This window comes from Aegilops tauschii, chromosome 2 (assembly GCF_002575655.3).
Source record: "Aegilops tauschii subsp. strangulata cultivar AL8/78 chromosome 2, Aet v6.0, whole genome shotgun sequence".
NCBI classification, from domain to species: Eukaryota; Viridiplantae; Streptophyta; class Magnoliopsida; order Poales; family Poaceae; genus Aegilops; species Aegilops tauschii.
The window spans coordinates 361,239,218-361,311,306 of record NC_053036.3 but is presented as its reverse complement, the minus strand read 5'-3'; the positions used below and the strand labels follow the sequence as shown (position 1 = coordinate 361,311,306).

The 72,089-nt window shown below is 43.7% G+C and overlaps 1 protein-coding gene and 1 long non-coding RNA gene across 2 annotated transcripts; one reads left to right on the top strand and one right to left on the bottom strand.

Annotated features, from left to right (window-relative positions):
* The first annotated feature begins 42,807 nt into the window (after positions 1 to 42,807).
* Positions 42,808 to 46,052, top strand: LOC141041685 (uncharacterized). The gene is made up of 3 exons (XR_012202732.1): positions 42,808 to 43,104; positions 44,350 to 44,423; positions 45,730 to 46,052. It is a non-coding gene; the product is annotated as an uncharacterized lncRNA (long non-coding RNA).
* A 10,807-nt stretch (positions 46,053 to 56,859) lies between these two features.
* Positions 56,860 to 62,936, bottom strand: LOC120974569 (uncharacterized). The gene is made up of 2 exons (XM_040401014.3): positions 61,046 to 62,936; positions 56,860 to 57,239 (listed from the first exon to the last, which is right to left on the bottom strand). The coding sequence occupies exons 1-2, from the start codon at positions 61,892 to 61,894 to the stop codon at positions 57,078 to 57,080; spliced, it is 1,011 nt and encodes a 336-aa protein (XP_040256948.1). The 5' UTR covers positions 61,895 to 62,936; the 3' UTR covers positions 56,860 to 57,077.
* Positions 62,937 to 72,089: the final 9,153 nt, after the last annotated feature.

Below are 72,089 nucleotides of genomic sequence, written 5' to 3'. Positions count from 1 at the left end.
AGCGCTGGCGCTGGCATGTACACGAGCTCGCACAGGTCCACGTGAGACCTCGCTGACGCCCGCGGCTTGATACGTCCATTTTGCATCATGCTTTTGTATCGATATTTATTGCATTATGGGCTGTTATTACGCATTATGTCACAATACTTATGCCTATTCTCTCTTATTTTACAAGGTTTACATAAGGAGGGAGAATGCCGGCAGCTGGAATTCTGGGCTGGAAAAGGAGCAAATATTAGAGACCTATTCTGCACAACTCCAAAATTCCTGAAACTCCACGAAAGTTATTTTTGGAAATAATAAAAAATACTGAGTGGAAGAAATACGCCAGGGGGGCCACCACCTGTCCACGAGGGTGGGGGCGCGCCCTACCCCCCTGGGCGCGCCCTTGCCTCGTGGGCCTCCTGTTGGTCCTCCGGTGGCCATCTTCTGCTATATGAAGTCTTTCGTCCGAAGAAAAATCATAAGCAAGCTTTCGGGACGAGACTCCGCTGCCACGAGGCGGAACCAATCTAGGGCTCCGGCAGTGCTGTTCTACCGGGGACACTTCCCTCCGGGAGGGGGAAATCATCGCCATCATCATCACCAACGCTCCTCTCATCGGAAGTGGGCAATCTCCATCAACATCTTCACCGGCACCGTCTCCTCACAAACCCTAGTTCATCTCTTGTATCCAATTCTTGTCTCTAAGTCCGGGATTGGTACATGTAGGTTGAAACTGAAATTCTATTGAATAATATGTTGACAAATGAAAATAATTGGACACTTCCGAAGCCAGCTCCAGAGCCAATTCCTAAGCCTATTCCTAAACCAACTCCGAAGAAGAGAGGTGTTCTATTTCTCAGTCCTGAAGATATGCAAGAGGCAAAGAAATCTATGAAAGAAAAAGGTATTAAAGCTGAAGATGTTAAAAATTACCTCCTATTTAAGAAATACATGGTCTTAATCTACCGCCTGTTGAAGAAATATATGATCCTAATCCATTACCTATTGAAGAACCTCATGGTCTTGATAACCCGACACAGGTAGTAAAGGTAAATTCTCTCTATATATTTGATGAAGGTGATATTCCTCACTATAAGTTTGCTAGACAATGCTTAGAAGAGTTTTATAATTTTATTGTCAAACAAGAAAACTTCAATGCTTATTTTGGTAGACAATTGAAATACAATTCCGATACGCTTGAACACTTGGGTGATTATATGTCTAGATTTAAAGGTGAACTTAAACTCATTACTAAACATGCTTCTATGGTTACCACACAAGTAGAACAAGTACTTAAAGCTCAAAATGATTTGCTCAATGAATTAAATAGTAAGAAAAATGATTATGCTGTTAGAGTGGCTACAAGAACTGGTAGAATGACTCAGGAACCTTTGTATCCTGAAGGCCACCCTAAGAGAATCGAGCAAGATTCTCAGAGAAATAATATTGAAGCACCTAGTTCTTCTAAAAAGAAGAAAAAGAAAAATGATAGGACTTTGCATGCTTCTAGTGAACCTATTGCTGAACCACCTGAGAATCCAAATGATATATCTATTTCTGATGCTGAAACACAATCTGGTAATGAACATGAACCTAATGAAAATGTTAATGATGATGTTCATGATTATTCTCAACCTAGTAATGACAATGATGTAGAAATTGAACCTGCTATTGATCTTGATAACCCACAATCAAAGAATCAACATTATGATAAGAGAGACTTTGTTGCTAGGAAACAAAGAAAGGGAACCTTGGGTTCGGAAACCCATGCCTTTTCCTCCGAAACCATCCAAGAAAAAGGATGATGAAGATTTTTAGCGCTTTGCTGAAATGATTAGACCTATCTTTTGCGTATGTGATTAACTGATATGCTCAAAATGAATCCTTATGCTAAGTACATGAAGGATATTGTTATAATAAAAGAAAAATACCAGAAGCTCAAATTTCCGCCATGCTTGCTAATTACACTTTTAAGGGTGGAATACCAAAGAAACTCGGAGATCTAGGAGTACCAACTATACCATGCTCCATTAAAGGAAACTATGTTAAAACTACTTTATGTGATCTTGGAGCCGGTGTTAGTGTTATGCCTCTCTCTTTATATCGTAGACTTGATTTGAATAAGTTGACACCTACTGAAATATCTTTGCAAATGGCTGATAAATCAACTGCTATACCTGTTGGTATTTGTGAGGATGTGCCTGTTGTGGTTGCAAACGTTACTATTTTAACGGAGTTTGTTATTCTTGATATTCCCGAGGATGATAGTATGTCTATTATTCTTGGAAGACCTTTTTTGAATACTGCAGGGGCTGTTATTGATTGCAACAAAGGCAATGTCACTTTTCATGTTAATGTTAATGAGCATATGGTACACTTTCCGAGGAAACAACCTCAAGTTCATAGTATCAATTCTATTGGAAAAATTCCATCGATTATTATTGGAGGTTTTGAATTTCCTCTACCTACTGTCAAGAAGAAATATGATATTCTTATTATAGTGGATGTGCATATCCCCGTTGAGGTAACATAGTGTTATTCAAAATTTCTCCGGTTCCATGTTATTCGGAATGAGTTTGTTAACAAGACTTGATCAACCTTGTTAATGGATTCCTTTTGATGAGCATGAGATGGATGTAACTAGAGGGCACAACCTTCTGTAGCCCCTCTCTACTTTCTGTTATTTAGTTGAAATAAAGTAAAAATAGTATTTTCCTGTCTGTTTTCTGATTTATCCGTGCAATATAAAAATACCCCGAAAATAAAAGTTCTCCAAATGCCCTGAAAATGGAATATGATTTTTTCTGGAATATTTGAGAATATCTGGCACTGAGAACACAGCAGGAGGGGCAAGCACCTGGCCACGAGGGTGGAGGGCGCGCCCCCTGTCTTGTGGGCCCATGGTGGCCCCCCTCCACTTATTCCTGCACCCACACACTCCTTCTTCCTCCCACAAACACCAATATCCAGCTCAAGCACGAGTTCTAGCTCATTTTGCTGCGATTTTCGATCTCCTTGCTCAAAGCACCTTTCACAAAACTGCTTGGGGGGATTGTTCCTTGGTATGTGACTCCTCCATTGGTCCAATTAGTTTTTGTTCTAGTGCTCTATTCATTGCAAATTTGTGCTGCCTAGGTGACCATGTTCTTGAGCTTGCATGTCAAATTTATTTGGTTCCAAGTAGTTCTAATGCATGATATAGGCTCTAGGCACTTGTAGGAGTAGTTGATATCAATTTTATTGAGCTTGGCTCACTTTTATTGGAAGTTACTAAAAAAAATTCAGAAATTTTCAGAAAATAATGAAGAGATTTTTGAGGAGCTCATCGAGCCGAAGCTCGAAGGAAAAGCAAAATGAAGAAGCACAGAGGCCCAAATATAATTTGCCTCGCACAGCGGAGGTTCGGCCGTGTGAATGGCCTTCCGATGATTTCTTGAGAGAAGCCGGGATTTATGATGATTTCTATTCATTGGCTGAGAATGCTGGCCTCAGCGACTTCCTCCGCGACCAACGTCATCAGTATCTCTTACTCACCAATACTTTTGTGCAAAACTTCTAGTATTTTCCTAAGGAAACACCTCCTTCAGTAGAGTTTCATTTATATGATGTTGTTAAGAAGATGCCACTAGATGAATTTTGCAAGGTTTGCAAAATACCCTTCGAGGGTACCTTAGATGAACCACATCGTAAAGATGTGGATGGGTTTATTGACACTATTACTGTGGGGGAAACCAGGAAGGTTTCCGATGCAAGAATCACTAGCATACATTTTCATGTTTTACGCTACTTTGCCATATTTGCTAGTCGTTGCTTAATTGGTCGCGGAAACTGTGGAAACCTTAGTGTTCCTGATATTATCATTTTGTTCCATGGTTTATTTTCTGATAACACTGTTAGTATGGGCGGTATTATTGCTAAACGGTTAAGTCTGAACCGTACAAAGGGTCCCATCTTTGGAGCTATTTATGCTTCATGCCTTGCTGCATATTATAATATACCCATTAGGCATTATGAAAAAGAAGAAAAATTGCTGCCCACTGCTTATTTAGATTATAAGAGTATGGTAGCGCATGATTTTATTGTTAAGAACAAGGAAGGGGAGCTTAAATACAAATTGTTCTTTGATAAACATCACCCTGAGACTATTACCTTGCCTGCTCCTTCCTTGTTTAATTTATCTGCAGGCCCGTATCTCGTTCCGTGGGCGGCCATTTACGCCTACAGGAACCCTACACCAGGCATGGAACTGGAACCACAATTTGAGCCTCCACGACAGTCTGATTACTTTTGGGATTTGGAGATGACTGCCAGCCAGTGGCAGTCAGAGTCCTCTTCATCTCAGTACGACCCCAGCTACAACTACGAGTATCCGCCAGGCCATCCGTGGCAATGAACCAACTTAGGCCAAAATCCTAAGCTTGGGGGAGTACATATTTCCCACCGACATTACATTTATGTTCACACACTCATTGCTAGATGTCGATGCTCATACTTTTTATTGTAATATCCATGCTAGTTTATTTTATTTTTCTTGCTTTCTTCTTGTGTGTTTGATAAACTTTAAGAAAAAAAATTAGTAGTAGCTTTTAGTTAGTTTACCTTTCTTGCTGTAGTAGTAATAATTAAAAGGAAAACCCAAAAAGATTTCCCGTTCTTCTTTTGCTTGTGGGAGCTTTCCCGTGTAAATAGTTTTTATCTTTTCTTTGGGGGTCGATAGGAGAAGACCATAATTAAATTGTTGAAGTGGCTCTTATATGCTTTAATGTTGATTTAACCAAGAGCCCATATTGCCTTGTCTTCTCCTGTTTATTGAATGCTCGCAGATTCCAGCTTAGTCCAATGCACGTGCACTCTTATTATTATTCACATCATTCGGTCGTGCAAGTGAAAGGCAATTCTGACGATATATGATGGACTGGCTGAGATGAGAAAAGCTGGTATGAACTCGACCTCTTTTGTTTTTTGTAAATATGATGAGTTCATCGTTCCCGATTCAGCCTATTGTGAATAAACATGTTTGCAATGACAAATAGAGATCATAGTTGCTCGTGCCATGCTTGATTAGCTATGAGTTATAATGGTTTACCTTGCTTGCCAACATGCTATTAAAATGGTTGTGATGTGGTATAGTGGGATGGTATCCTCCTTTGAATGATTTAAGTGACTCGACTTGGCACATGTTCACGCATGTAGTTGAAACAAATCAACATAGCCTTCACGATATTTATGTTCCTGGTGGATTATATCCTACTCATGCTTGTACTCAATGTTCATTAATTTTAATGCATGTTCATGACTGTTGTCGCTCTCTAGTTGGTCGCTTCCCAGTCTTTTGCTAGCCTTCACCTGTACTAAGCGGGAATACTGCTTGTGCATCCAATCCCTTAAACCCCAAAGTCATTCCATATGAGTTCACTATACCTTCCTATATGCGGTATCTACCTGCCGTTCCAAGTAAATTTGTACGTGCCAAACTCTAAACCTTCAAATAAACATTCTGTTTTGTATGCTCGAATAGCTCATGTATCAACTAGGGCTGCCCTTATCTACCATGCTAGGCGGGTTATTCTCAAGAGGAGTGGACTCCGCTCCTCACTCACGAGAAAATGGCTGGTCACCGGGATGCCCAGTCCCATGCTTTATGCATACTAAATCAAAATAATTGCAAACAAAACTCCCTGGGACTGTTGCTAGTTGGAGACACTCGTTGTTTCGAGCCAATCATGGATTGATGCTTGTTGGTGGAGGGGGAGTATAAACTTTACCATTCTGTTTGGGAACCGCCTATAATGTGTGTAGCATGGAAGATATCGCCATCTCTTGGTTGTTATGTTGACAATGAAAGTATGCCGCTCAAAATATTATTTATCTCTTTCAAAACCGAGCTCTAGCGCCTCTACAAATCCTTTCTTCCCTCTGCGAAGGGCCTATCTATTTACTTTTATGTTGAGTCATCGCCCTCTTATTAAAGAGCACTAGCTGGAGAGCGCAGCTGTCATTTGCATCCATTACTATTAATTTATATTGGGTATGACTATGACTGGATCTCTTTTACCATGAATTACAATGTCTAGTCAGTCCTTAATCTTTAAAGGTGCTCTGCATTTATGTTTTGCGGTCTCAGAAAGGGCTAGCGAGATACCATCCTGTTATATCATATCATGATTGTTTTGAGAAAGTGTTGTCATCCGAGATTTATTATTATGGCTCGCTAGTTGATTATGCTATTGATATGAGTAAACATGAGACCTAAGAGTTATTGTGAATGTGGTTAGTCATAATCTTTGCTGAAAACTTGAATGCTGGCTTTACATATTTACAACAACAAGAGCAAACAAAGTTTGTAAAAGTTTTTCTTTATCACTTTCAGTTTATCAACTGAATTGCTTGAGGACAAGCAAAGGTTTAAGCTTGGGGGAGTTGATACGTCTCCGTCGTATCTACTTTTCCAAACACTTTTGCCCTTGTTTTGGACTCTAACTTGCATGATTTGAATGGAACTAGCCCGGACTGACGCTGTTTTCAGCAGACTTTCTACGGTGTTATTTATGTGCAGAAACAAAAGTTCTCGGAATGACCTGAAACTCCACGGAACATCTATTTGGAAAATAAGAAAAATACCAGAAGAAAAATCCACGTCAGGGGGCCCACACACTGCCCACGAGGGTGGGGGCGCCTACCCCCCTAGGGCGCGCCCCCTACCTCGTGGGCCCCCTAACGCTCCACCGACCACAACTCCATCTCCATATATTCACTTTCGGGGAGAAAAAAATCAGAGAGAAGGATTCATCGCGTTTTACGATACGGAGCCGCCGCCAAGCCCTAAAACCTCTCGGGAGGGCTGATCTGGAGTCCGTTCGGGGCTCCGGAGAGGGGAATCCATCGCCGTCGTCATCATCAACCATCCTCCATCCCCAATTTCATGATGCTCACCGCCGTGCGTGAGTAATTCCATCGTAGGCTTGCTGGACAGTGATGGGTTGGATGAGATCTATCATGTAATCGAGTTAGTTTTGCTGGGTTTGATCCCTAGTATCCACTATGTTCTGAGATTGATGTTGCTATGACTTTGCTATGCTTAATGCTTGTCACTAGGGCCCGAGTGCCATGATTTCAGATCTGAACCTATTATGTTTTCATGAATATATGTGAGTTCTTGATCCTATCTTGCAAGTCTATAGTCACCTACTATGTGTTATGATCCGGCAACCCCGAAGTGACAATAATCGGGACTACTCCCGGTGATGACCATAGTTTGAGGAGTTCATGTATTCACTCTGTGCTAATGCTTTGTTTTGGTACTCTATTAAAAGGAGGCCTTAATATCCCTTAGTTTCCATTAGGACCCCGCTGCCACGGGAGGGTAGGACAAAAGATGTCATGCAAGTTCTTTTCCATAAGCACGTATGACTATATTCGGAATACATGTCTACATTACATTGATGAATTGGAGCTAGTTCTATGTCACCCTATGTTATGATTGTTACATGACGAACTCCATCCAGCATAATTCTCCATCACCGATCCAATGCCTACGAGCTTTTCACATATTGTTCCTCGCTTATTTACTTTTCCGTTGCTACTGTTACAATCACTACAAAACACCAAAAATATTACTTTTGCTTCCGTTACTTTTGTTACCGTTACCACTACTATCATATTACTTTGCTACTAAATACTTTGCTGCAGATACTAAGTTATCCAGGTGTGGTTGAATTGACAACTCAACTGCTAATACTTGAGAATATTCTTTGGCTCTCCTTGTGTCGAATGAATATTTTTGGGTTGAGTACTCTACCCTCGAAAACTGTTGCGGATCCCCTACACTTGTGGGTTATCATGCCTATTTTCTCTTATTTTACAAGGTTTACATATGGAGGGAGAATGCCGGCAGCTGGAATTCTGGGCTAGAAAAGGAGCAAATATTAGAGACCTATTCTGCACAACTCCAAAAGTCCTGAAACTCCACGAAAGTTATTTTTGGAAATAATAAAAAATACTGAGCGGAAGAAATACGTCAGGGGGGCCACCACCTGTCCACGAGGGTGGGGGCGCGCCCTACCCCCCTGGGCGCGCCCCCTTGCCTTGTGGGCCCCCTGTTGGTCCTCCGGTGGCCATCTTCTGCTATATGAAGTCTTTCGTCCGAAGAAAAATCATAAGCAAGCTTTCGGGACGAGACTCCGCCGCCACGAGGCGGAACCAATCTAGGGCTCCGGCAGTGCTGTTCTACCGGGGACACTTCCCTCCAGGAAGGGGAAATCATCGCCATCATCATCACCAACGCTCCTCTCATCGGAAGTGGGAAACCTCCATCAACATCTTCACCAGCACCATCTCCCCACAAACCCTAGTTCATCTCTTGTATCCAATTCTTGTCTCTAAGTCCGGGATTGGTACCTGTAGGTTGCTAGTAGTGTTGATTACTCCTTGTAGTTGATGCTAGTTGGTTTATTTGGTGGAAGATCATATGTTCAGGTCCTTTATGCATAATAATACTCCTCTGATTATGAACATGAATATGCTTTGTGAGTAGTTATGTTTGTTCCTGAGGACATGTGAGAAGTCTTGCTATTAGTAGTCATGTGAATTTGGTATTCGTTCGATATTTTGATGAGATGTATGTTGTCTATCCTCTAGTGGTGTTATGTGAACATCGACTACATGACACTTCACCATTATTTGGGCCTAGAGGAAGGCATTGGGAAGTAATAAGTAGATGATGGGTTGCTAGAGTGACAGAAGCTTAAACCCTAGTTTATGCGTTGCTTCGTAAGGGGCTGATTTGGATCCATATGTTTCATGCTATGGTTAGGTTTACCTTAATACTTTTGTTGTAGTTGCGGATGCTTGCAATAGAGGTTAATTATAAGTGGGTTGCTAGTTCAAGTAAGAACAGCACCCAAGCACCGGTCCACCCACATATCAAATTATCAAAGTATCGAACGCGAATCATATGAACGTGATGAAAACTAGCTTGACGATAATTCCCATGTGTCCTCAGGAGCGCTTTTCTCTATATAAGAGTTTGTCCAGGCTTGTCCTTTGCTACAAAAAGGATTGGGCCACCTTGCTGCACTTTATTTACTTTTGTTACTTGTTGCTCGTTACAAATTATCCTATCACAAAACTATCTGTTACCTATTATTTCAGTGCTTGCAGAGAATACCTTGCAGAAAACCGCTTATCATTTCCTTCTCTCCTCGTTGGGTTCGACACTCTTACTTATCGAAAGGACTACGATAGATCCCCTATACTTGTGGGTCATCACGGCTTCTATCTCTGCGATAGTGCTCGGCGACCATCCCGTCAATGCTATAGGGATGGTCGCTGGCGCGGGCGCGGGGATGGGAGCAGGGACGGGAGCGGGGGCAGCAACTGTCGCGGCCAGCTCGTTCTGGCCATGTCCATGAGGCCTCATTCCTCCTTATTTTCTATCCCTTCCGGCTCGGATCGACTTCACCAAACTTGAAGACTAGTGGCAGATGATCCTTTTGTGCCATGGTGTTGGTGGAGCTCTGCGGGAGGGAGGGGAATGGGAGGCGAACAGTAAGGCCACCCGTATTACGCAGCGGCTCGGGCGCCATTAATGGAGAGGAAGGCGGGCGGCCATGGAAGTCAAAGGGCTCGCTTCCCAGTGAGCATGCGCAGCGTACAGCTCGCACGCTTCCCGGTGAGCCTACGCATTGGAGGACAGCTTGCACGCCTCCCGGTCAGCCTGCGCACTGGACTGCGCTCGCATGCCTCCCGTTCAGTCAAGGTCAAGCAGCTGTCCGCACGGCACCTCCTATAGCCATTAAAACCAAGAAATGTGGCGTCACATGAATGGTTAACAGGACACACACGGTTTGACTTATACAAACGTTCGAGATATTAAAGTGGCAGCTATTTTTTCAAAATGCATTTGTTGGCTGTTATTCGAGTGCGCCTTCTCTCAAAATGGACACGAAAAATACCACAGCATGTCGGGTGCCATTCCCTGATAGCATGCCAAGTTTCATGAATTTCAGACGAGTTTTGGATTTACTAGAATTTAAAAACAAAGTATCTCAAAGTTTTGCCGGCAATCAACGGTGCCCTGTTGTTTGAAATTTATTCCCATTTTTTGCATGGGACCTAAGCATGGACCCAAGGACACATATTTGATTTTTCAACCAATTTATATGCACTGGAGCATGTGCACGTAGTTCAAATTTGAATTATGCATATAAATGCATTGAAACTCAGTTAATACATAAAAATGTCCAAACGAACCCCGAAAAATCACAACAATTGACACAACACTCCTGTTGTTCTATTTTGACATGAGAAATTTTTTGAAAGTAATAAGAGGCAATGGATATCGTTTCGTCCCCAAACGTGGGACGTTCCCTACCGAAACCATCATGCTTGTTGTGAGAAGCTCTGGTTTGTGAGAAGCATATACCATAACCTGCCCCAAATGGGACAAAAAAAATTACGACGACATGTTGATGCCGCTCCATAATAGCATGCCAAGTTTCATGAATTTCAGACGAGTTTTGGATTTACTAGAATTTAAAAACCAGGTATCTCAATGTTGGCGGCCGAGTGACGGTGGCAGGGTGTTTGACATTCATTCACATTTCTTGCATGGGACCTAAGCATGCAACCAAGGACACAAATTTGAATTTTCAACCAATTTATATGCATTAGAGTATGTGCATGTAGTTCAAATTTGAATTATGCACCTGAATGCATTGAAAACTCAGTTAATGCATAAAAATGTCCAAACGAACCCCAAAAAATCACAAAAATTGACACAACACTCCTGTTGTTCTACGTTGACACGAGAAAAATTTTGAAAGCAAGAAGAGGCAATGGATATCGTTTCATCCCCAAAGGTGGGACGTTCCCAACCGAAACCATCATGCTTGTTGTGAGAAGCTCTGGTTTGTGAGAAGCATATACCCAAACCTGCCCCCAAATGGGAATTTTTTTTACCACGGCATGTTGATGCCGCTCCATGATAGCATGCCAAGTTTCGTGAATTTCATACGAGTTTTGGATTTAATAGAATTTTAAAAAAAGGTATCTCAATGTTTGCGGCCGAGTGACGGTGGCAGGGTGTTTGACATTCATTCCCATTTCTTGCATGGGACCTGAGCATGCAACCAAGGACACAAATTTGAATTTTCAACCAATTTATATGCGTTAGAGCATGTGCATGTAGTTCAAATTTGAATTATGGAGATGAATGCATTGGAAACTCATTTAATGCATAAAAATGTCCAAACAAACCCCGAAAAATCACAAAACTGACACAACACCCCTGTTGTTCTACGTTGACACGAGAAAAAATTTGAAAGCAATAAGAGGCAAGGGATATCATTTTGTCCCCATAGGTGGGACATTCCCTACCAAAACCATCATGCTTGTTGTGAGAAGCTCTGCTTTGTGAGAAGCATATACCCAAACCTGCACCAAATGGGACAATTTTTTACCATGGCAAGTGGATGCTGCACCATGATAGCAAGCCAAGTTTCATGAATTTCAGATGAGTTTTGGATTTACTAGAATTTAAAAACCACCTATCTCAATGTTTGCGGTCGAGTGACGGTGGCAGGGTTTTTGACATTCATTCCCATTTTTTGCATGGGACCTAAGCATGGACCCAAGGACACATATTTGATTTTTCAACCAATTTATATGCACTGGAGCATGTGCACGTAGTTCAAATTTGAATTATGCATATAAATGCATTGAAACTCAGTTAATACATAAAAATATCCAAACGAACCCCGAAAAATCACAACAATTGACACAACACTCCTGTTGTTCTATTTTGACATGAGAAAATTTTTGAAAGCAATAAGAGGCAATGGATATCGTTTCGTCCCCAAACGTGGGACGTTCCCTACCGAAACCATCATGCTTGTTGTGAGAAGCTCTGGTTTGTGAGAAGCATGTACCCAAACCTGCCCCAAATGGGACAAAAATTTTACCACGGCATGTTGATGCCGCTCCATGATAACATGCCAAGTTTCATGAATTTTAGACGAGTTTTGGATTTACTAGAATTTAAAAACAAGGTGTCTCAATGTTTGCGGCTGAGTGACGGTGGCAGGGTGTTTGACATTCATTCCCATTTCTTTCATGGGACCTAAGCATGCAACCAAGGACACAAATTTGAATTTTCAACCAATTTATATGCATTAGAGCATGTCCATGTAGTACAAATTTGAATTATGCACATGAATGCATTGAAAACTCCATTAATGCATAAAAATGTCCAAACGAACCCCGAAAAATCACAAAAATTGACACAACACTCCTGTTGTTCTACGTTGACACGAGCAAGATTTTGAAAGCAATACGAGGCAATGGATATCTTTTCATCCCCAAAGGTGGGACGTTCCCTACCGAAACCATCATGCTTGTTGTGAGAAGCTCTGGTTTGTGAGAAGCATATACCCAAACCTGCCCCAAATGGGACAAAAATTTTACCACGGCATGTGGATGCCGCTCCATGATAGCATGCCAAGTTTCATGAATTTCAGATGAGTTTTGGATTTACTAGAATTTAAAAACAAGGTATCTCAATGTTTGCGGCCGAGTGATGGTGGCAAGGTGTTTGACATTCATTCCCATTTCTTGCATGGGACCTAAGCATGCAACCAAGGACACAGAGTTGAATTTTCAACCAATTTATATGCATTAGAGCATGTGCATGTAGTTCAAATTTGAATTATGCTCATGAATGCATTGAAAAATGAATTAATGCATAAAAATTTCCAGACGAACCCCGAAAAATCCCAAAAATTGACACAACACTCCTATTGCTCTACATTGACATGAGAACAATATTGAAAGCAATAAGAGGCAATGGATATCGTTTCGTCCCTAAACGTGAAACGTTCCCTACCCAAACCATCAGGCTTGTTGTGAGAAGCTCTGGTTTGTGATAAGCATATCCCCAAACCTGGGACAAAAAATTTAGCACGACATGTTGATGCTGGTCCATGACAGCATGCCAAGTTTCATGAATTTCGGACGGGTTTTGGATTTACTAGAATTTATTAACCAGGAATCTCAATGTTTGCGGCGGAGTGACGGTGGCAGGGTATTTGACATTCATTCCCATTTCTTGCACGAAACCTAAGCATGCAACCAAGGACACATATTTGAATTTTCAACTAATTAATATGTATTAGAGCATGTGCTTGTAGTTCAAATTTGAATTATGCACCTGAATGCGTAGAGAACTCGGTTAATGTATAAAAATGTCCAAGCGAACCCCGAAAAATCCCAAAAATTTACACAACACTCCTGTTGTTCTATGTTGACTGAAGGAAAAAATTTGAAATCGAGAAGAGGCAACGGATATCATTTCGTCCAGAAAGGTGAAACGTTCCCTACCGAAACCATCACACTTGTTGTGAGAAGCTCTGATATATGAGAAGCTTATACCCAAACCTGCCCCAAATGGGACAAAAAATTTACCACGTCATCTTGATGCCGCTCCATGATAGCATGCCAAGTTTCATGAATTTCGAACGAATTTTGGATTTACTAGAATTAAAAAAAGCAAGTACGTCAATGTTTGCCGGAGAGCCACGGTGCCGTGGTGTTCGAATTTCATCCCCATTTCTTGCATGGGACATAAGCATAAACCCATGGACACATATATGATTTTACAGCCCATGTGGTGCACCGGAGCTTGTGCATGTAGTTTAATTTTGAATTGTGCACCTGAAATGGCTAGAAAACCAATTTAATGTGTAAAATGTTCAAACGAACCCTGAATAATACCAATTCTTTTACGACACACATATAGTTGCATGTTCACTGCAAATAAAAGGTCTAGCAATTCAAACACCGTCCATTGCCGCAGTGACCCCATTATCTAATTCAAATCAAGATGAAAAATCAAGTAGATCCCACATAGTTTATTATCACCAACCGTGTGAGATGCAGCACAAAATATCCTGGAGCACCGTTGGTGTATAGTACGCCTATGGATTACGCGAGAAGGTGCGTCGCTACAGTCAACAGCCGGTGTCTCAAGCACACTAGCTCGCTCCCCAAATATCATTTCACTGTTCAATCGTCGCCCGTGAAAGATGGGCATGTGGACCCGCGTCGTGAGGGCAACTTCCGTGGCCCACTCCGGCGAGAGCGCGGCCGCAGCCGCCATGCGTGTGCTAACAAGGAGCATGAACTTGGCCGCAATCTGCGACCGGGCGGCCAAGGCAGCCCAAACAGCCACTGTTGCTTCTCAGGTGGTGGCGGCAACATCTGCCTCGGGGATAGCAACTGGCGAGAGGGGCACATCAGTAGTCCGTTCCACAGCGGCGGCCTTAACCCTGATGGAGGTCGCCCACGACCATGTCGAGGCCGCCCACGCCTAGCTCATGGCGGTCACCGCACAAATCAAACGAAGCTTCTCCGACAACGGTCAGCAACCCACGGCCGAAGAGTTGGCAATCGCCGAGAGTGTTCGAGCAACCGTCAGTTCCTCTGCCGCATACCTTGCAATGACGAAGCCCGTCCAAGCCCAGATCGCGGCCGCCCACGCCCAGCTCGTGGCGGCCTTTTCCAAAGAGATGGTAGACGCGGATGGCGAGATGCTTGCCGAGTATGGTGCGATGGATGCCATGGAGCTCATTCCTCAGGAGACCGTCGGGCGCGTGCTGGACATGGAGGCGGTGGCAGAGATCGACGAGGACTAGCCGCAGTAGTACTCTTTGTTTTGTTTAATTAAGAGCGTCGGTCTTTAATTTGTTAGAGTAATGTTTAGGTCATCTAGCTCTGTTTAATTGCTGAACTTGCTCGATTAAGAAGTGTGGGTGTGCTGTAGTCTTCTTTGTGTACCCAAATTATGCAATGACGTGGATGACCACTGTAACCAGGGAAATTCGAACCAAAAATTTTGACGTTCAAACTCATCACACACGGGTTAAGCTATCTGAATCGTTTGTGATGTTCACATATCGTACATAGTTCTGAATAAGGGACCATGTCTGATGACACTTTGCGCGCCAGTTTTTTCGTTGAAGCTATTCCAAATTTCCGGCTTCCGCTGAAATATCTACCTCCCCGCCCCCCTTCCCAAAAGCCACATTTCCCCTGTTTCTGCCTTCCTTTCAAAGTTGAAACCTTCACTCCTTGCTTGCAGCGCCGCCTTCTCGCTGGCGACCCTCCTTCACGCTACTCGGCCTCGTCCATCCAGGCAGGTAATCCACACCTGACCCCCATCCTCCTCCTCCTTCCACATCCCACATGCCCCGACCGCCGGCGCGACACCTTCCACGCAAATCACCGACCCCTCCACCAAATAAGCGCCACCCTAAGCCATGGTATGCGCAGTATAGCCAAGATCTCAAGGAGCATTTGGCGACGGAGAAGCAAATCGCGTCCACACGCGCGGATGAGGTCGCGATGGCTGCCATTCATGTTGACCCCCAGATCTTGGAGGAACACCTTGCCATTTGCTAGCTACGCCAGTTAAGTATGCTCGGTTTACCCGTTGCGTGTGCTACTCCTGCCTTTCCTTCACAAATTCTAGTGAATTGTGCTATCTAATTTTACCATGCAATCTGTTGCTCTAGTTTATATGTTCTATTTGTCGTGCAGTGTGGTGCTCACTTATTAAATGTTTTGTTAATTAGTTGTCGTCATCAGTTAACTATTTGGTTCAATTCTGTAAATGTGATGTTCAATTCTTCAGGCTGCAATTTTGTATTGTCTTCCATGTGAGAAGTAAATCGAATTTATCTTTACAAAATACATGAGAAACGAATACAATTGCTATATTTCCAAGTTGTCAAGCATGCTTGGTTTGGTTATACATTGTGCAATGTGGTGCTCAGTTAACGTTTGGTTCATTTGTGTTGTGGTGTTTAGTTAAATGTTTGGTTCAATTCTGCAATGCGATGTTCAATAGTTGTGGGTGCATTCTGTTATTGTATACCATGTGAGGAATAAATTGAATTTGGCTTTAGTAAATACATGAGAAACAAAACAATTGCTATGTTTCCAAGTTGTTAAGCATGCTTGGCTCAACATTAAGTAATTGGAGAAGCCTCCCCCAAGCTTGTGGGAGACTCTCTTCTTCAATTTGCACAAAGTTAAATATTTCCTATAAAGCAGCTTGTTTCTTATGAGCAGGAAAATATTTTTCAGAGAAGTAATATATCATATCTTGGGGACTACGCACACAACCAGGAGCAAGAGAATTAAACCATAACTTAGCATCACCTTTTAATGAGAAAGGAAACAACTTAAGAATATAGTAGTAATGAATTTTTTCCTCATGAGCAAACATGGTGGCTATATCATTCAATTTAGTAAGGTGTGCCACAATAGTATTAGACTCATAACCATGGAAAGGATCAGATTCAACCAAAGTAATTAACTCGGGGTTGACAGAGAATTCATAATCCTTATCAGTAACAAAGAGAGGTGAAGTAGCAAACTTAGGATCATATTGCATTCTAGCATTCAAAGATTTTTCTTTCCACTTGCATAGTAATTTCTTGAGACCATCTCCATCCTTACAAGCAAGAAAGTCCCTAGATACCTCTCCATCCATAACATAACCCTCAGGTATATCAGGCAATTCACATCTAGGAGAGCTAGGTCTAGCAGGTGTTTCAAAGTATTCAGTTTCAATAATTTCATCAGTTTTAGAAATATCATCAGTTTCGGCATTCTCAATATCTTTAGCTCTAGCAAGTTGTTCATGAAGAAATTCACCCAGTGGCGTATCATGATTATCAAGCGTATCATCATAAGCATCAAGCATAGCAGAAGTAGCATCATCAATTACTTTCGACATATCAGAATTAATAGCAGGTGGTGGTGTTGCAAGCTTACTTAAAACAGAAGGTGAATCAAGTGCAGAGCTAGATGGCAGTTCCTTACCTCTCCTCGTAGTAGAGGGAAAAATCTTGGTTCTGGTATCTTTCAGATTCCTCATAGTGATCAACAGATATAAATCCCAAGTGACTTAGAGAATAGAGCTACGCTCCCCGGCAACGGCACCCGAAAAAGGTCTTGATAACCCACAAGTATAGGGGATCGCAACAGATTTTGAGGGTAGAGTATTCAACCCAAATTTATTGATTAAACACAAGGGGAGCCAAAGAATATTCACGAGTATTAGCGGCTAAGTTGTCAATTCAACCACACCTAAGAGACTTAATATCTACAGCAAAGTTTTTAGTAGCAAAGTAGTATGGAAATAACGGTAACGGTGACAAAAGTAACAGTAGCAATTTTGTAGTGATTGTAACAGTAGCAACGACAAAGTAACTTAGCAAATATCAATATGTGAAAAGCTCGTAGGCAACGGATCAGTGATGGATAATTATGTCGGATGGCATCCATCATGCAACAGTTATAACCTAGGGTGACACGGAACTAGCTCCAATTCATCAATATAGTGTAGGCATGTATTCTGTATATAGTCATACGTGCTTATGGAAAAGAACTTGCATGACATCAAAAAGGGAAACTATTATGGGATCAAATTTATATGTTGCATTGGTATACGCGACAACTATGCTTGAGATATGATTATACTTGTTGCTCTAGGATGAAGGCTCCACACCTTCCCTTTTCATGCAAATTTAATGATAATGAAACCTTAGCTTCTTATGCTAATGGTATATATGATTACTATGATGTGGAACGAATAGAAGAATTTGTTGCTTTTAAGGGTGCTTGTGAAATTGAATCTTTGTTTAAAGAGTTTGAAGATTTTGATGATTCAGTTTATAGACCTAAAAATTTAGCTATCCTTAAATATTGCTATGAGAATTATAAATACAATTATGACATTGATGAATTTATTGAGAAAGTCTCCGCTGTCCGAGAAGAGACTAATATTTTGCAGGAGTCTATGGAAGAAGAAATTGATGAAACTGTGAGCTCATTGGATGAAAAAGATGATGAGGAGAGCGAAGAACAAAAGGAGGAAGATCGGATTAGCTACCCATGCCCACCTTCTAATGAGAGTAACTCTCCAACTCATACATTATTTAATGTCCCTTCGTTCTTACCGAAGGATGAATGCCATGATAATTTCTATGATCCCGTTGATTCGTTTGAAATATCCCTTTTTGACGAACTTGAGGCTTGCTATTCTTGTGGCCAAGATGCCAATATTAATTATGCTTATGGAGATGAACTTGATATTGTTCCCTATGTTAAACATGAAATTGTTGCTATTGCACCCACACATGATAGTCCTATTATCTTTTTGAATTCTCCAAACTACAATATATCGGAGAAGTTTGCACTTATTAAGGATTATATTGATTGGTGGCCTTTTATCGTTGCACATGATAATTTTGATGAATATAATATGCATGTGCTTGATGCTCCTACTTGCAATTATTATGAGAGAGGAACTACATCGCCGCCTCTCTATGTTTCCAACACGATAAAATTGCAAGAAACTTCTCATGCTATGCATTGGCCTTTACTTGATGTGCATGAATTGTTCTTGTATGACATGCCGATGCATAGGAAGAGAGTTAGACTTCGTCATTGCTTGATATATGTTTCTTTGTGCTCACTACTAAATGCCAAATCATTGCTAATTAAAATTGGCTTTGATATACCTTGGGATCCGGGTGGATCCATTACTTGAGCACTTTATGCCTAGCTTAATGGCTTTAAAGAAAGCGCTGCCAGGGAGACAACCCGGAAGTTTTAGAGAGTCATTTATTTCTGTTGAGTGCTTTTATAGAGTTTAAAAACAAAAAAATAAAGAGGGGAACCCAAAACTTTTCAAAAGGAAAGTGAAAGTGAGAGAGACAACCATTGTTGAAGTGGGGGAGCTCCTTGAACTTTGTTCATGCTCACGGAATCTTTGTGAATCTTGATTACAGAAACTTCTCAACAAAAATAATTATCCCCTTGTACAATTCCATTGTATTATAAAAATAATGTGCCAAGATTTGCCTTTAGGATGTTTACATTGCTTGTTGGTTTGTGCGGTGCAAAACAGAAACTTTGGCTGTAGTGCGCGATTTTACATTTTTTACTGGAAAGTCAAACGGTTCTGAAACTATTTGCACTGTCTTTCTATAGAGATTGTTTATTTTTCCTAATTTTTCAGAATTTTTGGAGTACCAGAAGTATGGTTAATGTTCAGATTACTACAGACTGTCCTGTTTAGGTCAGATTCTGTTTTTGATGCATTGCTTGCTTGTTTTGATGAAACTATCGGTTTCTATCAGTGGATTAAGCCATGGAAAAGTTATATTACAGTAGCTATAATGCAAAAACAAAATATGAATTGGTTTGCAACAGTACTTAGGGTAGTGATCTGCTTTATTATACTAACGGATCTTACCGAACTTTCTGTTGAGTTTTGTGTGGATGAAGTGATCAAAGATCGAGGAGGTCTCGATATGAGGAGAAGGAGGAGATGCAAGAGCTCAAGCTTGGGGATGCTCAAGGCACCCCAAGTAAATATTCAAGGAGACTCAAACGTCTAAGCTTAGGGATGCCCCGGAAGGCATCCCATCTTTCTTCAACAAGTATCGGTATGTTTTCGGTTTCGTTTCGTTCATGTGATATGTGCAAATCTTGGAGCATCTTTTGCATTTAGTTTTTCCCTTTTTCATTTATGCACCATGCTGGTATGAGATAGTCCATGGTTGATTTATAGAATGCTCATTGCACTTCACTTATATCTTTTGAGTATGGCTTTATAAATGCTTCATGTGCATCACATATATCATTTGAAGTTTGGATTGCCTGTTTCCCTACACATAGAAAACCGCCATTTGTAGAATGCTCTTTTGCTTCACTTATATTTGTTAGAGCGTGGGCATATATTTTGTAGAAAGAATTAAACTCTGTTGCTTCACTTATATCTATTTAGAGAGATGACAGGAATTGGTCATTCACATGGTTAGTCATAAAATCCTACATAAAACTTGTAGATCACTGAATATGATATGTTTGATTCCTTGCAATAGTTTTGCGATATAAAGATGGTGATATTAGATTCATGCTAGTGGGTAATTGTGGATTGTAGAAATACTTGCGTTGAAGTCTGTGATTCCCGTAGCATGCACGTATGGTGAACCGTTATGTAACGAAGTCGGAGCATGATTTATTTATTTATTGTCTTCCTTATGAGTGGCGGTCGAGGACGAGCGATGGTCTTTTCCTACCAATCTATCCCCCTAGGAGCATGCGTCTAATGCTTTGTTTTGATATCTTCTAGACTTTTGCAATAAGTATGTGAGTTTTTTATGACTAATGTTGAGTCCATGGATTATACGCACTCTCACCCTTCCATCATTGCTAGCCTCTTCGGTACCGTGCATTGCCCTTTCTCACCTTGAGAGTTGGTGCAAACTTCGCCGGTGCATCCAAACCCCATGATATGATACGCTCTGTCACACATAAGCCTCCTTATACCTTCCTCAAAATAGCCACCATACCTACCTATCATGGCATTTCCATAGCCATTCCGAGATATATTGCCATGCAACTTCCATCATCATCATATACATGACTTGAGCATTTATTTTCATATTGCTTTGCATGATTGTAAGATAGCTAGCATGGTGTTTTCATGGCTTGTCCGTTTTTTGATGTCATTGCTACGCTAGATCATTGCACATCTCGGTACACTGCCGGAGGCATTCATATAGAGTCATACTTTGTTCTAGATATCGAGTTGTAATATTGAGTTGTAAGTAAATAAAAGTGTGATGATCATCATTATTAGAGCATTTCCCGAGTGAGGAAAGGATGATGGAGACTATGATTCCCCCACAAGTCGGGATGAGACTCCGGACTTAAAAAAAAAAGAGGCCAAAGCCCAAATAAAAAAAAGAGGCCAAAGAAGCCCACCAAAACAAAAAAAACAAAAAAACAAAAAATGAGAGAAAAAGAGAGAAGGGGCAATGTTACTATCCTTTTACCACACTTGTGCTTCAGAGTAGCACCATGTTCTTCATATAGAGAGTCTCTTGAGTTATCACTTTCATATACTAGTGGGAATTTTCATTATAGAACTTAGCTTGTGTATTCCAACGATGGGCTTCCTCAAATTCCCTAGGTCTTCATGAGCAAGCAAGTTGGATGCACACCCACTTAGTTTCAGTTTGAGCTTTCATACACTTATAGCTCTAGTGCATCTGTTGCATGGCAATCCCTACTCCTCGCATTGACATCAATTGATGGGCATCTCCATAGCCCCTTGATTAGCCGCGTCGATGTGAGATTTTCTTCCTTTTTGTCTTCTCCACACAACCTCCACCATCATATTCTATTCCACCTATAGTGCTATATCCATGGCTCACGCTCATGTATTACGTGAAAGTTGAAAAGGTTTGAGAACAGCAAAAGTATGAAACAATTGATTGGCTTGTCATCGGGGTTGTGCATGATCTGAATATTTTGTGTGGTGAAGATGGAGCATAGACAGACCATATGATTTTGTAGGGATAACTTTCTTTGGCCATGTTATTTTGAGACATGATTGCTTTATTAGTATGCTTGAAGTATTATTTTCTTAATGTCAAATGATAGACTATTGCTTTGAATCACTCGTGTCTTAATATTCATGCCATGATTAGATTACATGATCAAGATTATGCTAGGTAGGATTCCACATCAAAAATTATCTTTTTTATCATTTACCTACTCGAGGACGAGCAGGAATTAAGCTTGGCTATGTTGATACGTCTCCGCCGTATCTATAATTTTTTATTGTTCCATGCCAATATTCTACAAGTTTTACATACTTTTGGCAACTTTTTATACTATTTTTGGGACTAACATATTGATCAGGGAGCGCAGAAACAGAAGGAAACAGAGAGAGATATCCAATCTCGGAGGGACTCCCGCCCCTCCGCCGCCATGGAAGCCAAGGACCAGAGGGGAAACCCTTCTCCCATGTAGGGGGAAGGTCAAGGAAGAAGAAGAAAAAGAAGAAGGGGGGCTCTCTCCCCCTCTCTTACGGTGGCGCCGGAACGTCGCCGGGGCCATCATCGCGACAACGATCTACACCAACAACTTCACCGCCGTCATCACCAACTCTTCCCCCCTCTATGCAGCGGTCTAACCCCTCTTTTACCCATTGTAATCTCTACTTAAACATGGTGCTCAATGCTATATATTATTTCCCAATGATGTATGGCTGTCCTATGATGTTTGGGTAGATCTGTTTTGTCCTATGGGTTCATTGATGATCGTGATTGGTTTGAGTTGCATGTTTTATTATTGGTGCTGTCCTATGGTGCTCTCCATGTCGTGCAAGCGTGAGGGATCCCCGCTGTAGGGTTTGCAATATGTTCATGATTTGCTTATGGTGGGTGGCGTGAGTGACAGAAGCACAGACCCGAGTAAGTAGGTTGTTTGCGTATGGGAGTAAAGAGGACTTGATGCCTTATAATGCTATGGTTGGGTTTTACCTTAGTGACCCTTAGTAGTTGCCGATGCTTGCTAGAGTTCCAATCATAAGTGCATATGATCCAAGAAGAGAAAGTATGTTAGCTTATGCCTCTCCCTCAAAAAAAATTGCAATAGTGGTTACCGGTCTAGTTATCGATTGCCTAGGGACAAATAACTTTCTTGTGTGACAAAAAGCTCTCTACTAAAACTAACTTATAGTGTCTTCATCTAAACAACCCCTACTTTTTATTTATGCGCTCTTTATTATCTTGCAAACCTATCCAACAACACCTACAAAGTACTTCTAGTTTCATACTTGTTCTAGGTAAAGCGAACGTTAGGCATGCGTAGAGTTGTATTGGTGGTCGATAGAACTTGAGGGAATATTTGTTCTACCTTTAGCTCCCCGTTGGGTTCGACACTCTTACTTATCGAAAGAGGCTACAACTGATCCCCTATACTTGTGGGTTATCAGCGCGGTCCTAATGGGAACTAAGAGATATTAAGGCCTCCTTTTAATAGAGAACCGGAACAAACCATTAGGACTTAGTGAATACATGAACTCCTCAAACTATGGTAATCGCCGGAAAGAATCCCAATTATTGTCACCTTGGGTTATGTGGATTATAACACGTAATAGTGGTCTACAACTTGCAAGATAGGATCAAGAACACAAATATATTCATGAAAACATAATAGGTTCAGATCTGAAATCATGGCAGTCAGGCCCTAGTGACAAGCATTAAGCATAGCAAAGTCATAGCAACATCAATCTCAGAACACAGTGGATACTAGGGATCAAACCCTAACAAATCTAACTCGATTACATGGTAAATCTCATCCAACCCATCACTGTCCAGCAAGCCTACGATGGAATTACTCACTCTCGGTGGTGAGTATCATGAAATTGGTGAAGGAGGAAGGTTGGTGATGATGATGGCGACGAATCCCCCTCTCCGGAGCCCCAAACGGACTCCAAATTTGCCCTCCCAATGAAGAACAGGAGGTGGCAACGGCTCCGTGTCGTAAAACGCGATGAATCCTTCTCTTTGATTTTCTTGTCCCCGAATAGGGTTATATGGAGTTGGAATTGAGGTCGGAGGAGGTCCGGAGAGCCCACAAGCCTACAGGGCGCGCCCCCAAGGCTTGTGGCCTCTGGGTGGCCTCCCTCTGGATAATTATTGTGCCAGTATTTTCTATATATTGCAAAAATATTCTCCGTAAAATTTCAGGTGAATCTGAGAACTTTTATTTCCGCACAAAAATAACACCATGGAAATTCTGCTGAAAACATCGTCGGTCCGGGTTAGTTCCATTCAAATCATGCAAATTAGAGTCCAAAACAAGGACAAAATAGTTTGGAAAAGTAGATATGATGGAGACGTATCAGCACACAAGTACACAAGTATGATTTTTCAAACCGTTATGGTTAGCTATTGCATGTAGATGTAGTTCAAATTTGAATTACGGTCATTAGATGGCCAGAAAATCACTTAAACGTCTTAAAAAGGTCAAATGACCCCTGGAATTTTCCAAATTTTCACATGACAGTTGTATTAGTGCATGTTAACTGTAGAAAACATTTGAAGGCCATAAGAGGAAGCTATCTCCAGTTCGTCATCAAACATGCATTGTTCCCTCTCGGAACCACGAGCCTTCTAGTGAGTTGCTCCAATTTGTGAGGGATGTGTGTCCAAACTTTCGTCAAACGGGCCAATTTCTTTACCACACCATCTTGTTGCCATGCCATTACATCAAGCAAGGTTCATGTGTTTCTTATCATTTTTTAATTTTTTGGAATTTAAATGCCATGGCACTTGCTACTTCTTGAGCTTGCGTTGGTGTTTTCCTTGAAGAGGAAAGGGTGATGCAGCAAAGTAGAGATAAGTATTTCCCTCAGTTAAGAACCAAGATATCAATCCAGTAGGAGAAGAATGCACAAATCACCTAATACCTGCACAAACAATCAAACACTTGCACCCAACGCGATAAAGGGGTTGTCGATCCCTTCACGGTCACTTGCAAAGATGAGATGTGATAGAGATAGATAAAACTAAATAAAATATAAAGTAAATATTTTTGGGTTTTTGGTTTATAGATCTGAAAATAAAAGATTGCAAAATAGCAGATCAGAAACTAATATGATGGAAAATAGACCCGGGGGCTATAGGTTTCACTAGAGGCTACTCTCATGAAGGCAAATAATACGGTGGGTGGACAAATTACTGTCGAGCAATTGATAGAAAAGTGCAAAATTATGACGATATCCAAGGCAATGATTATGTAATATAGGCATCACGTCCGTGTCAAGTAGACCGACTCCTGCCTGCATCTACTACTATTACTCCACACATCGACCGACTCCTGCCTGCATCTAGAGTATTAGGTTCATAAATAACAGAGTAATGCTTTAAGTAAAATGGCATGATGTAGAGGAATAAACTCAAGCAATATCATGTAAACCCCATCTTTTTATCCTCGATGGAAACAATACAATACGTGCCATGCTACCCCAACTGTCACTGGGTGAGGACACCACAAGATTGAACCCAACGCTAAGCACTTTTCCCATTGCAAGAAAAACCAATCTAGTTGGCCAAACCAAACCGATAGTTCGAAGAGAATTACAAAGATATCAAATCATGCATATAAGAATTCAGAGAAGATTCAAATAATATTCATAGATAAGTTGACCATAAATCCACAATTCATCGGATCTCGACAAACACACTGCAAAAGAAGATTACAGCAGATGGATCTCCAAGAACATCGAGGAGAACATGGTATTGAGAATCAAAGAGAGAGAAAAAGCCATCTAGCTACTAGCTATGGACCTGTAGGTCTGAGGTAAACTACTCACGCTTCATCGGAAGGGCAATAGAGTCAATGTAGATACTCTCCGTGATCGAATCCCCCTTCGGCAGGATGCTGGTAAAGGCCCCAAGATGGTATCTCACGGGAACAGAAGGTTACGGCGGTGGAAAAGTGTTTTCATGGATGCTTCTGGTGGTTTGGGAATATGTGTGAATATATAGGAGGCAGAACTAGGTCAGGGGAGTCATGAGGGGCCCACAAGGCAGGGGGCGCGCCGTACCCCCTGGGCGCGCCCTCCCCCTTGTCGGCGCCTGGTGGCTCTTCTGACTTGAACTCCAAGTCTCCGGGGTGTCTTTTGGTCCAAGAAAAATCACCGCTAAGGTTTTATTCTGTTTGGTATTCCTTTTCTGCGAAGCTCAAAAACAAGAAACAAACAGAAACTGGCACTGGCATCTAGGTTAATAAGTTCATCCCAAAAATAATATAAAATAACATATTAATGCATATAAAACATCCAGAACAGATAATATAATAGCATGGAACAGTCAAAAATTATAGATACGTTGGAGACGTATCAGCACTCCATGCTTTGTGTCATAGCCGTGAGACCATATGTTTGAAAATTCCTTCCAATTTACTTCACATGGAATTAACTCGCACACAAGTACACAAATATGAACTTTCAAACCGTTATGGTTAGCTGTTGCATGTACATGTAGTTCAAATTTGAATTACGGTCATTAAATGACTAGAAAATCACTTAAATGTCTTAAAAGGTCAAATGACCCCTGAAATTTTCCAAATTTTGACATGACAGTTGTATTAGTACTACAAATTTTCTCGTACATTTAAAACACCATTCGTTTCCAGTTTCCTCCAAATTCGTCTTTCACAGCTAATAAAAAATATCAACAACCTCACACACAGTTTTTTTGTAGGAACCGTTTGCGATGAAGATTCGTGGGTCTATTTAAGTCTTCCTCCTTAAGCTTCGTCCGCTTCGTCTGCTCCAGTGCCGGCAACCCCCGAATCTACGAATCCCGATCCCCATTCCCGCAACCCCTTCTTGCAAAGATGACGTCGTGGAAACACTTCGTGAGGGCCCGTACGGTGGCCGCGTCCTCCCCAAGCACCGCCGCCTGTGCCAAGAGCGTGGCCGCCTACGCCGAGAGTGCCGCCGCATCTGCATTGAGCGCGGCCGCATCTGCCGAGAGGGCGTCTGCGGCAGCCGATAGGGCAGCTGCAGCAGCTGCTGCGACATTGGCTGCAAACGCCGAGAGCACTCGAGCTGCCGTCTGTGTCGCCGATGTCGCCCTGGCCCGGGTCGAGCCCATCCACGCCAAGATTGGGGACACACACGCCAAGATATTCCAGGCCACCCAGCATGCAACCCATGCCCAAAAAGGCGGTGGTGGCTATGGAGCACCTGCTTCCTCATGAGATCGCCGAGCGGGAGCTGAAGATGCAGGAGGCGGCCGAGATCAAGGAGCGCCGGGAGGAGGAGTTGGCGCGTGGCTGAGGTCGAGGTAGATAAGAGTCTGTCCGTCGAGGAATCGGTGGTGGAGTACCAACGCGAACTCTGGTGCAGCCACTACTATGAGTACTATAGCCTTGAGGGGGCACCGAGGACGAGGACGCGGCCGATTTCAGCAGGGGGAAGCGGAGTCCACCGACGGCGACCTGTCACCAGGACAAGTCACCGACGTCTCATCTCACACCGACAATGCATAGGCCAGCGCGGCGACGCCTTTGTTAGAATTATACGTACTTAGGCTTTGTTTATAATGCTGGTCTTTTGTTAGAGCAATGTTTAGGTCAACTGGCTCTGTTTAATTACTAAAATTGTTCGATTCAGTAAGTGTGGTCTATGTGTTGTACACTCTTTTGTGTGCCCAAATTAGCAAGCGATGTTAAATATTGCAATGACGTGGATGAGGACAGTACCCAGGGAAATTTTGACCAAAATTTGAATTATCAAACTCATCCCATGCGCGTAAAGCAGAAGAATCGTTTGTGATGCACACAACCGTTCAAAGTGAATGGTGTCCAGCAGCACCGCGCGCAAAGTTTCCCTCCACATTTTGAATTTTTTGGCCTACCACCAGAATATCTACCACCCCTTTTCTCTCCGACCAGAAGTCACGTTTCCTTTGTTTCCTCCTTCCTTCCTTCCGAAGCTATAGCCACTTCCTCGCTTGCTTCCTCGCTCTCGCCGTCTCGCATCCTACCGCCAGGGTCGCCATGGTCTTCTTCAATGACCTCTCCAGCAGTTCCTCCTCCTCTGCTAACTCTTTCACCACATGTGTATGCCTCTCTTCTCTCTCTCACTCGGGTTATGACTTGGAATGAAGGATTTTAACTCGGCGGTCGATCTGAGTCATTTCTTCCTCTTATAGCTCCCTAGGATCATCAGTTGCAACGAATGGAGCGGGGTGGCTGAAGATCTGCCTGCTCGTTGTCACCATCAATCTCCATGCTTGAAGTTAGTTGCGTTTGAATCTGTGGACAATGGGAGGAAGTTTCTGGCACATGCCGAGAAGGTTAGCCCCACTTTCATTGTTAGAAATCATTTGTTAGATGTGATTCAGACACTGTCACTGTGCTATGTTATTGTGGATGTTAAAACAGTGTCACGGTTTGTACCTAGTATCTAAAAATGTTGCCATCTCATCAGCAGTGCCATTAGAAAATTATTTGGCACCGTTTCGGCAGCCTGTGCAGCCTACTTTGGTCCACACATCCGAGCAGCCAAGCAGTAAAATACTAAATCTTTATGGCACGACGGAACTAGGCATCGGAATAACTAGGTACTCCGGAGTCTGGTTCCCTGATTTTTTTTTCTGCTGCATCAGCTCGCCAGTGCAGGGCATCGGTGCCAAATATAGCACTAGTTGTCTGGACACCGGTTTTGGCATACATATTGGATGACCTTAGTGCTATTATTTCTATGTTACTAAATTTGTGCATGTACACACCTGTTAGTATCAATTTGATGTCATCCAAACACTGTTGCTATGATGCTGCAGTTATATTTAGCTTTCTCATAAAATGTTCAATTTGTTATTTACAGTACATTACTAAGAACTTGTAGCGTTGTTGTAGTTAATTATAATTTCTGATGTTTCAGAATTTGGTTGTTGTCTCATTGGCAATTAATTCATTTGCACATTGATCTTTTTGAGAAGATATGTCATAATTAACCCGTTTCTTTAGTTTTTCAAAATATGTATTTGGTGATTTTCTATGTTTCTAGAAACCCATTTCCCCTACAATTGTTACTGATGTAGTTTTAAATATTATAGGATGAACAAAAGTGTTCTTACCTGGAGTGGGTTGATCAAGAGTGGCCACAGTCTTTGAAGATGTGCCTAGCAAAGCTCTGGAGCATGTATGAGGAAGAGAACAGAGGTAGGCTTAGAGAAAGTGTTGTCAACACTGAAGAATATTTCAAGATGCGGGAAAAAAAGAGGAAGATGAAGAATGAGCTTAGGTTTTTTAAATTAGACTTTGCTAAGGTGGTGTTGGCGCAGGAGGAGGCACTTTCCCAGTTGGTCAGTGCAAAACAGGTTCTTACTGAACTGAAATCAGAGGTGGATAAGATGAGACTGGATGATCTCGATTATGGAAATGAATATATTGTTCTAATATTGTTCTTATGAACTCTAACTAGCTATATGTTGTACTGTGTTGTTTTCAGGTAGCTATCGTACTGTGATGTTAAAATATATTTATGTGCCTGATATGAAATTGGCAAATAGTTGTTCGATATGAAATGTGAATTTGTGTAATACAGGAATTATTAATTGTAAACTAATAAACCTGCTAAATGGGTCATGGAGCTTTGCAAACGGTTCTAGCAGTAAAAGCGGTTGTGATGGATAGCCCAATGCCATACAGTTTCTTCATCAAATCGTGTGTGATGTTGTTGAATAAAAGCAAACAGTTAACCGAGGCAGAGCGTGTGTGATCGTTACACCCATCACACACGAGGCTATACGTAAAACTGTGTGGGATGTATATACGATCAGAAACATTTTCCCTCGATTGACTGTGTGGGGTGTACATAACAACGGAAACGTACTTTTGGATTGACTGTGTGGGATGTATATAAGAACGGAAATATATTCCTTGGATTGACTGTGTGGAATGTACATAACAAACGAAAACGTTTGTCTAGGACTGACTGTGTGGGATGTACATACGACCGAAATCGATTGGGCCTGTATAATTGTATTTGATCGCTCGCCCGTCGCACATGATCTCATTTTGCCCAGCGTGTATGACCGGAGGGCCTATCCCCGACGGTTTCTGGGTCGTGTGGGAAGGACCCCCCTATCTCCCACTCACTAGGCGACGGTTCAGAATGCTGTCGTGGAAAGGGGTTAAAAACCATTTTTATAGCAGCTTGTTGTACCAGTGCTACCAAGTACCCATCATAAACTCTCATCTCTTGCATTTACATTATTCGCCATTTGCCTCTCGTTTCAACAAAACACAAAAATATTTGCCTTCTTTTCGTTCGCTTTTTTCATTTGCTATCTTTGCTTGTGTTGCCATGTGCTTTATATTTTCTTGCATCTCTGCTTGCTAAAAATCTATTGATATGGATCCACTTAAAGTTATCTACTTGGATCATCTTCGATCCGTATGTGCTCGTGCTGAAACCCCAACTAGTTTAGTTGAGGGAAAATCATTAGATGAGCATGCTCATTTCGTGCGTCACCGTTTGTCTCAGAAAGGGAGAATCTTATGGAATCAAATAAATTGTTCGCTATGCTATGCTTGGAATCTATGTGAAATTTATGATTTTACTTGTTGCTAGGAGAACCGTAAAAAACACCTTCCCTACCTATGTGAGTTTAATGATAATGAAATTCTATGTTCTTATGCCAAAGGTGTTTATAGTTACTATGATATCAAACAAATTGAAGAACTTTTTGCTTTTAAGGGTGCTTATGAAGTTGCTTCTTTGATTGAAAAGTATGATATTACTCTCTACAAATCTGAAGATTTTGACATACTTAAATAGTGCTATGAAAACTATGCTTCTAATGCCTATGTTAAAGAATTTATTGAGAGAATGTCCGCTGCTTTGGGAGAAACTAATGATATGCATGAATCTATAGATAATTATGATTCCGTTGATTTGATTGAAATATCCCCCTTTGATGAACATCATGCTTGCTATTCTTAAGGCCATGATGCCAATATTAATTATACTTATGGAGATGAACTTGCTATAGTTCCTTATGTTAAACATGAAATTATTGCTATTGCACCCACATTTGATCGCTTCTTGAATGAAATGCATGATTGCAATGGTGTTATTATAAAGTCTATTAATGTAAATTGTGCTAATAATATGCAAAACCCCAAGCTTGGGATGCTAATTTTGCTATGTCCACTACTTATTGTAATGATCATGATTGAGGTGATTCTTCTTATGATCTTGAAAATTTATTTAAGCCTCGTGATGAATATGTTTGCAATAATATTGAAAGTGGGTTTGGAAGAGCGGCAACTTTACATAAGAATAATCTCACATATTTGGAGAGTGTTCAATCTTATGAAATTTTTGATAAGAGTGGGCTTGGAGAATTCATGACTATTTTATGATAATCCCACTATTTTGGAAGATTGTCAACTTTGCATGCATGTGGATCATGTAGAGAATACTTACGTGATAGCTATAATGTTGAATTTGATTACGATCCTACATGTAATTATTATGAGAGAGGAAAATATGATTGTAGAAATTTTCATGTTACTGAATTACCTCTCGTTATGTTGACATTGCTATTGTTTCTTTCTTCTTCCTTGCAACTGCTAGTTTTTGCTTGCCTTGATAAATCTTTTCCCTGTAAAATGCCTATGCATAGGAAGTATGTTAGACTTAAACTTCTTTTTCACATGCTATATGATGCTCTCTTTGTGCTTCAATTTTTTGTCTTTCATGTGAGCATCATTAAAATTATCAATGCCTAGCTAAAAGGCTTTAACAAAATCGCTTGTTGGGAGACAAGCCAATATTTTTCTTTTCTGTTTTTATGTGTTTATGCAATTATACTTCTGTTATGATTGTGTTTTAGTATTTTAATTATTTTTTGAGCCAAGTAAGACCTTTGGGGTGATTTGGAAGATCGTTGATCTGATTCTAAAAAAACAAAAACTTTTGCGTCCAGTAGCAGAATTGTTAAAGTTTGCCGGAACGTGGAAAAATTCTGATTTTTTTTACACAAGATTGATATACAAATTACCTATGTTGTCCTAAGTTTTCAGAATTTTGGGAGTCTAGAAGTATGATCTTAATTGGGGTCTTTACAGACTGTTCTGTTTTTTGACAGATTCTGTTTTCATTGTGTTGTTCACTTGTTTTTATGGATCTATGGGTAGTATCGGGGGTATGACCCATGGTCAAGTTAGAATACAGTAGATATAATGCAAATATAAATTGGAATGAGTTTACAACAGTACCTAAAAGTGGAGATTTGTTTTATTATACTAACGGATCTCATGAGATTTTTGTTGAGTTTTGTGTTGTGAAGTTTTCAATTTTTGGGTAAAGTTTTGATGGACTAAGGAATAAGTAGTGGCAAGAGCCTAAGCTTGGGGATGCCCAAGGCACCCCAAGGTAATATTCAAGGACAACCAAGCGTCTAAGCTTTGGGATGCCCCGAATGGCATCCCCTCTTTTGTCTTCAATCTATCGGTAAATTACTTGAGGCTATATTTTTATTCACCACATGATATATGTTTTGCTTGGAGCGTCTTGTATTATATGAATCTTTGCTTTATTTTCTTTTTAGTTTTCCACAGTCATCCTTTCTGTACACACCTTTGGAGAGGGTCACACATTGATCGTGAATTTATTAGAATACTCTATGTGCTTTGCTTATATTTTTTGAGCTAGGTAGTTACTCTAGTGCTTCAATCATCCTTTCTGTACACACCTTTTGAGAGTATCTTTAGAGCACGGCAGTGGTTAACTTTTGAAGAAATTAATGAGCTCTCATGCTTCACTTATATTATTTTGAGAGTCTTATAAATAGTATGGCAATTTTCTTAGGTTATGAATTTAGTCCTAATATGATGGGTATTCAGGAGGGATATAATAAAAACTTTCATGAAGATCATTGAATATATGAGAAGTTTGATTCCTTGCATTTGTTTTGAGATATAAAGATTGTGATATTAGAGTCATGCTAGTGAGTAATTGTGATTTAGTAAGAATATTTGTGTTAAGATTTGTGATTCCCGAAGCATGCACGTATAGTCTCTCGTTATGCTATGAAATTGGAGCATGATTTATTTTTGATTGTCTTCCTTATGAGTGGTGGTCGGGGATGAGCGATGGTCTTTTCCTACCAATCTATCCCCCTAGGGGCATGCGTAGTAGTACTTTGCTTCGAGGGCTAATAAAATTTTGCAATAAGTATGTGACCTCTTTATGACTAACTAGCAAAAAGGCCCGTGCGTTGCAACGGGAAAAAAATCCACTCATATCTCTAGCTGGGTCAGTTGAACAAACTATGCGTGGCCGGCTGGCAGGTTATGAGATCGAACCCTCACATCGGCAATTTTATTTTTCTTCGGACCTGGGCCACAGTGCGCCGCCAGATGGGCTTCCTCCATTGGGCCGATACGGGTGGCAAGTAACGAAACCAAATAGCGTACGTGAAATTAATTGAAGCGGGACCACTCAAAGCGGGATGAAACCAATAATATCACCTCCCTTTACTATTAGGTATAGATGTTGAGTCCATGGGTTATGCGCAGTCACACCCTTCCGCATTTTGCCAGCCTCTTCGGTACCGTGCATTGCCCTTACTTACCTTGAGTTGTGGTGCAAACTTCACCGGTGCATCCAAACCCATGATATGATACACTCTTTCACACATAAGGCACCTTATATCTTCTTTAAAACAGCCACCATACCTACCTATTATGGCATTTCGATTGCCGTTTCGAGATATATTGCCATGCAACTTCCACCGTTCTATTTTATTATGACACATACCATCATTGTCATGTTGCTTTGCATGATCATATAGTTGAAAAGGTATTTGTGGCTTGGCCACCATTCATATTTTTTATACATGTCACGCTAGATCAATGCACATCCCTGTACAACGCCGGAGGCATTCATATAGTGTCATGCTTTTGTTCTAGTATCGAGTTGTAATTCTTGAGTTGTAAGTGAATAAAAGTGTGATGATCATCATTATTAGAGCATTGTCCCATGTGAGGAAAGGATGATGGAGACTATGATTCCCCCACAAGTCGGGATGAGACTTCGGACTAAAATAAAAAAGGCTAAAGTGCCCAAAATAAAAAAAGAGGCCAAAGACCCCAATGAAAAAAATAAAAAAAATGAGAGAAAAAGAGAGAAGGAACCGTGTTACTATCCTTTTCCACACTTGTGCTTTAAAGTATCACCATGTTCTTCATGATAGAGAGTCTCCTATTTTGTCACTTTCATATATTACTAGTGGGAATTTTTCATTATAGAACCTGGCTTGTATATTCCAATGAGGTGCTTTCTCAAATGCCCTAGGTCTTCATGAGCAAGCAAGTTGGATGCACACCCACTTAGTTTTCTTTTTGAGATTTCATTCACTTATAGCTCTAGTGCATCCGTTGCATGGCAATCCCTACTCCTTGCATTGACATCAATTGATGGGCATCTCCATATCCCGTTGATTAGCCTCGTCAATGTGATACTTTCTCCTTTTTTGTCTTCTCCACACAATCCCCAACATTATATTCCATTCTACCCATAGTGCTATATCCATGGCTCACGCTCATGTATTGCGTGAGAGTTGGAAAAGCTGAAGCGCATTAAAAAGTATGAACCAATTGCTTGGCTTGTCATCGGGGTTGTGCATCATAGATACTTTGTGTTAAGAATATAGAGCATGGCAAGATTATATGATTTTATAGGGATAACTTTCTTTAGCCATGATATTTTGAGAAGACATGATTGCTTTTTTGTATGCTTGAAGTATTATTGTTTTTATGTCAATATTAAACTTTTGTTTTGAATCTTATGGATCTGAATATTCGTGCCACATTAAGAAAGATTACATGATAAACATGTTAGGTAGCATTCCACATCAAAAAATCTGTTTTTATCATTTACCTACTCCAGGACGAGCAAGAATTAAGCTTGGGGATGCTTGATACATCTCCAAGTATCTATAATTTTTTATTGTTCCATGCTATTATATTATCCATCTTGGATGTTTTATATGCATTATTATGCTATTTTATATCATTTTTTGGGACTAACCTATTAACCTAGTGCCAAGTGCCAGTTGCTGTTTTTCCTTGCTTTTATCTTTTATAGAAAATCAATACCAAACGGAACAAAACTTTTTGACAATTTTTCTTGGACCACAAGACATCCAGGAACCTTCGGGAGGAGGTCAGGGGGGCCACAGATTGGCAACAAGCTCACAGGGCGCGCCCCAGGGGGGCACGCCCTCCAAGATTGTGGGCCCCCTGAGGCTCCTCTAACCCTAATTATTCTTCAGTAAATACCCAAATATTCCTTGTATACCCAACGACACACCAAAAATCTTTTTCTTCGCTGCAAGTTTCTGTCCTCGTGAGATCCCATCTGGACACCTGTTCCGGTACTCCGCTGGAGGGGGATTCGATCATGGAGGGCCTCTACATCAACCTTGCTACCCTTCCGATGATGTGTGAGTAGTTTACCACAGACCTACGGGTCCATAGCTAGTAGCTAGATGGCTTATTCTCTCTCTTTGATCTTCAATACAATGTCCTCCTCGATGTTCTTGGAGATCTATTCGATTTAATCTTCTTTTGCGGTGCGTTTGTTTAGATCCGATGAATTGTGGATTTATGATCAGATTATCTATGAATATTATTTGAGTCTTTTCCGAACTCTTTTATTCATGATTAAGATAGCTTTGTATTTCTCTCTGATCTATTGATTTCGTTTGGCCAACTAGATTGATTTTTCTTGCCATGGGAGAGGTGCTTTGTAATGGGTTCAATCTTGCGGTGCTTATTCCCAGTGACAGAAAGGGACATGTCACATATTATTATTGTTGACATTATGGATAAAAAGGTGGGGGTTTTTCATATTGATTGGATCTATCCCTCTACATCATGTCATCTTGCATAAGGTGTTACTTTGTTCTTGTTAACTTAACACACTAGATGCATGCTGGATAGCGGTCGATGTGTGGAGTAATAGTAGTAGTTGCAGGCAGGAGTCGGTCTACTTGTCATGGACGTGATGCCTATATTCATGATCATTGCCTTAGATATCGTCATAACTTTGCGTTTTTCTATCAATTGCTCAACAATAATTTGTTTACCCACAGTATGCGTTCTTTCAAGAGAGAAGCCTCTAGTGAAAACTATGGCCCCCGGGTCTATCTTTTATCATATTATTTTCAGATCTATAAAACCAAAAACCCAAAAATACCTTGCTGCAATTTATTTAACTTTACTTTATTTTGCACTTTTATTTATCTTTTATACCTATCTCTATCAGAACTCGTCCTTGAAAGTAACTGTGAAGGGATTGACAACCCCTTTATCGCGTTGGGTGCTAGCATTTGTTTATTTGTGTGGGTGCAACCATTGCTGACTTGTGTGTTCCTCCTACTGGATTGATACCTTGGTTCTCAACTGAGGGAAATACTTGTCTCTACTTTGCTGCATCACCCTTTCCTCTTCAAGGGAAAAACCAACGCAAGCTCAAGAAGTAGCAACCAACTGTCCTGAAATCCTCATGAACCTAGGGCAAGTGATCCTCATGCTTGGCAATGTACTTCCAGTCCACCCACCTCATGTCACTCACGACATCTTCTTATCGAGAAGCACTATCTCATAGAAGTCCTGCAGCTCCTTGGTGTAGAAGCATTAGTCCACAATAGTCCTTCGCCTGTTGGAATATGGATCAGACGCTCTCCATTTCCTCAGCCCCTTGTCCTTCCTCTCCTTCATGTTTTCTGCCATAAGATGAGTGTCATCATGTTCTGGTAGTCTGGCTGTTAGCTTCTTAGCATTGGGGCATCATCTTCTTCTTCTCTCTCAGGCACTGGGTCCTTTTTCTTTTTTGCAGCTGAGATGTTCCTGGTAGTCTTCTCCTTAGGCTTAGGGGATAGCAGTAAACTTAGAGGTTGTAGCAGCTCTCTTGGGTATGGCATCTGCCATGAGCTTCTGTTGCTTAGGAGGAGGAGGTTCAACAGCTTCTGGTTCATCGTCTATCCCCATAGACGTGGGTTTGCACACCGCACGTGTAGTTTTCTTTCTCACCCTCTTCTTACCGGACACTTTGGCCATAGACTTGCTTGCAGCTGGCCTTGAGCTAGCAGCAGTGCCATATTCCTTGGCAAGCACAGCTTTCTTCTTATTAGAAGTAACTTCCTCGACAAGGAAGCCCTCATCATTATCATCAGAGTTTCTCTTCTTCCTTGTTCTTGTAGCAGCAGGAGGTAGACTAGGAGAACTCTGTTCTCCCTCATGGTAACTCTCTTCTGCACTTGTTCCTACATCATGATCCACACCAATCTCTCTGGACACGTTTTGGCTATCACTGGTCTCTAACATACTGGCAAAAGACCATGTGAATAGAATTGAGGAGGCAAAGTAGATGAGTATCAAAAAATTCAGCTAGTTTTTGAAAATATTCAATTCAAACTTTGGTTTTAGGTTTTCACAAAGAGCATTTTGGAGTTACCGATTGATTCTCGGTACCACCGAGGCAGCAACTGAAACTAGGGTTTGCATTTCGGTCAGATCGAAGCTGCTCCTGGTTCCATCGAAGTGCACATGATGCTACATAGGAGCATATTAAACTCGATGACACCGATTCAGTACCACTCGGTTTCACCGAAGCGTACTATGCGCAATGGCCGAGGCCAAATCGGTGACACCGGTTTGCTTCAATTATATATATCCAAAAATCAAATATGTAAAACCCTAAACCTAAAATTCTAATTCGAGCTAACGCCAGGGAATCTACAGTGCATAATGAAGTGCAGGCCGTGGCAAGATCTAGGCGAAACCATTCATGCATTGAATCAGATCTGGGAGCACAAAGGGGATCGAATCTCACCCTAACTTGGTGGAGATCCTCTACGACGGCAACATCAGAGAAGATTCCCGTTGACGGCGAGGAAATCCAATGGCGAGGGCATGCTGGAGATGAAGGGGGTGATCCAAAGATCAGGGGCTACAGTAGCAACGGGGTGCAGGGCGGAACATTTGAATAAGTTTTCAATGTATGGTCCGCAAACAAATATATATATATATATATATATATATATATATATATATATATATATATATATATATGCGTGTGCTCTCGGTAGCACAGATCGAAAGAAATCGGTCCCACCGAGTTACATAACTGCCAAAGATAGAGAGCTTCGGTGCAGCCGAGTTTTTCATATCGGTCTTACTGAGGTGAAAATATGGATAAATCTAAATGCAATCGGTGGGACCGAATAAGAGTGAGTTGGTCAGATTGAAAAGCACTTAGAAGGTTTTGGAAGTCAGCCCTAATCAGATCGGTGGCTTTGAGTGCTCCTCACCCCGAGGGTCTGAAAATGAGCTTGTTCAAATTTCATGATATAGCATGAATAGAATTTGAGACAAGAAGATATAGATAGCTAGAGAAGGTGCTTAGGCATTCTTGTACATCCAATTGGCGAAATAAAACCAAACTAATCAAACTACAATTGGATGTCCTCGAATGAGAAATATGCATAACAACATGCTCACACAATAAGATAGCAAATAAAATATGTGTCAAACATGCACAACCAACACTAGCAACTATGAAGCAATGTCGCGACATAGTCATCTATATATGATAATATTGACTTAGGAGCCAAATGAGAACATTCGATCATAGGTCATACTCATCGTTTAAGCCCAAGTGGGGTTGCCACTTTTACATAAAGCATTAATGTGTTCACATCATTTGAGTTGCTTTAACTCAATTCTTAGAGTAAAGTCCCCCCTAGATGTGATACCCCCCAAAGAGGGGTGAACTAACCTTGGGTTTTGTCGATGATGACTTCATATAGATGTTGTGAATGTGGATGCTCAATGTTGATGTAGCCCACAAGGAACAAACAAGAATATCCATAGACAGTGAAATGCACACAAGATGATGTCCATGAATGCATTGAATACCTTGTCCCTTGGCTTACCAACAGAGGGTTTGTGACTGTTAAAATTGGTTGCACAAGTCCTAGCCATGAATGAGTATGAGTGAAGTTTGTTGGCAGAGTCCCCCTCAAGAACTCCCTAGTTCTTCTTCTTTGGGACCCACATCAACTTGATGGAAATACTTGGAATTGTAGTAGTACTTGATGAAGTCTTGGGAACCCACTTGACTAAGGCTTGAGGTGGTTCTTCAAATGAGTCAATCTCTTCTTGAAGCTTGTCCTTGCCTTTTAGCTTGTGGTTTTGTGGTGGAAGATCATATTGAGCTTGTGTTCCCTCAAAGAAGTGAGATCATACTTCTCTTGTTGAGGAACAAACTTCGTCTTGGGGTATTGATCTTCTTCCCACTCAACTCCATTAGCATTGAACTTTCGTTCGAAACGAATACATTGGCTCTTCCGGTGCCTTCCTTGCTTGTGTGAAATTTCCTCAAATTGCTTACTTCCGGCAAGGCTCTTATATATAGACACCCTTTTATATGATTCCTTTCAATAAATTGTTTTCTTGCTCAAGTGTAACTTGCCTAAGAGAATCATTAGTGAAATCAATAGAACTACTGGAAGTAACAACATTGGATTTAGTATTGTTATTGTTACTACTAGAGTTAGAACCTTTCTTACTCTTGTTAGTAGTTTGAGTATATTTAACTTGTGGCATAAAGGTAGACAAGAGAAGATGTTTGGCAATGTAAGAATAACTCTTCTTTCGAAGATCATCATTGATTGCTTTCAGAACTCATGCTCTTGCTCTAAATTTAGCTTCTCGAAGCGCAACTTCTCATGAGTTCTTAGGAGCTCTCTATGATCTTCTTGAGTTGTTTCATGAGCTAACTTAAGAGTGTTTAGTTCTTTAGTTAAATGCTCAATCTTCTTCTTAGCATTATCACCCGTTTCGTCTTGACTATGATGATACTAGCAAGTTCATTATAGCTGACATCAATAGTTTTATCAACAAGCAAATCATCCTCATCACTATTGAAATCAAGATATTCGGGGTGTGATACCTTGGAGTCTTTAGACATGAAGCATCTTCCAATTCCTTAATTTACTGAATCAAATAGGTCATAGGAGTTGGAGGATACGAGAGCAAGTCCAGCAACACCTTCATCTTGACTATGGTCGGAGTCGGAGTGATAACTTCTCTTGAAGTTGTTGGTAGAGTTGGAGCCGGAAACCCATTCACCAACATGAGCTTGATGTCTTCTTCTAGAGTAGCTCTTGGTTGACTTGTCTCTCCTTTACAAATCCTTGTTTCTTCGAGAAGGTCTTCGTTCATAATGGTCATCTCTACTCCTCTCTCTATGAGGTGATTCATCTCTTTTTCTCTTCCTTCTAGGTGAGTCATCTCTTTTCTTGTGAGGTGTCGTACACTCATTTGAGTAGTGTCCGGGTCTTCCACAATTGTAGCAATTAGGGTCACGACTTGATGATCTTTGCTCATAGTGTCCTTTGTTTGCTTCTATTCTTGCAGAACTTGTTGAAGTTCTTCGCCATTAGGCTTATCTCCTCATTGGATACTAGCTTGTCACTTTATATTGTGGGAGCATCACTTGTAGCCTTGTATGCACCTCTTGACTTGTTGTGGAGCTCCTCCTTGTCCTTAAGGGAAATCCCATGAGAAACAATCCTTCCAGTGACTTCTGTGGGCTTGAGATCTTTATAATTGGGCATCATTTGGATCAATGTGCACATTTTGCATCCAAGGCTCTAAGGATCTTCTTAATGATGAACTTGTCGGTCATCTCTTCACTTCCTAAGCCGGCAAACTCATTTTTGACGAGCGCAAGCCTAGAGTACATTTCAGTGACTCCTTCGCCATCCTTCATCTTGAACTTGTCAAGTTGACTTTGAAACACATCCAACTTGGATTCCTTGACAGAATCGGCACCTTCGTGCATATCAACCATAGTATCCCAAAATTACTTTGCATTCTCGAGGAGGCTAATCTTGTTAAACTCCTCGGGGACAAACAATTGAAAAGAATGTCACATGCTTGATTGTTGTATTGCAACATCTTCAATTCTTATGCGGTTTATTAACGACCCAGTTCTTTACCATCCTCAAAGAATTCGCCTTGCAAGCCAACACGAATAATAACCCAAACGGCGAGGCTATCACCAAGAATATGCATTTTCATCTTATGTTTCCAACTAGCAAAGTTTGTACCATTGAAATACGGACCTCTATGGCGATAGTTACCCTCACTAGATACCATACTCTCCTAGGTTGTGAAACAAATGCAATGGAGACCAAAACTTTGATACCACTTGTAGGGTCAAAAGTATGTCTAGGGGGGTGATTACTTGACAAAATAAAAACGTATCCTTTTCCCAATTTTAGTTGTGGGCAAGTTTTAGCAATTCTACCAAGTCAAGCACACCCTACACATGCAAGTCTAAGAGTTGATGAGCGGAAAGTAGAGACTTTGCATATGAATGTAAAGGGAGGGATCAGAGAAATCAAACGCAATGAAGACACGATGATTTTGGTCGTGGTTCCGATAGGTGGTGCTATCGTACATCCATGTTGATGGAGACTTCAACCCACAGAGGGTAACGGTTGCGCGAGTCCACGAAGGGCTCCACCCACGAAGGGTCCACGAAGAAGCAATCTTGTCTATTCTATCATGGCTTACGCCCACGAAGGAATAGCCTCACTCGAGTAGATCCTCATGAAGTAGGCGATCTCCTTGCCCTTACAAACTCCTTGGTTCAACTCTACATTCTCTTGGAGCCTCCCAAGTGACACCTAACCAATCTAGGAGACACCACTCTCCAAAAGGTAAAAGATGGTGTTGTTGATGACAAACTCCTTGATCTTGTGCTTCAAATGATAGTCTCCCTAACACTCAATCACTCTCTCACAGATTTGCTTTGGTAGGAGAGGGGATTGAATGCAAAGCAACTTGGGAAAGGCTAGAAATCAAGGTCCAAATGGTTGGATCGGAATATCTTGATCTGAACACATGAGTAGGTGGTTCTCTCTCAGCAAATGAGTAATGAAGGTAATTGTTCATTCCGATGGCTCTGTTAGAGAGTAAGTAGGGTGGAGGGTATATATAGGCAGCACCAAAAATCCAACCATTACAAGTCTTTGACCCAACTCGGTCACACCGATTCAGAAATCTCGGTGAGATCAACTAGTGCAAAAGACTTGACCGTCAGGCTTTTCGGTGAGACCAAATGGAACAACCCCTCATTTCGGTAGTACCTATCGTTTAATCTCGGTAATTCCGAAATGAAACAACTTCATTATAGGAACTTGGTCAGGCCATCTCGGTGATACCGAGATCCATATCAGCTGTACCGAAACATCAGGGTTTGGTATATGGCAATGTATGGGGTCATCTCAGTGGGTCCGGATGGGAAGGTTTCGGTGGGGCCGAGATGAACATTAGGGTTTTGGATGGAAGTGATGTGGAGAAGTGGTTGAGAAGTTTTGGAGCAATATCATTAAGCATTTGAGCAATTGAGTCATGATCAAAACCTCACCCCCTTTTAATAGTATTGGCTTTCCTATGGACTCAATGTCATCTTGGTTCACTTAAACAAAAGTGTAGAGTCTCGGAGCTTTGCCAATTCTTGTCCTTAGCATTTTGAGGAGTCCACAATCACTAGACCTTGCCATGACAATGGGATATCTTCTCTGAAGTCTATTATCAATGAGCATTAGATCAGTGACTTGTATGTGGTATTAACTACCAAAATCACATGGGGATTAGTTGCACTTTCAATGGGCCTTTCGTACAAGTCTATCCCTATTGAGAAGTGTTGGCCTCACTCACAATTCTTGTTCACCTGGACCATTTGGAACGTAAGGAGTGCACGTGCCTTCCGCCAGAAGAGTACTGTAACGCCCCGATAATTAAGCAACAGAACTTTCTACTAATGATGCCACGTCACCACGATCACTGTTGTTAATCTCCCGATGAATCAATCCCGTTCGAATTCAAAATTCAAAATCAAGGCAAACAATAAAAGTTTTCAAACATTAAAACTAAAATGTTCGAAATGGAACAAATAAATCCTAAGTAATAATGGTGGAGAACCACACCTTTATAAAATGTGTAAATGCTCTAAAATGAGCAGAACAACAGCTAAAACCAATAATTAAATGCTTTTTAATAATATATAAAATATTAAACTAATTTACTTGGGAGCCCAAGTTATTGTGGCATTTGAATAAGTAGTAAAACTATTTTAGGAACTAATTTTATATTTTATAAAACTATAGTAAATAGAAAATAAGATAAAACAGTAAAAAGAAAATAGATAAAAGAAAAACAAACCAAAAAATAAATAAAAAGAAGACAAAGCCTGCCCCCTTCCCCTGGGCCGTTTGGCCCACCAGGTCAGCCCCCTCCCCTGCTATAACCCTAGGCCTCACCCGAATCCCTCGCTCGATCCCACCCCATTCCCTCGTCCTCCCACACCGCCGCCACCACACAACGCACACACAGGGTAAAGGAGCTCCTCGTCCCGATCCCCATGGCCACCAGCGACCGCCTCGGGCCTCCTCGCGCGCGCCCCTTCGACCGCCGGCGGGCCAAGCTGACTCAGCGGATCCCGATGCCCTGTTTCTCCGTGCCACGCCCGATGCCCGCGCCGGCAACCTCGACCTCCAGCCATGGCGCCCGCGCCTCCTCTTGCCGACCTACTTTGCGCCGCCGTCTCCCTCCGGCTGCCCCGAGCCGCTCCTCATCATCGATGTGAGCGCCGCCCTATTTCCCCTCTCTTCCCTGCCTCGCACGCGTCGCCTAGCTAGCCGTAACCGAAGCAGAGAGCCGGTCGTGGCCATGCCGCTGCGGCCAAGCTCGTTGTCGCCGCTGTCGTTGACCGCTAGTCGAAACGTTGCTACCGTCGTGTTCGTGGAGGCCCCAGGATGTAGCCTGGCCGCTTTACTCGCACAATCTCCTATTGTTTCACCGGATCCGTCGAGCTCTTGTTTCGGCTGCCGCTAGCCCTCGTCGCCCGCGTGCATCCCGGCACCTCCAGCACCAACCACTAGCCCAACTCGATGCGAGCCAACGCGCTCGTCCTACTGATGCTCGTGGGTGACAACATGGTCGCCTGAACACAACTCCGGCGAGCCTCCGCCGTGTACTGTGGCTGCCGGCGACTAAACACCAATGCGCTGACGTGGCACCATTAACCCAGCTACTAATGACGCCATGTGCCCCAGAAAAACGGGACCCACACCTAATTAATCATGGGCTTAATTAACAGACTAAATAAACTAATCTTGTTAGCCACTGTCGATGGTCCATGCAACTGTAGCGATTAAGTTTAACTATAATAAAATCTGTTAGCAATTTGACCCACTGACCACTAGGCCCCCCCTTGACCAATTAAGTTAATTAGTTTAAATAAACTCTGTTAATATTGCCACTGTCTACGACATGTGGCCCCACCTTGACCAGTCAAAGTGTTGATTGTGTATCACCTAGCCAATGACAGGTGGCCCCCACCTGCATTGTTCATTGTTGACCTGGTCCACTTTGACTGCTGAGTCAGCAGCTTACTGGACCCACCAGACAGTCTCTGACTGGGTGTGATACTGGGTGCACTTAACGAAATAGCTATTTAATAATTCGAATTTAATTAAATACACTAATGTCAGAATTTGATTAAAACTTTAAAAATTAATATGAAATAATCCGTAGCTTGGATGAAAATACTTTGTACATGGAAGTTGCTCAGAACGACGAGACGAATCCGGATACGCAGCCCGTTCGTCCGCCACACCTTCCTAGCATAGCAAACACGCAACTTTCCCCCTTCAGTTCATCTGTCCGAAAACGCGAAACACCGGGGATACTTCCCCGGATGTTTCCCCCCTTCGCCAGTATTGCCTAGTACTGCGTTAGGTCACCCCTAGCACCGCGTATTGCCATGTTATGCTTTGATTGCTCTGTTATTTATTGTGTTCCCCCTCCGTTACTTCTTTCCGGTAGACCCCGAGACCGCTGCCGGTACCCCTGTGATCGGCTACATCGACGACGAACCCTTCTCTTACTAGAGCAACCAGGCAAGCCCCCACTTGATCACCAGATATCGCCTATTCCTTCTCTCTACTGCTTGAATTAGAGTAGTGTAGCATGTTACTCTTTTCGGTTAATCCTATTCTGCTGCATAGCTTGTCATTGTTGCTACAGTTGTTACCTTTATGTGCTATCCTAATGCTTAGTATAGGATGCTAATGTTCCATCAGTGGCCCTACACTCTTGTCCGTCTACCATGCTATACTACTGGGCCGTGATCACTTCGGGAGGTGATCACGGGCATATGCTATATACTTTATACTGTTACATTACTTATGATACTGTTCGGAGATGGGGGCTGAAGGGGCAGGTGGCTCCATCCCGGTAGAGGTGGGCCTGGGTTCCCGACGGCCCCCGACTGTTACTTTGTGGCGGAGCGACAGGGCAGGTTGAGACCACCTAGGAGAGAGGTGGGCCTGGCCCTGGTCGGCATCCGCGGTTATTTCATAATAACACGCTTATCGAGATCTTGGTATTTGATCTAAGTTGGGTCGTTGACCTTATACGCACTAACCGCCACGTGGGACAAGATATGGGCAACCGGCGTCGTGGTATTAGCCGAAGCTCTTTTTGACGTCAGCGACTGAGCGGCGCGCGCCACATTGGACCGTAAGCTCGCGCTTGTATTAAGGGAGCTAGGTCTGCTTCCGGCCGCGTACGCAACGTGCAGGTGTGCAATCGGCGATGGGCCCAGACCCCTGCGCGCATAGGATTTAGACCGGCGTGCTGACCTCTCTGTTGAGCCTAGGTGGGGCTGCGACGTGTTGATCTCCCGAGGCCGGACATGACCTAGGAAAGTGTGCCTGGCCAGAGGGATCGAGCGTGTCGGGTAATGTGGTGCACCCCTGCAGGGAAGTTGATCTATTCGAATAGCCGTGTCCACGGTAACAGGCGACCGGGAGTTGTACCTTGACCTTATGACAACTAGAACCGGATACTTAATAAAACACACCCTGCCAAGTGCCAGATATAACCCGATGATCGCTCTCACACAGGGTGACGAGGGGAGGATTGCCGGGTAGGATTATGCTATGTGATGCTATTTGGTGAACTTACCATCCATTCTCTTCTACATGCTGCAAGATGGAGGCTGTCAGAAGCGTAGTCTTCGACAGGACTAGCTATCCCCCTCTTATTCTGGCATTCTGCAGTTCAGTCCACAGATACTATCCATTTCATTGATACCCATGCATATGTAGTGTAGATCCTTCCTTGCGAGTACTTTGTATGAGTACTCACGGTTGCTTTTCTCCCCCTTTCCCCCCTTCCTTTCTTCCTGGTTGTCGCAACCAGATATTGGAGCCCAGGAGCCAGACGCCACCGTCGACGATGACCCCTACTACGCAGAGGGTGCGTCCTACTACGTGCAGGCCGCCGACGATGACCGGGAGTAGTTTAGGAGGATCCCAGGCAGGAGGCCTGCGCCTCTTTCAATCTGTATCCCAGTTTGTGCTAGCCTTCTTAAGGCAAACTTGTTTAACTTATGTCTGTACTCAGATATTGTTGCTTTCGCTGACTCGTCATTGATCGAGCACTTGTATTCGAGCCCTCGAGGCCCCTGGCTTGTATTATGATGCTTGTATGACTTATTTTATTTTTAGAGTTGTGTTGTGATATCTTCCCGTGAGTCTCTGATCTTGATCGTACACGTTTGTGTGTATGGTTAGTGTACGATTGAATCGGGGGCGTCACAAGTTGGTATCAGAGCCGACTGCCTGTAGGAATCCCCTTCCACACTCCTTGGCCGAAGTCGAGTCTAGTCATTGCAAAACTTTTACTAACATGGCTGTGTGGCTTACGGGCCCACGTCGCCATTGGGTGGTATTAGGATCTTTTATTCCTTGTATATACTCTGGTACTCTGATCTCTCTTCTATTCGGGTTTAATGAATTTTACTAAATCTAACATTAGGATCTCGTGATCACTTTCACCCGGAGAGCACCTTATTACCGATGATCGTCTGCTACACCAGAAGATTTCGAAGATACTCTCTGATGTTCTCTCGAGACTCTGTGTCCGTCGCTTTTGCAATCCCCTACCACCGATACATCCCTATGGATAAATACTTACACATGTCCTTCTTACTTTCAATCCCAGCTGCTCTTGTTATTCCAAGATGCATCGAATTATTCTTCGACTTTTAAGAATCTCTTGAGCCTTATGCCTTACAGATCTTTGCCGCATGAATACCCCTATGGATAATTCCTCGCACTTATCGAGTATCCGCTCATTCCCAGTTGTTCATGTGTTTCGCAAAAGACTTCGAAATACCATTCGATCTTCCCAAAATCCTGAGAAGCCTATTGCTCTTGAAATTCTTGCTTGCTTGCATTATGGTTAATCCCATAAGTCTCGTAATCTTATAGGCATCCCTTGTCTTTATCATTTTAAGTCCGTTGATCCAATAGGTTGAGGATGCTCGCATTCCTCAGTCGAATCCTAGAATTCATCTTTCCATCTCAGATGTCATTTGAACAGGAGTTGGTTCTCGACCAATCAAATTGCCATCGATTGTACCCCTAAGCCTACTCAATTTATCCATCCTTGATCAGAGCGTTTGCTTATGATCCTTTGATTTGGAAATCATATTTCCTTTCCATTTGAGCTTGGAATTAGTCAGTAGTTTCTATAATCCGATGCCTTTGCATTCCTTCTTCCTCTGAATGAGTACCGATACTCACATCAACCCTGTTGTGGACCGCCAGACCCATTGCCGGGTTATTATCAGACAGTGTCCTTCACATCCAAAATTCTTGTGAGTTCTTTCCCTGATACATAATGCCTTTGGTAAATTGTATCCTCTACTTGTGTCAACCATGCTCAGCTTTTGAGCTTCTGTTAGTTACTCCTGAAGTTCGTGGTATATGTTCCTAAGATGCCCTTATGGGTTGAACCTATGCCTTCTTTAGTCTATGTGAACCCGAAGTTTATGCGGGTTATATCTATTGGTGTTTTGTCGAAAAAATTTCAACTCTATAAATTCTTCGAAGACGGGAAGTGAATGAAAGGTTATGCATTAAAGAAGTGGGAGTCGACCTTGAACGTTGTGTTCATGCCCATGGACATGATGTAGATCCTATCATGGAACCTTCTTGTAATAATAAATATTTCCTTGATAAATATCATCTGGTATCTGTGAATTGATCCTTTGCAACCGTGGTTCCGACCATGATTGTTCTCCTTTGATTCTATTTCTCGGACAAGTTAAAGTACTTGCCTTCTGCAGATCAGTACGCCTTCCCAACCTCTATTTTGTTCTACCTTCGAGTATTACCCCCTGGTATCTCGAGGATATCCACCCATTGCACTTCATCTTATGAAATTCTGATGAAGTAGTACCTTTTCCCATCATAGTCACTCCACAGGTTCTGGGTTGTCGTCAACCGAGAACACCGATTTGTGAATCGAATCAATACTGAGATTCAGTACTCTCAGTGCTTTGTTGTTGAGAAGTTCAATACTCCATCACGTCACTCCTAGCCTGATCGGCTATATCATTATCATGCTAAACCTTAACTGTGCTACCTGGTCCTTAATCCCGGAGCGCAACTTTCGATGATGAGCTAAGCTTACGTCGATCTTCCTCGTCATATCAATTCTCCATGAACATCAAGCTTGATTCCGAGTTTGTGTCGTATCCGTGGTTCCAATAACCCTTCGCTTCACCATTGCTTTTGCTTGATGTCGTTGCCGATTGATTACATCTTCATGAAATCTCTCGACAAATGTGTCGTGATCATCATCAACATTCTGAGCTCTTCCAGGATATCAATTGAGTTCATGATGAGAAATACCATCCTTGCCCCCGATGATTTGTGTTAAATTTGACCACTTTATTGCCTTCCGTTCAACACAAACTTGTTCGTATTTTGTGTTATACCTTGAGATCCTTGCTATCCAGCATTTGTTCTTCTTTACCGTGGAGTATTACCATCTTTTATCTCAAGAATGTTGAGGTAATTGCCCCCAACTATTAATTCTTGATATAGTAATACTTCTCACCATCACCATTCTTTCTTGGTCCCCGTGTTGTTTCAAACCGGAATACCGACAATTAAACTATGATGTGTGAATTCAAAACTTCTAGCGACCCTATTGCTTTCAAGTTAATGGTCAACCGTTCGTTCTTAGACTATTGGTTATTGGATCACCATTCTAACTTGATCATGCTCCCTACGCCCATATTTCGGGTGCAACTTTCAACCAATGTTTAAGTGTGTATGTTTTTCCTCGAGCTTACATCATTATATCATTTGATATGACAAATCTTATCTCCTTGTTCACATAATTGTGGAAATCCATCTTTTGGAAATCTCGATGCTATGTCGTTGAGTCCATTAGCCACCTCCTCATCCTCTCCTTGGTTTATTGATGAACACATGATTCAGAACTTGCTTCCATCGTTCATTTCCTTAGAATCTTACAATGTCATCTCGTCAATTGGTGTTGCACCTTTTTCTTCTTAGGCATCCTGAGTATGAGATAACACCAATCAGATATGAATCGCGGTCAGATATGATGGTTGGGATGCATTTTCCAAGAGTTATAATGTTGGTCTTTATATGACCCGGTAAGGTGATGTCATGCCTAGCACACCTGGCTGGAGAGCCTATTTTTATAGTTCTTCCTTTTAGCAATGTTAACCATTCTTCCATGAGGAAACTGAAAGACTTATTCTATAAGTTGTTCCTGATGAGTCCATTGAGTATCCAAGGTCCGACCTTTGCTTGAAGACCATGTCAATGCTATCTCGAAGCATGTCTGTGGTACTCCGATTTTCAACAAGAACATTTGAAGCCCAATGCTAAATGTTTCTTGCTCAATTATCCAAACACCGTTGTATGGGTAATGTCATGAAATTTCTCTCCCCTTACCTAAAGGGTTTTCTACATTATGTCTTGTCACTGATATCATGCTCTGCTTGTCCTTGGGAAGGATATACCCTTGAAATATGTGTTTAAACACATTTTTCCTTTCCATTGTTTGGTTTAATCTGATAATCACATTTTCCTTTCCATTGTTTGGTTTACCCCTTTCTTGTGATCTATATGATCCAAGTAGAAATATTCTCCTGCTTATGTAACACCTCGGTGTACATTTCTGTCAGCAAGACCCTGTTACTATTGTTGATGACATTCTGGTAACCACCGATGGACGAGAACTTTGCCTATTGGTCTGCCTCGTTCAACGAGCAGGAAAATGGTTCTCTTCGTCCCTCGCCCTTGGTACCGATATTGTTGCCGACATAACTGATAGGCTATCCTCTGACATGCCTTGCTTACATGATCGTGCAAGACGTCATCGCCATTCCTACTTTTAACCCACATGGTGGGCCCATAACCCACAGTTCCAGGATCGAAACCTGACTCTCCTGTACACCCTGTTGTCAAAGTTATTCCTCATGCTTGACTTTGTATGTAATTCACGAGCCACCTTTTGAGAGATCACCAATTCTGGTATCCGAAACAATACTTATGCCCATTGCTCTGAAACCCTTTCACACTCTGTTTCAGGCAACAAATGATTGCCTATCCGCTTGAAACTTCTTATTGCACCTTCTTACCTTGCTCTCGATATCTTCTTACGTTTCAATTCGAGAGATACATATGCTTCTTCCCTTGAGTTAACCGTCTGATGCTCAATTTTGTTAGAATTCGTCCTTATAGAGTTTTCCCCTATTATCCTTTCGTAAGTACGGTGAAAATCCTGAAGGAAGGACGACAACTTCATTGTGATGCATTGATGCATAGGAATGAAGGCATCAACGTATTGGATCGAACTCTTCGAGAAGAGCACCCAAGACCGAGAAGAATCGTTAGAATTTCGTAACCAATTCCTTCCCCTTAACTCTACCTCTTAAATCTCGGGACGAGATTTCTTGTAGTGGAGCAGAAGTGTAACGCCCCGATAATTAAGCAACAGAACTTTCTACTAATGATGCCACGTCACCACGATCACTGTTGTTAATCTCCCGATGAATCAATCCCGTTCGAATTCAAAATTCAAAATCAAGGCAAACAATAAAAGTTTTCAAACATTAAAACTAAAATGTTCGAAGTGGAACAAATAAATCCTAAGTAATAATGGTGGAGAAACCACACCTTTATAAAATGTTTAAATGCTCTAAAATGAGCAGAACAACAGCTAAAACCAATAATTAAATGCTTTTTAATAATATATAAAATATTAAACTAATTTACTTGGGAGCCCAAGTTATTGTGGCATTTGAATAAGTAGTAACACTATTTAAGGAACTAATTTTATATTTTATAAAACTATAGTAAATAGAAAATAAGATAAAACAGTAAAAAGAAAATAGATAAGAGAAAAAGAGAAAAAGAAACCAAAAAATAAATAAAAAGAAGACAAAGCCTGCCCCCTTCCCCTGGGCCGTTTGGCCCACCAGGTCGGCTCCCTCCCCTGCTATAACCCTAGGCCTCACCCGAATCCCTCGCTCGATCCCACCCCATTCCCTCGTCCTCCCACACCGCCGCCACCACACAACGCACACACAGGGGAGAGGAGCTCCTCGTCCCGATCCCCATGGCCGCCAGCGACCGCCTCGGGCCTCCTCACGCGCGCCCCTTCGACCGCCGACGGGCCAAGCTGACCCAGCGGATCCCGACGCCCTGTTTCTCCATGCCACGCCCGATGCCCGCGCCGGCAACCTCGACCTCCAGCCATGGCGCCCGCGCCTCCTCTTGCCGACCTACTTCGCGTCGCCGTCTCCCTCCGGCTACCCCGAGCCGCTCCTCATCATCGATGTGAGCGCCGCCCTATTTCCCCTCTCTTCCCCGCCTCGCACGCGTCGCCTAGCTAGCCGTAACCGAAGCAGAGAGCCGGTCGTGGCCATGCCACTGCGGCCAATCTCGTTGTCGCCGCTGTCGTTGACCGCTGGTCGAAACGTTGCTACCGTCGTGTTTGTGGAGGCCCCAGGATGTAGCCTGGCCGCTTTACTCGCACAATCTCCTACTGTTTCACCGGATCCGTCGAGCTCTTGTTTCGGCTGCCGCTAGCCCTCGTCGCCCGCGTCCATCCCGGCACCTCCAGAACCAACCACTAGCCCAACTCGATGCGCGCCAACGCACTCGTCCTACTGATGCTCGTGGGTGACAACATGGTCGCCGGAACACAACTCCGGCGAGCCTCCGCCGTGTACTGTGGCTGACGGCGACTAAACACCAATGCGCTGACGTGGCACCATTAACCCAGCTACTAATGACGCCATGTGCCCCTGACAAACAGGACCCACACCTAATTAATCATGGGCTTAATTAACAAACTAAATAAACTAATCCTGTTAGCCATTGTCGATGGTCCATGCAACTGTAGCGATTAAGTTTAACTATAATAAAATCTGTTAGCAATTTGACCCACCGACCACTAGGCCCCACCTTGACCAATTAAGTTAATTAGTTTAAATAAACTCTGTTAATATTGCCACTGTCTATGACATGTGGCCCCACCTTGACCAGTCAAAGTGTTGACTGTGTATCACCTAGCCAATGACAGGTGGCCCCCACCTGCACTGTTCACTGTTGACCTGGTCCACTTTGACTGCTGAGTCAGCAGCTTATTGGACCCACCAGTCAGTCTCTGATTGGGTGTGATACTGGGTGCACTTAATGAAATAGCTATTTAATAATTCAAATTTAATTAAATACACTAATGTTAGAATTTGATTAAAACTTTAAAAATTAATATAAAATAATCCGTAGCTCGGATGAAAATACTTTGTACATGGAAGTTGCTCAGAACGACGAGACGAATCCGGATACGCAGCCCGTTCGTCCGCCACACCTTCCTAGCATAGCAAACACGCAACTTTCCCCCTTCAGTTCATCTGTCCGAAAACGCGAAACACCGGGGATACTTTCCCGGATGTTTCCCCCCTTCGCCAGTATTGCCTAGTACTGCGTTAGGTCACCCCTAGCACCGCGTATTGCCATGTTATGCTTTGATTGCTCTGTTATTTATTGTGTTCCCCCTCCGTTACTTCTTTCCGGTAGACCCCGAGACCGCTGCCGGTACCCCTGTGATCGGCTACATCGACGACGAACCCTTCTCTTGCCAGAGCAACCAGGCAAGCCCCCCCTTGATCACCAGATATCGCCTATTCCTTCTCTCTACTGCTTGCATTAGAGTAGTGTAGCATGTTACTATTTTCGGTTAATCCTATTCTGCTGCATAGCTTGTCATTGTTGCTACAATTGTTACCTTTACCTGCTATCCTAATGCTTAGTATAGGATGCTAATGTTCCATCAGTGGCCCTACACTCTTGTCCGTCTTCCATGCTATACTACTGGGCCGTGATCACTTTGGGAGGTGATCACGGGCATATGCTATATACTTTATACTGTTACATTACTTATGATACTGTTCGGAGATGGGGGCTGAAGGGGCAGGTGGCTCCATCCCGGTAGAGGTGGGCCTAGGTTCCCGACGGCCCCCGACTGTTACTTTGTGGCGGAGCGACAGGGTAGGTTGAGACCACCTAGGAGAGAGGTGGGCCTAGCCCTGGTCGGCGTCCGTGGTTATTTCATAATAACACGCTTATCGAGATTTTGGTATTTGATCTGAGTTGGGTCGTTGACCTTATACGCACTAACCGCCACGTGGGACAAGATATGGGCAACCGGCGTCGTGGTATTAGCCGAAGCTCTTTTTGACGTCAGCGACTGAGCGGCGCGCGCCACATTGGACCGTAAGCTCGTGCTTGTATTAAGGGAGCTAGGTCTGCTTCCGGCCGCGTACGCAACGTGCAGGTGTGCAATCGGCGATGGGCCCAGACCCCTGCGCGCATAGGATTTAGACCGGCGTGCTGACCTCTCTGTTGAGCCTAGGTGGGGCTGCAACGTGTTGATCTCCCGAGGCCGGACATGACCTAGGAAAGTGTGCCTGGCCAGAGGGATCGAGCGTGTCGGGTAATGTGGTGCACCCCTGCAGGGAAGTTGATCTATTCGAATAGCCGTGTCCACGGTAACAGGCGACCGGGAGTTGTACCTTGACCTTATGACAACTAGAACCGGATACTTAATAAAACACACCCTGCCAAGTGCCAGATATAACCCGATGATCGCTCTCACACAGGGTGATGAGGGGAGGATCGCCGGGTAGGATTATGCTATGTGATGCTACTTGGTGAACTTACCATCCATTCTCTTCTACATGCTGCAAGATGGAGGCTGTCAGAAGCGTAGTCTTCGACAGGACTAGCTACCCCCTCTTATTCTGGCATTCTGCAGTTCAGTCCACAGATACTATCCATTTCATTGATACCCATGCATATGTAGTGTAGATCCTTCCTTGCGAGTACTTTGGATGAGTACTCACGGTTGCTTTTCTCCCCCTTTCCCCCTTCCTTTCTTCCTAGTTGTCGCAACCAGATATTGGAGCCCAGGAGCCAGACGCCACCGTCGATGATGACCCCTACTACGCAGAGGGTGTGTCCTACTACGTGCAGGCCGCCAACGATGACCGGGAGTAGTTTAGGAGGATCCCAGGCAGGAGGCATGCGCCTCTTTCGATCTGTATCCCAGTTTGTGCTAGCCTTCTTAAGGCAAACTTGTTTAATTTATGTCGGTAATCAGATATTGTTGCTTTCGCTGACTCGTCATTGATCGAGCACTTGTATTCGAGCCCTCGAGGCCCCTGGCTTGTATTATGATGCTTGTATGACTTATTTTATTTTTAGAGTTGTGTTGTGATATCTTCCTGTGAGTCCCTGATCTTGATCGTACACGTTTGCGTGTATGGTTAGTGTATGATTGAATCGGGGGCGTCACAAGTACTCCGCCGACGACTCTCCTTGCCAATGTCAAGGAGGCCAAACTATGGGTCACTACGGGTGCTGGAAAACTAGGGCAAATTTTGCCGCGAGAGTAATGACCCAATGTTGTTTCGGGTTATTGTAGCACTATCCATATTGTAACACAAACTAAACTCTACTACTCTCCTTAATCAATAAGCGAGGCAAATATTTTGCCTCTTGTTCAATTTTTTTCTCAATGCAAAGAAACTTTACGAAGTTTGACTTTAGTCAAATTTTATATGTGAAGTGAAAAGAAACAGAGGAAGTATGATAGCTTGTTGGTTGATGACATGGACAAGTTCATTCTTTTCTTTTGCGGGAAAATTTCCAATCTATTCATCATCATCAATCATGGTAGTACAACGAATACCAGAAATAATAAAAATTACATCCAGATCCGTAGACCATCTAGCGATGACTACAAGCATTGAAGCGAGCCGAAGACGCGTCGCTGTCGTCACCACTCCCTCGCTGGAGCCGGGCGAAACTTGTTGTAGTAGACAGTCGGAGAGTCGTCGTGCTAAGGCCCCATAGGACCAGCGCACCAGAACAACAACCGCCGCCGATGAAGATAAGCGTAGATCGAAGAATCCAACCTGAAGACACAGGAATATACACGAACGAAGATCTAATCTGAGCGGATCAACCAAAGACAACCACTGACTGGACCCCGTGTGATTCATCGGAAACACACGTCCACATGCCCTCCGATGACGCTAGTCGCACCGCCTAGACGGCGGCTAGGCGGGGAGAACTTTATTCCATCTTCAGGAAACTGTCACTGCCTCGTCTTCCTGAGTAGGACATAAGTCCTAAACATACAAAAAGACATCTGAAAATAGAGAGGAGAACTCCCGCCGAAAACGACCGAGATCCACCACGCCTCCATGGCCTAAGGACATAGAGGACGAGGTAAACGTGCGGCGCCGGTGGCAAGAGACAAGAAAGCTTAGTCTCCCTTGGCCTCACAAGAGACACAGGCAACGAGCACTGCTTTCGATCTGGCCCTTATATATACATGGAGAAGTTCATTCGCAAAAAAAAGACACATACAATTTTACCAACACATATACTTACAGGCTACCCCCTCCGGTTGGGTTTACTGCCTCCATTCTAATGAGTAAGGTGTGCACGCATCTTAAAATTCAATTTTGACCACAATTTAGACCAACTAAACATATGTTATCAATGATAAAAAATATCATTGAAATCGTATTGGAGAGAAGTTTTCAATGGTATCATTTTTACTCGTGTCTCACTTCAACCGTGAGACACGAGTTTCTACACCTACACGCTGGACCACCGGACCCCGACTTCGGTCTTGCAAGGCTGCGACGTCCCAACCGCGTAGGAGTTTGCAGTTGGCCGGCCGTGAATACTCCCGAGGATCTCCAAGGTCGACGAGGAAGTGATGCGGATATGCATGTGCGCGAGCCGGTGGACGACGCGCACGGAAACGGCAACTTGCTGGGCAAGCAGTGGCCATGACAAGGATGGATGCATCGCCGCCCTCGGGTTCAGGGCCGACCCAACCCAAACTCAACTGCACACGTACGCATGCGCCGATGCACGTACGCTGGCGCCTCGCCATATCCTGTACTACTGGATACTGGTCACCCCGACGCATGTGCCGTGGCCCATATGGGCCCGATTCCGCCCACGCGCGCACGGCCGTTCCCAAAGGCAGCGACGCATGCACCAGCAGCAGCTTTACTTTTCTGCAAAACCTTTTCCGTCCTCTCCTCCCTCCCTCCCATTATCATCTCCTTCGTCTTCGGCATGGACATGGAGGACGCAACAGTGCACCCAAACGAGCATAAAGCTATAGGGCAGGCGCACCTCACCAGGAGAAAGAAAAGCTGCTGTGAGTGGCCAAAAATAATCAAGTGTAGCCGTAGTCGTATTTGTCGTCGTCGTGGCAGTTTTCTTTTTGTTCATTTGCGAGGTGTGCTTGCATGCATTGGTGCCACGAGATGTGGATGTTAAATGCATGCGCTCGAGCAACGTGGGCGTATGACGTTCTTGCAGGCCATCCGATCGAACCGGAGAAGGCCGTTGGTGTCATCAAATCTCTTGGACTGCTCCAGATGACCAGATCTGACCCCGTACATTTACAATCAATTTCAGGTTTACAAGATGACAGTCACATGCTGTCTGAACGACCAACCATTCCAATGTACAAGTACTTGCTCAACTATAGAATCATTCAAAATTCGAAACAAAATAAAATAGGGGCAAGTAGTTTGTTCGCAGTACTACGTGGATAAAAAATTGGAATAGTGGGCGCGCGATAAAGTGTATGTAGTTAAATGGTGGGCCCTCCCTGAGTCAGCCATCGATGGACGTATCAGGCAACAGGTACACTCCCACGTGAGCAGAGCCCACCGCCCCTGTCGGGACCATCACTATCCTCACCTGCGAATTTTCCTTCACGGAACAAAATGAGCGGAAGGGGCTAGAAGCATCTCGAATTCTGTTTCCATACAAGTGAAGCCGCCCAAGCTTAGCTGCCTAGCATGCTAGCTCTGGCCTTTCGAAAAAAATAAAATAAAAACGGCAGGCAGAAACAGCTCTGTACGCAGTTTCACTTGCCTTGTCAGGTCATATATCATTTTTTTATTTTTTTTAAAGAAAGGGGTCGTCCCCCGCCCCAATTTTTTATTAAGCCAAGGCAACGACAGAACCAGACTGTTGAACAGCTCTCGGCGACAACCAAAAGTAGCTGCCACAGAACAAACACCAGGGTTTTAGGCTACATCCCTATTACATCTCTCCATAGAAGTGTCATTCTTACAGCCATTGAAGGTGATAAGTCACTCATTACATTAGCTAGACCCAAGCAATTCTAAGCAGTTCCCCTCTTCGACGCTCCAAAAGCCTTAACCACCGGAGAAGTATAGCACCCTGGGTCTCTGAAGATAGGATTTTCCATTGCCTGATTGTTGCCGCCACCTGACCCAGCACACAGCGTATATCTCGCCATCTTTTCCCCTGGAAACAAAACCATTGCGCAAACGCCATAAGCACCACAAGGTAGCAGATGTAGCAATATTTATAGCTTCACATTGTTTTTTCTTCTTCCAGAAAGAAGTCAATGATATAAAAGAAACAGGAGGGGTAATGTCAAGTGCTTCGGCAACCACAGCCCAGATATTAGATGCAACAATGCAATCAAACAAAAGGTGTTGGATAGATTCCGGTTCGGTACAGAAAACACAAGTTTTATCCTCTACATGTCTTCTTTTGGCCAGATTGTCTCTAGTCAGGCTCTTGTTGTTGTACATCAGCCATAAGAAGACATGGATATTTGGAGGGACTTTGATTTTCCAAATAAAATCTCTAATCTCAGAAGGTATCCCACCAAAGTTAATCAGTTTATAAAACGATTTAACAGAGTATTGACCATTTGATTCTAGGCCCCAGATAGGGCTGTCTGGTTGATCGGAAAGGGTAGTTTGTTTAACCAAGTCAACCGATAAGTCCCATTTGTGCATCATAGCCTCATCCACACATCTCCTGAAGGTGAGACACAGGTGCACCCCATCCCACACCTGGGACAAAGTAGCATCCTGCTGATGACATATATCAAATAAATCCCAAAAAGCAGTTTTCAGGGAGCATCCCCCAGTCTAGTTATCATGCCAAAAGGCAATGTTATCCCCATTCCCAGGATTCCATTTCCAAACGTTTCTGGCAGCAGCAAAAGCCCAGGAAATGCTTTTCCAAAAAGGAGACCCCGAGGCAGGTTTAGCATGGAAAATATTAGGTTTATCAGTAGCATATTTAAAGCAGAGAAGTTTTTTCCAATCTCCCTCCCTCCCATCATAAAATCTTTTACCCCATGAGGCCAGGAGCGCCATATTGAATTCCCTAAGGTTGGGGACACCCAGGCCACCAAATTCCTTCCTTCTAGCCACAAGGCCCCAATTAGCTAGATGGTATTTGTGAACCTCACCCACATTGCCCCAAAAGAAATGAGACATTTGGGAAGTAATCATGTCAATAGCCCACTTTGGGAATTTCACCATAGCCATGAGATATGAGGGAATGCTGGCAATACAAGTAGTCAGTAGAATCAGTTTGCCTCTATAAGACAAAAGCTTGCCCAGCCAACCAACAATGTTCTTAATAATCCTATCAATGATAGGTTGCAGGTCTTCCCTTCTCAGTTTTTTAAAGTGAAGAGGCACACCAAGATACTTGAAGGGAAAGTCACCAAATTGGCAGCAAAAAATTTGAGCAAACTCTCTAGACATTTGCTCAGAAACATGAATGGTATGCAAATCACTTTTATGAAAGTTGTTTTTTAAGCCAGAAAGCTTCTCAAAACAAGTCAGGATCCATTTCAATTTTTTGCATAATCCACAGACTCCTGGATGAACAGAATGGTATCATCAACATATTGTAAACTAACTACTCCACCAGGGATGGCATGTGGGAGAAGCCCACCAATCAAACCATTATTAACAGCTTTCACTAGCATTTTTGAAAAGACATCGGCCACCAGGTTAAAAAGTAATGGGGAGTGAGGGTCACCTTGCTTCAGCCCTTTCCCACCTACAAAGTGTGGCCCATTAGTGTCATTAATCCTAACTTGGAACGTCCCATGTTTCAAGGTGCTAAGCACCCAACTGACCCACTTAACCCCAAAGCCTCTAAAAAGAAGCATTTCCTCCAAGAAATCCCAGCTGACCCTATCATAGGCTTTCTCATAATCCAGTTTAAGTATCAACCCACTAGAATTAGATATATGAACTTCATGAATCACTTCATGGGCCATAACCACACTTTCCAAGATGAATCTCCCCTTAATAAAAGTAGTCTGGTTATGTGAAATGAGTTTATCACAGATAGGGGAAGCCCTAGTATTCATGGCTTTAGAAAATATTTTCACAGCACAATTGCTAAGACTAATAGGTCTGAAGTTTTTCATCTCTCTGGCCAGGGGGATCTTAGGAATGAGAGTGATGATAGCATAGTTAAGTTTATAAATATCCAACACCCCATTCTCAAAATCCCTGACCATCCACATAAAGTCATTCTTAATAAGGTCCCAGAAGTTTTGATAGAAAAGAAAAGATAAGCCATCAGGGCCTGGGGCCCCACTGGCATATGAGCTCATAATCGCCTCTTTGATCTCATCCTCAGAAAAGGGTCTCTCCAGGTCTCTCCGAACTTCCTCACTAGTCATTTCTGCCTCAGACCAAAAACCATTCCCCAAATGCAAATCAGGTTTAGGTTCATAAGCAAACAGGTTTTTGTAGAAATCAGTAGCTACTTCCAACATGTTTTCAGTGGATGTCACAGGTCCAGAAGGGCCTATCAACTCAGAAAGATGATTCTTCCTATGTCTATGATTTGCTAAAGCTTGGAAATAAGCATTATTACGATCCCTTCAAGAATTTTCCTGTCTCTAGACTTCTGCCAGAAGGCAATCTCCTCTTTTTTCCAAATCTCATCTAGTTCTAATTTCACAGCTTTCATTCTATCATGATTAGCAGCAGACAACTGTTGGGATTCAGATAGAACATCAAGCAGGTCAAACTCCATAAGGAGGGATTTTTTTCTTTCTTTTCATCGCAGCCTCAATATTAATGGCCCATCCTTTTGTCTTCTTCCCAAGTAATCTGGTTTTAGACAGCCAGTTATCTACCGAAGAAGTGGATGAGGAAAGAGACGACCAAGTTTCATGGACCATCTGGCGAAAACCAGATTGGGACAACCACCACTTCTCAAACCTGAACATCTTAGGACTCAAAGACCGTCGCCCTCCAGTGTCTAACACCAAGGGGGTATGGTCACTCCCCACCCTGGGAAGGGCAGTTAGGGAGGACATTGGGAAGTGGGCATCCCAATCCACAGAGGTAAAAACTCTATCCAACACAGCAAAAACATGATTATCCTGATTGTTAGACCATGTAAAACCCCTATTGGAGATAGAAATCTCCAAAAGCCCCCACCTATTAATCCAATCATTAAACATGAAAGTGGTATGATGATTAACTAGCCCACTGCTCTTCTCACTCTCATTCCTAACTAGGTTGAAGTCTCCACATATCAAAATAGGATATGATGCAGACTCAACAATATTGTGCAGTTCAGCCACAAAATCCACCTTGAATTCTGGGTAAGCAGAGCCATACACTATCACCAGGTGCCAATCGAAACCATCTTCTTTGTTTTTAACTGTGGCTGTAACTGAAAATTCATGGTTAACAAAACCAATAGTTTCAAACAAGCTTTTTCTAAGACCCAAAAGGATCCCACCAGCAGTATTAACAGCAGGTAAATAATGCCAATCAAAACTATCACTCCCATATATAGCTTTGAGCAAACCCTCGAAATAACCTCTCTTTTAGTTTCTTGAAACCCAATAAAATCAGGGTTAGCTCTAGCAATGGTATCACAAAGGCACTAAACTTTACCAGGTTGACCAAGCCCTCTAATATTCCAAATGAGACCTATCATTTTAAGCAACTTTGAAAGGATGAGACAGGCCACAAGGCCTAGCTTTAGTTAAGACATTTGGAGTTCTCCTCAAGGCATCAGCAGTGCCCACTGGCTTGAGTGAGTAATCATCCAAAGGTGTCCCAACCAAATCATCATGATCTAATTCTAAATTATCTGGAAGGACAATTTCAGGGTTGTTATTGGCAAAAGCCAAACATCTCTCTTTTTCCCCATCAACCAACATGTCAATGGTTTCATGTCTATTAGCATCATCCCCCCAATGTAAATATCAATTTTACTCATTTGTTCAAATAAAGTGTCATGATCAGTATTAGTGAATGATTTACCTTTAATTTTTTTGGAATTTCCAGATTCTGTTTCCACTTGTAAGCAGCAGCTTTCTCCATGATGTTCAAGTTGCCGTGCCCCCTAGTAGTAGGTTTCTGAACCAGTACAGGCCCCCACTTGGTCTTCTCAGCTTTTGGTGGATCATGAGCCTGATCAAGGGTTTCCAGGAGAGATCTTTTCAGAGAAATGTTCTGAATGGTCTGTATAGCTTCAGGAGGAAGAGTTTCAAGATCATCATCCTTGGAATCCTCTTCCTCAGACTCAGAAAAGTCAACAGATTTAAGGATACTCTCACAATACTCCATGCTTTCAAGCTTCCCTCCAGAACTAGTGGATCCCTCAACAATCTTCACCAATGGCCTGGATGGAGTGGAATCCATCAAAGCAGAAGGACAGAAATCCTTAAGGTCAGTTCTTTTATCAGTCACCAGATGTTCTTCTTTATCGGCATTAACACACTCCAGGATAAAAGTTTCATGATCAGAATCAGAGCAGAACATGTCAGCATGTGCCCCTTTCTGTTTATTCTTACTCTGACAAGTAATATTAGCCTTATCTAACTCATCAATTGCCCCCTCACTATCAAGTAAGTCTTCCAAGCCATCCTTCTGAACATTTCCACCCTCATCCTCCTGTCTCTCAGCAGCACCCTCTCCTTCAAACTCCTCATCATCCTCAATATCAATAACAGAGTCAACCCCGCCAACTTGTTCAAAGCCCTCCACAGTAAAGCCCAGTAAAAACAACTTCTTCTTCATCTCAATGAGCCTTTCAAAATGGGATTTTTGTGGGGTCCCTGCAAGCAATTTTAATCCTAACATTCTCAAAAAAGGTCCTGAACATACCATTCCAATCTACATCAGTCAATACCCCAAACAGGGAAGCAATCTGAGCAAAAACTTTCCATGTGCACCATTTAGTAGGAATTCCTTCAATCAGAACCCAAGCCTCAACAAGCTCTCCAAAAGGTTCGCATGCCCCCTTCCACTCAGTAAGTGTAACAGAGACATCTTGAGGCAAAGAGAATCCAGGCAGTTCGATGAGATCCTCCACTTTCTTCCATGGTGGAAATCTCACCAGGATTGTCTTACTGGACAGCCCCCTGATCTGCCAAGGCCACTGTCTAGTTTTGCAGAAGGTAGCAGTCAAAAGACTTAACAGCAACTCCTTGTCCACATCACCTTTGAGAATATTAACCACAACACAGTTTTGAAAGTTCAGCCAGTTGGATTCATTAGCAACAGGGACATCCACATGGTAAAAACCAAGACCACTTGCTCCACTGCCAAAAAAGGCAGCAGTTGGTTGAACCCTAGTCCAGGCAGCACAGTTATTCACGTTGTGATTTTGCTGACATATGAAGCATGTTTTTGGCTTAATACAATTTCCAACATAATGCCCTGGACCACCGCAGTTGTAACAGATCATGTCCTTGTATCTAGGATCTAAAACTTGCTCCATCTCTACCTCTACTAATTGAGAAGACTGCACCTGGGATGAAGCAGCCGTAGAGGCTGTGGATCTGGTAGGTTTTGCTGCTGGCATCAGCTCCCTCGAGGTAGTGGCAGATGGCTGCCTCCTCCCTCCTTGCGGGTTGGCTCTCTGGGTAGTAGCCTTTGAGGGCCGCCCGCTCTAGATCCCGCACCAGCAACCCTCCGGTCAGCCATCGAAATCCCTTGCTTCACAACTGCCGCAAACAAAAGAGATCCAGGGCCCAAACCCTCCCTCGAAACCTTGATGGTTCTTGGAATTGGATCAAAAGCACGACACGGCGCAGGATGACAATCAACGGCCGTGAACGAGTGGGAGGAGATCAAATCCTTCCGGATCCAACAAGTGAACCCAGAAGGAGAGGGATGAACACGAGGGGATGTTTGTGGAGGAGGTAGGCGGCGGCGGGGAGGGGATGGGATAAGCCATAGTTGGCCAAATTGCTCTTCTATAGTTTCTAGGTCACCCTGCCCACGTGAACGCGTCCCCTGAGAATACGTTTTCCTACCAGGATCATGAATTTTGAAACTGGGGCCTGTCTCAATCTGAGTAGGAACAGAGGACAACTTTTTACCGGTCACCCTCGTGCTGTTAAGCAGGCTATCGCCTAAATTCAAATTGTTCATAGATTTACCGACCGTAGAAACGGCAACAACATTAGTAGATGCAATCAACACACCAGGGGAACCCCTAATTCTATCCAAATTTGATTTAGTCGCATGTCCAGAGGCCATAGAAATGGCAGCAACATCAGGTGGTTCAACGCGCATGACAGGAGAAATCCTATTTTCATCCGAATCAACTAAGCGAGACGATACACAATCCATCAACACCTTGTACTGGGTCCTCCGCGATCGCAGAGCCAACAAACACGAACAAAATGTATGAGGAAGGCGAAATGCAGGCATACCTCCCTCACCAGGCCAGGGAGGGGGATCGATGGCGCGGTGCTGGGACAGGCGAGGCGTCGGATCCCTTACTGGCAGCGGCGGGGCAGCTCCACCCCCGGGTGAAGGAATTCCGGCGGAATGCTGGCAATCCCCTCCACCGACGGCGACCTGATGTTGAGGCGAGAAGGATTCGCCGTCTTGAAGAACGCCCACTTCGCCGCCTGTGCAGGATCTGGCGACTCGGCTTCCTGAATCGCCTAGAAGAGGAGCTCCACATCCATGCAGCCGTCGTCGCCGATGAAGCGCGCGCGCTCGGCGAAGTTCGCATAGCGAAGGATGTCGAGGTGAATGTCCCCCACGCCTCCCGATTGGGGAACCACTCCCGCACCACCTGTCGCATCTCCCGTTGAGCCTCCGGTGAGTTGGGGTCGATCTCGGGAAGGGGAGCCGCCCCCGGAGATGGGAGCGCCCGTGGCTCCGCCACCTGAGTCGTCGGCATAAGCCGTCGGATCCGCAGCCCACGACGGCGCGCCCCTGCCACGAGAGCTGGTAGGTGGAAGCTGGGGGTGGGGAGAGCTCGAATTGATGCGAGGTAGGTGAGGAGGGCGAGTAGATTGGGGATTTATTCTCGCTTCGTTCTCGTCGCCCGAGGAAGGGGAAGGGGGACGGTGGGAGCGACACGCCATCCGCCACCAATATCTCTCGTGTCTCCTTTTATTTATTTTTGAGAATATAATCGTATCAAATTTGTATAGTGGAGCTATTTATAAAGGAGTGGGCTAGCAAAGACTCGATTGGGAACTCACTTCTTATCATCTTCGGCCCCCAGGCTCCACGTATATGATGACACACCTGATATAGATAGTACTCCTACCAGCGAAGACACGGCAGGATACTGAGAGCTCAAAACAGAGGTAACTTTTTGGCCATCCTCGGGTGTTCGCCCCCAATTCGACTCTCTAACGGAAATGGACCAAGCAGGATTTCCTGTCTGCTTTCTCCCCCATGCATGCAGATGCAGATGCAACACGTCAGGTATATCTCGCGAGTTCGGCAGACAACACAACAGAGTATTTTTTTTGAAACGAGGCAAAAGATTTGCCATTTTCATTAATTAAGAAGAAGAGATTTGCCCGGTTAATTAAAGGAAAACCGGGTGAAAACCCAGATACAACCCCCACGGGGCACACACAGCCGACCTGGCCACAGACAAGCCAAACAGTCGACCGAAGCGTCGAGGACTTGGCAGCTCCGATTTTGCTGAAATGCTTCACAGGAGAAAGTTGCAAGCCTCCCACCGACCTAGTCCAGCGCATCATCCGGAGAGCACCGCCCGCTGAAAACCGCCCTCATGGAGTCATCGTTGCCGCAGAGGCATTGCACGCAGCTCCGACTTCTCTGTCACAGCCAGAAGCCAACATAGGCACACCCATTGGTGCACCGGACCGTCGACATCTGAAGGGCAAGCAACGGCCTAGCTTCGCACGCCATCATCGTCGTCATCACACGAGTCGCAACGCCAACCACACGCATCACCAGTTGCACACCTAGCCAACCGTGATGCCGCGCACGTCCAGCCTGCAGGAAGCACAAAAGGGGCCAAGATCTCCATGACGGCGCCCCAAAGAGGGAAAACGACATTGAAGATGCCGCCGCCGCCCGATCGAATAGGATCATGACTTTCGCCCGTAGATCTTGACCCGAGAGCTGAGGAAGTGCAAAAACTCCTCGACGGCGCCTCCAAGGAGGAAAGCGACGCCCACGGGCGCCGCCGCCGCTGGCCATCAAGCATCGGCTAGGCTTTTGTCTGGAGCAGCATGAACAACACTCCCACGCAGAGCACTCCGCTGGCCCGCACACCTCCGATGCAGCGAACACGCCACCGCCACGCCAGAGCCACCTCCTCCCTCGTCGTCCGTCTGCCAAAACAGATGAGCCAGATCCAACATCTGGCATCCACCACCACTGCACGGGCACCCCACACCGGAGAACAGAGCTCCCAGTCATGGCAGAACCCACGGACGCAGACAACCAAAACCGGCCACAGCCGGCCAGATCCGGCCGAAGCCGATCCGACGAGCCGGCAACTCCATCGACGAGCCGGCCACGGGGACGAGCTCACACAGGCAGACCAGGGGGCTGCCACCCCGCCTAGGCCAGCTGGAGAAGGACCTCGGCGATGGAAGGCCGCGAAGTCGCCGGAGTCGTCGCGCCGAAGAATGCCGCGCATCAGGAGGACCGAGCTTCCTCCACCGCGAGCACCCAGCGCGGCCGCAGCAGCACCGTGCCCAGGCCCGACCACCGCATCGCCCAAGCAGCCGCAGCAGCCGTCGTCGCCAAGACCGAGGCCGTCGCCCCGGGGCCCAAGAAACGCCGCCGCGCCCCACGCATCGGCCGGAGGTCCCCCTCCCCTTGAGGAACGGGGCCCGCCGCCACCGCGGCAAGGGCCGACGGCAGCGGCGGCAGGGGAGAAGCAGATGGCCGGCCGGCGGCGGAGGGATTTGGAGCCCCCGGGTCGCCTCGGAGAGACGACACGAGGGAGCTTCGGAGAGGTTGTATCGTGTCTCGAGGCCGAGAAGATGGCGCTGAGCAAGAGCGCAACGGGAGAAAAGGGTACACAACAGAGTATGAAGGCGGTCTGATTTAGTTTCACTTTATTTAGAAGAAAATGTAGTTTGATTGGCTCCAGGACTAGAACAGAACAGGAGTATCTGCTTAGGGAAACGTTTGGGCACGGTGCGCTAGCCGAACGCTTCGGCGGGTCATGTCCACGTGCGAATGCTTCCAGCGAACAATGCTGCGACACGTGGGGTGTGAGGGTGTCACCCGGGATGCGTTGACCCACGGCGCCGCTTGACTCCGCGCATGGCTGAACCCATCGCTAACCTCTTCCTATCTTCTCCGCTAACCCCGTGTCGTCCAAACCACGGCTGCTGCCGAGAATGCCATGGACGGCCTCCCCAAGAGCTCACGCCTCCCCTCTCCCCCCATGTGCCCTCTTTTTTCCCTCTCCTGCAGATCTGCGGCAGATGAGCTGAAACAGCATGCGGCGACGGTGGGGTGAACCATGACCGGCTAGTGCTACAACCATGGCGACCAGATGTTGGAACCAATGATTTTTTTGCTTCCATCGATGTTTCAGCTTGCTGGAACTGACATCAATTTTTGCACTTTTGCTACCACCTTTTTGTGGTTTGCTGCAACCAGTGTCAATTTTTGCTACCACCGGCTTCTTGATTGTCCTAGAACCAGCGCTCGATTTTTCATTCTTGCTGCTACTAGCGTTTCGATTTGCTGCAACAAGCTTCAATTTTTGCTACCACAAGGTTTTTGATTTGTTGGAACGGCGCCGATTTTTCCCAATTTCGCTACCAACGTTTTATTGGTTTTTGCTGGAACTGTCATGAATTTTTGCTACGACCGGCGGATTTTTTGCTGCGACCAGCAAATTAAGGACGAGGAACAACACGAGCTCTACGACGGGTGTTGCGGCCGGTGGCCGTCGCCACCGGAGTTGCAAGTGGACCTTACACGGTGCTGCAACTAGCAATCCTTTTTGCTCGAACCGGCAGAACTTTTTGCTACGACGGTGTGACCGTGGTGACCATGTCCGCCAGATGCTACAACCGCTCTCGCTAGATGCTAGAACCATGTCGGGAGTTTGTTGCAACCATGGTGACCACACGCTAGCCAGAGGCTCGACCATGGATGATGGTGATGATGGCGAGTCTCGATGGGGACGCATGGCGACGCGCTGGAAGACGGCGACGTGCGGCGCTGCGAGCCGTGGGGGGTCTCGCCAGAGATGCGCCTCGGGGTCCTCGCCAGTGATGAGCCGCGTGGTGCTGCGAGCCGCGAGGGTATCGCTGGAGATGGGTGGCGTTACTCTGCATGCGACCGGCGGGAGGGGCGAGGTGCTTTTCAGAGATGAAGGAGACGCAGGGGATGCCTAACTGGTGAATCGGACGGTCAATAACACGCAGATTGGGCGGCTGCAAGCAGACCATCCCAAATTTGGCCCCATCAGCTTATCTGGCCGAAAGAAATCGGAGCAACTTTGAGGATTTGCACCCGGTTCCACGTGCCTGGTAGAGCGGGTCGCCACGAAGCGCCGATGAATGGAGTGGGCAGATTTTGATATCTCCGAATCTTGATGACACATATAAATGACACTTTCAAACGAAAAAAAATCTTAGACGAACGCGGCGTCGTGCCACTGGAGTTGCTGGGCTGCTCAAAAGATTTGGTGCACCATTTTTAGCGAAGAGCCCAAAATAGGTAAGTATTACTCCATCCGACTTATATTACTTGTTGCTCAAATGAATGTATCAAGATGTGTTTCAATACTGAGCGACAAGTAATATGGATCGGAGGGGTACAATACTGGACTTGACTGCACTTTCATGTAAAGAAAGGACTCAACTATATTTTGGCGCATAGGACCTTGGATAAAAAAATGAATTGTACATTGGCCCTGGCTAGCCAACCTCTCTGACGACAGTGGGGAGCTCCTAACTTCACGCACATCAGGCGGAGATGCACGACTTCCATAAACAACATAGGGATCGGGCACACGAGACAATATTGTACCCACGGACATTTTTATTGACACATAGGTTCCTTTTCTCACTTTCCTTTTTCGAGTATACATGTGAACTTTTTTCTAATCCCTCTGATCCAATTTAATTGACACAACCCATATACAATGTCATTTACAAAAACCTTCTCATACATTCGAAATCATTACACAAGCTTGAATGCTCAAATCCGTGCAGAGTTGACTTTTCCAGCGATTCAAAATCTTTGGCCCGCCAGCGACCCTGCTGTCCTTCCCGCGTGTCGCCGCTATCCAGCGACCAACGAGCGAGCTCCGCCACACCCCAGGTCACCACCCTCGCACTCCCCGTCTTCTCCTCCTCATCTCGCTCGTCCCCGCCGTCAGCTGCCATCTCCCTGCTCACCTTCTTCTACTCCTCATCTCGCTCGTCTCTCTGGTCAAAGTCCTTCGTCCGCCCCTCCCAAGAAAGCTCTCACGCCTGCGACCCTAGCGCCGCGCGATCTGTAGTTGCTCAACAACCAGCAGCTGCCATCGCGGCGCCATCTCAAGCGAAAGCAACAACCAGCGACAACAACCATCTCTTGCTGAATTTACCACCACCACCACTAGATCTTTGGATTAACCTGCAACAACTATCAACGGTAGCAGTAACCAATAGTAAAGAGAAAATCTTTGGATTAACCACCAGGAGCATCAGCAGATCTTTATTGAATTCGCCAAGATATCTAGTCCAGCAACAACAGTGACCAGCATCAACAACCATGAAGTTTCAGCACCACCAACAGCAATAGCAGTAACCAACAACAACCATCAACACTCAACAGCAGCCAAAGCAATAGATATGCAATGCCCATACCTGATATAAACTTCACACCACCACGTGATGAACCTAATGAAGTTAGTGCCCATGATGGAGATGAGGAATTGGTTGTGCAAGCCAATGCCCAGGATGAACATGTAGGTACTTTTTGAGTTAACTTAAGTAGAGACAAAGCATAAGATTTTAAACTACAACATCTACTCCAATGAATGAACCTGGAGGATGGAGTAGTCTATATTGTTCAGTAGAAGTAGACTATACTTTTCAGTTTGTAAATTATCCTCCAATAAAAAAGTAAACTGATGTAGTATGCAAGTTATTCCAGACAAGCAACATGACCAGTTGTAGACTATACTTCAATAAAAAAACAACGAACCAGTTTGTGACCAGCTGTAGACTATATTCCATGTTAGACAGAGTAGCACGACTTTAGACATATTATAAGTTGTACTCCATGTTATACTCTAGAATGTAATGTAGGAGTATAAGTTGGAGTACTATGAATCTTACTCCACATGTTGTAGTGAAGGAGTAAAAGGTTGGAGTACCATGAATGTAGTTAGTACTATGAATACTAGATGACCCGTTATGCCAATTGGCGCATAGACCAACTACAGCCCGAAAGTTAAGCTACTATTTGAAGGATTTTATCCTCAATTCTTTGCAAATGACTATATTATTACCGTGTTTCCATTGTCTTGATAATGATCATTGTACATTGCTTCGTTTGGCGACATATAGGATGTTTGGTTGAGCCGGAGAATGGACCCCAAGAGTTTTTTGGATGCTCTGACCTTTTTTAATCTCGTAATTGCGACGGGAAAACAAGAATCGAGAAATTAGGTGAACCATTTGAAGGAAGTTTTGGGTAAATTGCTAGCAAGTAATTATACTCATATTGCATTGCCTTGTATATATTTACCAATGACAAACAACGATGATCGTTGCCCACATGCATTGTTGGCCGGCCAAGGCAGCCCATCGATCGGATCTATAGAAAGCCAAACTGCACGCCCCACGGAAAATGTTTCCTTCTGCTTCCCGGGTTGGGTTTCCGAATGCTTACCCTGCCATCCTAGTAGCCTGCCGTCCCTTTGTCTGCTGCTTTTTCCAGGCGGTATCTCATGAGGACGTTGCACATTGCCACCATCCATTGCCTCAGTTCGGATGCAGAGGGTCCTGGCCTTCCTGGACCCTGCCTGTCGTGAGCCCTACTCGAACAGCGGACGTGGGATGCTTTGAAATGCAGGCCTTGATCCAACAAAGAGGTGGTCTAAGTCATTGTTCTAGCCTTTTGTTAAGACTTTTTAATGTTCTCGCGTTTGATTTTCTCTCCTGGGTAGCATGAATGTACAACAAATAATTTACATGAATCACTAGTGACTATTTGCTCTTCTAAATATGAATAACATGGAGTTCTTCCAAGTTAATTATCCGTGTTGAGAAGAACCATGAGTCATTTATGATTCTGTGAGATTTTCTGAGTTTATCTTCATGCTTGCAGGAAGAATGTGTTGAATGTCGGTGCTAGCGAAAAATTAGTTCCTGGACTTAGAGTTCCTCATCTATGTTGTACACATGAAGAATGGCAATGTATATTACCACTGTAGATCATTTTGACTCGCAAAATGTGTCATATATTTCTTGATGTCAATGCTTTAATTATGGAGTATGTTGTAATCATTTTGAGGTCCTAGTAAATAAGTTATATACCATCATCTTTTGTTATCAGTCTTTCTAAGTAGTGCAATGGACGATTACGAGGAACAATGGAAGTTTACGTCCGTGTTATATTGGCGAGACATCTGTAATCCAGTCTTGGTCTTGGCCCGTGAGGACTATGAGCTCCCCTAGGATGTTGACAATGATATTCTGCAAGAGTTTGACCAAAGTGGCAATGTCAGTTGTGTGCAATGCAAGGTTCAAAGTGTAAAGATAAGCTAGATCATGTTCATCGTGTGTGTACCATAAAAAGTGACTCTGGGAGGAGATTTTTGGTTGCCATTACATGGTTAATTTTATCCTACTTGGTTGTAGTACAACACCCATCAAGCTAAACAAGCTTAGTTGTTTAGATACGAATCTGATATGATGCTGATATTAGTAAAACAGAGGCGTTTAATTGGTTAGCTAAATGTTCCTAATTTAGTTTTGAAATTCACGTGCGCCGCTGGGGCAGATCTATAGGGTGGCCAGGGTGGGCCGCGACCCACCTTGGGGTTTTGGGTCGGCTTGTGTACCATGGGAGATTAGAATATGGTCAGTCAGCCAATGCCTTTGTTAAAAGAGTCGACGCATCTAGACCCGATTCCCCTCTGTTCTGCTCCGCTTCCGATCTCTAGTCGCCGCCAGTAGCCTGGCTTGCCTGCGACTTGCCGGCGCCAGATGCCATGAATTTAGGGGGATACGTCGGACTAATATGAGGATAGGAGTCGCACTCCCAACATACTCACTGATGCCCGGCCGCGCCGGCGTGCCCAGCTTTTACATAGACTACGATCTTTCACACGGAATACAATCTGCCTACGTGCTTTGTGTCGCACTACCAACACTCCACCATTGAAGCTAAACATTATGCCACTCATAACTCCGAAGTTTATTTGTTCAAATATGAATTTGATATGATGCTAATGTTCCTACTTTAGTTTTGAAATGTGTGTCCGCCCCTTATAGAGACATAAGAGGTTGTATTTCTGTGTGTGGTCTAGTCATCACGGTTGGGGGATGAACTTTGTATACGCAGGGGTTTGTAGGGAGACATTATTGGAGTAGAATCCGCAATGCATTCCAAAGATAATCTGACTACTTTTTATGTTTTCATGAATCTCAGATACTGAACATCATCATAATGATTATGAGTTTGCATGCTTGAGAAGAATTAAGCAGAACAATGCCATGGCTATCAAACTTGGCATTAAGGGACAGAGATCCAGTCTGGACGCAAAGGAATGCACACCCTCTCCACGTACAGATTCATGTTCAAAATATGATCATAACAATGATTCTAAGCTAAAGGGAGACCTAAGTCAATGTAGCTCCCTAGTGAAGGAGTCAGAGGCAGATGCCCTATCTTATTCACCCATGAAGGTGCTTGCTCTAACTTGGCAAGGTTATATTGGTCGCACATATCTTGTAAATGATTCTTTGCATTGCCTCTACTTTCTTACACCGCCATTTGCTTAGTTTAGACATCATATATGTGAATATGCCATGCCTATCCACTTTCAGTACATATTCCATATATCATCATACTATATTTCTTCATTGATATGTTGTTCTTGTGT

Excerpts from the sequence above, each read along its gene's own strand:
- LOC120974569 (XM_040401014.3), bottom strand. The coding sequence starts at position 61,894 with ATGGTATGTTCAGGACCTTTTTTGAGAATGTTAGGATTAAAATTGCTT. Across the intron at positions 57,240-61,045 it reads AAATTCCAAAAAAATTAAAG|GGGAAAAGATGGCGAGATAT; the intron begins GTAAATCATTCA and ends TTTTGTTTCCAG.